Source organism: Hevea brasiliensis, chromosome 6 (assembly GCF_030052815.1).
Source record: "Hevea brasiliensis isolate MT/VB/25A 57/8 chromosome 6, ASM3005281v1, whole genome shotgun sequence".
NCBI lineage: Eukaryota > Viridiplantae > Streptophyta > Magnoliopsida > Malpighiales > Euphorbiaceae > Hevea > Hevea brasiliensis.
Genome location: NC_079498.1, coordinates 78,748,762 through 78,820,850, shown reverse-complemented (window position 1 = coordinate 78,820,850; position 72,089 = coordinate 78,748,762). Strand labels below are relative to the sequence as shown.

Below are 72,089 nucleotides of genomic sequence, written 5' to 3'. Positions count from 1 at the left end.
TTCTACCTCTAAACTCAGAATCACCTTCTCACCCCCAGTACCCTCACCACCAGTGACAATTATCCGAACCCCGCCTCAGCTTCCTGTCACCAATACCCATGCCATACCTTGGAATTATGACTTCTAGGTTTTCACCCAAGGAGCGTCAAGCAGTACGTCGGCTCCTAATCTTGCTTCACCTCCGGCACCTCCAAAACCGTGCTTCACTCCCCATGAGCACTTCAGAATGACTTATGCCGGACCTACCAGCAATGCTACTCCCCAACCTAATCCTCAACCCGCCACTGCCACAAAATCTTCCCCGCTTGAATCAGAGGTGGAGTTTATAATCAGAAGTGGGAGATGTTACGGGTCTGATGAAAAAGAAAAAAAGAAGGGGAAAGTAAAAATGGGAGAATTACAGAAGAGTACAGTAGAGGAGGTTGAGAAAACGGAGGAAGTAGAACCCACCGAGCCTAAAGAAGAGGAGGAGCTGTTGCTTCAAATAATGAAGCAGAGTGAATATGACGTGGTTGAGCAGTTAAGAAAGACACCCGCCAGAATTTCACTATTGTCACTAATTTTGAGCTTAGAGGTGCACCGTCAAGCCTTGCAGAGAATCCTAGATCAGGCCTTTGTGAACCCCGACATCACACCGGGGCAGTTTGAGAAGATAGTGGGACAAATCCAGGCATCCAGTTTTGTCACCTTTTCTGAAGAAGAAATAGACCCTGCAGGCTTAACGCACACTAAAGCCTTACATGTGACAGTGAAATGCAAAGGTTGTATAGTGGCCAAGGTCCTTATTGATAATGGATCAGCGTTCAATGTACTACCTAGTGCAACCTTGGCCAGGCTGCCGGTTGACCGGTCAAATATACGTCAGAGTGCTATGGTGGTAAGAGCCTTTGACGGTACAAGGAGAGAAGTGTTGGGAGACATCGACTTGCCACTCCAAGTTGGCACATGCACCTTCAACGTCACATTCCAAGTGATGAACATTGAACCAGCCTACACTATGTTGCTGGGGAGGCAGTGGATCCATTCAGTGAATGCCGTTCCCTCAACTCTGCACCAGAGGATAAAGTAAATTATGGACGGTAAAATCATCACTGTAAGAGGGGAAGAAGCCATATTGGTCACCAAGCCACAATCACTTCCTTATGTGGAAGCTGCTGAGGAGTCATTGGAAAGCTCCTTCCAAGCCCTCAAATTACAAGAAACTATCTCCAGAAACGAAGGGGCTATGGCTATGGTAGCCAAAGTGATGTCAAGGAATGGGTATGAAGAGGGCAAAGGCATAGGCGCTGCATTGCAAGGGATTGTCGAACCTATAACGGCTATCCAGAAGGTAGGCCATTGTGGTTTGGGTTATGAGGAGGACGCCCTCATGGATGGGCGATTCTGGTTGAAGAACAGACTTCGGGATCAGAGATTTGACTAGAAAATCGGGAGAATGAAAGTAGTCCCGAGAATCACAGAGGTCTTCACTAAACCGGTCATCGAAAATCCGGCAGAGGTTGAAGAATCACCCGATGAACCATCCATCGATGTCATCCACCTGGATTCCTTATATGAGGCTCTGGTCTCACCAATAGCTGAGGGGCAAGAACTGGACAATTGGACAGCAGAGGACATCCCTGTACTTAATTTCGAGTAAAGTATCTTTGGTTATCTACACTTGATCATTTTGTCCATGGTGGCAAGTGTAACATTGTAAATGGACCCTTTTCTTATGTCGTAAATCTTAATGAATTAATAGCGCATTTTATATCCAATTCTCTTTTTTTCCTTTTGAATTCCATCCTTATAATATATTCCATTTTCATTCATTCAGGACCATTCATCAATTAACACCTAATAATTCAATAGACTCAGAAATTCCTCTGGTTAATTTTGAAATCCCCATAACTGCCATTACTTCAAGTGATTCTGAGGTGGAGCTCACAGAAGAAAGGGATGAAAGGGATGAACCTTCCTTAGTGCCTTGTGGAGACGAAACGCGCACCATAAACTTAGGCACGGAAGAAGTGAAAAGGGAACTTAAGGTTGTGGAGAGTGAGGAATTGGGGGATATGATCAGTTTGCTCAAAGAATTCCTGGACGTGTTTTCCTGGAGCTATGACGATATGGTTGGTTTGGACCCCCAGATAGTGACGCACAAAATTCCCCTAATTCCGGGGACAATCCCGGTAAAGCAAAAGCTAAGAAGAATGAATACGGACACACTGCTCAAAGTTAAGGATGAGGTCAAGAAACAGTATGATGCTGGGTTCCTAGAAGTAGTCAAATGTCCCCAATGGATAGCTAACGTTGTCCCGGTAATGAAGAAGGACGGGAGAGTTAGGGTGTGCGTTGATTATAGGGACCTTAATAAAGCGAGCTTGAAAGATGATTTCCCCCTCCCTCACATTGATGTGTTAGTAGACAATGCTGTGGGATTGGGCAGGTGTTCATGTATCGATGGGGCATCGGGGTACAATCAAATCCCAATGGATGAGGGAGACAAGGAGAAAACTGCTTTTATCACTCAATGGGGGGTATTTTGTTATCGAGTCATGCCTTTTGGATTAAAGAATGCTGGAGCCACCTACCAATGCGCCATGGTCACATTATTCCACGATATGATGCATAAAGAAGTGGAGGTGTACGTGGATGATATGATCATCAAATCCCGGGGAGAGGAGAGCCATGTGCAGGTGATGAGGAAAGTATTCGAGAGACTCAGGAAATATCAGCTGAAACTGAACCTTGCCAAATGCATATTCGGAGCTAGATCTGGGAAGTTGTTAGGATTCATAGTGAGTGAGAAGGGAATTGAAGTTTATCCAGACAAAGTTCGAGCCATTCAAGAGATGCCATCCCCAAAAACAGAAAGGGAGGTGCGCAGTTTCCTGGGGAAGATGAACTACATATCAAGGTTTATTTCCAATCTCACCGCTAAAGCTGAGCCTATTTTTAGACTACTCCGAAAGAACAACACCACCCAATGGGATTCGGTTTGTCAAGAGGCTTTCGAGAAAATCAAGCAGTACCTGTCCAACCCACCAGTATTGGTTCCGCCGGTGGCAGGAAGGCCTCTGATTCTATACATGGCGGTCCAACAAAGCTCAATGGGATGTGTTTTGGGGCAACATGATGATACCGGCCGAAAGGAGAGGGCTATTTATTACCTGATCAAAAAGTTCAATGATTGTGAGTCAAGGTACTCTTTCCTAGAAAAAACTTGCTGCGCGTTAGCCTGGATAGCGAATCGCCTCAAGCACTACATGTTGAATCACAAGACATGGCTCATTTCCAGAATGGATCCTATCAAGTATGTATTCAAAAGCCCATTCGTGCCAGGAAGGATAGCCAAATGGCAGGTCATACTATCTCAGTATGACATTGTCTATATGACCCGGAAAGCAGTGAAAGGTAGCGTGATCGCTGACCTCCTAGCAGAAAACCCTATCCAGGATTATGAAGCTCTAGATTTTGAGTTCCCTGATGAGCATATTAATGAAGTAGACTGCGGAGAAGAAGAGCCAACTGATGTATGGGAAATGTATTTCGACGGAGCTGTCAATTTGTCCGGTAATGGAATCAGAGCTGTATTGGTATCCCCGGATGGGAAACACTTCCCGATAGCTATCCAGTTGAGATTTGACTGCACCAACAACATCGCCGAATATGAAGCTTGTGTGATGGGTCTACAGGCCGCCATCGAAATGAAAGTCAGGAAGTTGGATGTGTATGGAGACTCAGCCCTGATCATTTATCAAGTCAAAGGAGAATGGCAAACTAAGGATCCGAAGCTAATCCCTTATCAGAAGTACTTACTGGAGCTGACTAAGAAATTCGAGGAAATCTCTTTCACTCACCTTAGTCGAGATAAGAATCAATTAGCAGACGCCTTAGCCACCCTGGCTGTTATGGCTCAGATGGAAGAAGGGCAGACGACTCAGGTATTAAAGATTAAAACGAGAAGTGAGCCGGCTTACTGCTTCATGATCGAAGAAGAACCTGATGGTAAACCTTGGTATCACGACATCCTGGTTTACATCAGAACTAGAGAATTCCCTTCAGGGGTGAGCAAAAACGAAAAAAGGATGATTCGGAGATTAGCATTAGGATACTTCCCCAGTGGAGAAACCCTATACAAAAAGAGCTCCAACGGCGAATTGTTGAGATGTGTGGATGCAAAAGAGGCAAAGAAAATCCTTTTCGAGACTCATGAGGGAAGCTGTGCAACCCATGCCAATGGGCATATGATGGCTAAGCAAATCATGAGACGGGGGTATTTTTGGACCACCATGGAAAAGGACTGCGTCGAGTATTTTCGAAAGTGCCATAAGTGTCAAATCTACGCGGATCCGATAAATGTTCCGCCTCACTATTTGTTCAAACTCGTTTCACCATGGCCTTTCGCAATGTGGGGCATCGATGTGATTGGTCCCATCAACCCTAAGGCATCCAATGGGCATAGGTTTATCCTAGTAGCAATCGACTATTTTTCTAAATGGGTCGAAGCGACGTCATATGCCCACATTACACAAAAAACATTTCTCAAATTCTTCAGAAATAATATTATCTGACGGCACGGCCTCCCTAATGAAATCGTCACTGACAACGCCAAGAACTTGAATGGTCCAAAGATCCAGAAGTTATGTGATCAATACAAAATTCGACACCTTAATTCCTCCCCATACCGTCCCCAGATGAATGGAGCAGTGGAAGCCGCAAACAAAAATCTCAAGAAGATAATCCGAAAAATGACGGTCACGTATAGGGATTGGCATGATATGCTTCCCTACGCTCTTCATGCATACGGGACCTCTGTAAGAACATCAACTGGGGCAACTCCATACTCACTGGTCTACGGGATGGAAGCTGTATTGCCTATCGAAGTTGAAATTCCTTCCCTAAGGATTCTGAAGGAATCAGGGATTGATGAGTCAGAATGGATCCAGTCAAGGTTGGACCAATTAAACTTGCTGGATGAGAAGAGGCTAGCAGCAGCATGTCATGGGCAGTTGTACCAGAGAAGAATGGCCAAGGCATTTGACAAAAGTGTTCGCCCTTGCGAATTTCAACCCGGGGACCTAGTTCTGAAGAAAGTTCTCCCGAATCAAAATGATCCCCGGGGTAAATGGTCACCAACCTACGAGGGACCCTATGTGGTTAAAAGGGCATTTTCTGGTGGGGCCCTGATCTTGACCCATATGGACGGCGAAGAATTTCCAAGACCTGTGAATACTGACGCCGTCAAGAGATACTATGCCTAAAAAAAAACAAAAAAAAAAGAAAAAAAGGGGGTAGGGGTGAAAACCCGAAAGGGCGCTCCTAGCAAAATGTGTGAAAGAAGGCGAAAACCCTCGAAGGGCGCTTTCTATAAAATGAGTGAAGGATGAAAACCAGAAAGGGCGTCCTGAAAGAGCGAGCCAAAAAAAAAAACAGAAAAAATCTAGGGGTGAAAACCCAAAAGGGCATCCCAAGAACCAAAAGGGGAGAAATAAGGAGCGGGGCATGAAACTGAGAAGGGAAATAAACCGTCATGGCACGAGGCTTCAGAGTACTTGAAATAATGGCAGTTAAGGGACTTCAAAGCTAACTACAAGAAATATGTGAGATCTATCCTTGTACCCTTTTCCTTTAAAACTGTATCTTTGTTTCTTAAAGCCTTAATAAAGTCATTCTTCCTCTCCAATCTATCTTCTTCCCGTTTCAATTCGTCTTTTTGCTTTATCTTTATACTCACACTATTTTCTCTGCGCTATTAATCATTTAAAATTTTGTCATAAGGTTAGGATTTGAAAATTGATAACCTCACATACTTTACTATGAGATTTGCAGGAAATGGCTAAAAAAAAAAAAACTAGAGGTGAAAACCTGGAAGGGCGCTTCTAGTCAAATGGATGAAAGGAAAGTGAAAACCCGCAAGGGCGCTTTTCGCAAAATAAGAAGAAAGTCAAGGGGCATCTGAAGAAATGAGGTCGTAGGCCAAGTTTTGTAACTCGTCCTCCATTAATCATCGGCTTTCGGGATCCTGTTAAGTACACTTCATCGGGGAAGAACTTCTTGTGTCGGGATTAGGCTTGCTTTATAAGTGCATTTAAATTTTCCTGTTAATCAACCTCTTGTTCCTTGATCTAAGTTGATTTTAATTTCCTGCATTTAAATTTCCTGTTATCAACCTCTGGTTCCTTGATCTAAGTTGATTTTAATTTCCTGCATTTAAATTTTCCTGTTATCAACCTCTGGTTCCTTGATCTAAGTTGATTTTAATTTCCTGCATTTAAATTTCCTGTTAATCAACCTCTGGTTCCTTGATCTAAGTTGATTTTAATATCCTGCATTTAAATTTCCTGTTATCAACCTCTGGTTCCTTGATCTAAGTTGATTTTAATTTCCTGCATTTAAATTTTCCTGTTAATCAACCTCTGGTTCCTTGATCTAAGTTGATTTTAATTTCCTGCATTTAAATTTCTTGTTATCAACCTCTGGTTTCTTGATCTAAGTTGATTTTAATTTCCTGCATTTAAATTTCCTGTTATCAACCTCTGGTTCCTTGATCTAAGTTGATTTTAATTTCCTGCATTTAAATTTCCTGTTATCAACCTCTAGTTCCTTGATCTAAGTTGATTTTAATTTCCTGCATTTAAATTTCCTGTTATCAACCTCTGGTTCCTTGATCTAAGTTGATTTTAATTTTCAGCATTTTAAATTTCCCGTTATCAACCTCTGGTTCCTTGATCTAAGTTGATTTTAATTTTCAGCATTTTAAATTTCCCGTTATCAACCTCTGGTTCCTTGATCTAAGTTGATTTTAATTTTCAGCATTTTAAATTTCCCGTTATCAACCTCTGGTTCCTTGATCCAAGTTGATTTTAATTTTCTAGCATTTTAACTTCTGTTACCAATCCCTAGGTCACTAACTTAAGTAGGTTTTAGTTTCCTAACCTTGAACACCTAATCGCCCAAAATATGGGTCTAAATCTTTACATAATCCCTACACGGAAATATGGGATTCTCCCGAACAGTTCGGTTCTTCTCCAAGGAACGGATTAGCACTTGAGCACTGTGGGAGAGGGTCCGTGTGGTAGGTTGAGAATGACCCCCTTTCGCACCTGAAGCGACTGGAGGAGCTGGAGGCGGCTCTTCTTGGCAAGGAGGTGATCGGATCACTTCTATCTCGGGGATCGACTGCCCCGAAGGTTGAGATGAGCCCCCTTGCATTTCCTCAGTTTCATGCCTGGGCGTCTGGAGCAGTTCGGATCGCTTCATCTCCCGCACTTTCCGGGAGACTTCTCTCTTTCGCTTCTGGCTCTCCTTGGAGGCTTCGCCACTTGCCATACTTACACAAAGAAGAGGTCAATGAGATCGCTAAGGTCCAAAGGTCTGAGATATAGAAAATACCGATGCCGAGGTCAGAGAGCTAAAGCCCGCGATCTTCGCCGGTGATCAATTCCATTGTCTAGTGATGCAGTTCGGCAGTAACTGCGTCCAAACAAGAGAACTTCTCTCTGCCCACCTGATCTTTCAGCTCTATCACCATCAGGCCCTCTTCTCTATTTAAGGTGATGCGCTTCGGAAGTACAGGGCCCTGGTGCAGCCAGCTGCGAGGGAAGCCCTCAAAGCCGTTCGGAATTTTACTCCTCAGGATAAAGAAGCGGTTTTTCCAATTCTTCAGGGAGGAGGGCAGATCGGTAAAAAACCCACAATGGGGTTTTGCCTGGAAGAACCAATACTCGTCGTCCTTTCGACGAGTCAGCCTATGCAGTTCGGTGAACACCTTAGCTGTAGGTCGGAGCCCCTTAGCTCGGCATAGGCCTCAGAAGGCTACAAGATCCGCCACGAGTTCGGGTGAACTTGAGCGATGCACACTTTGTGATATTTTAAAACTTCCTTGAAGAAGTCGTCCAAAGGGAACCTTAGACCGGCTTTTAATTGTTCTTCATAGATCATGATCATATCGTTCTCCTCGAAGAAGTGATCGGCACGAAGATCGCTGTGACACCTAATCAATTCGTAGGAATCAGGCCGAATGTTATACTCTTGGCTGAACGACTGCAGATCAGTTTCTTAAAGGACCGATGGCAACTCATCCATGGGAAGATTCTCCCTCCCTGAAGAAGGTACAGGCCTTGATGGTGCTGCTTGCCCTCGAGTTGAAACAGGGACCCTAGAAGGTTCAGGTCGCACGCTTGGTCCGACCACCTCCACTTCATCGGATGACCACGAGATCTGAACGGAAGGGGGGCTTGCCGCTCTCTGACCCTCGGCGCCGCTCATTTTTAAAAGAAACAAGGAATTTAAACTAGAAGAAGGATCAAAACCCTTACTGGAGTCTGATAGATGTCGGAAGAACTAGAGAAAACGAGAGAATTTTGAAGTTGTTCGCGAGAAACTGAAAATGACATAAGGGAGCAACTGGCTAACCCCATCCCTATTTATACTCATCCGAGCATTTAATGCTCACGATGTTCCCGGCGGTGCATCGGTTAGCGGGACTCGCCAGCTGTTCTGATACGTCTCACGAATATTCCGAAGATTCCATAAAAAGATCGGTTAACTATAGAGCGGCAGATTAAGGGGTTTTGAATTACAGATCGGATAAGGTCATTCAAATTAAGAGTCGGATCGGATAAACACACCAGAGATCGAAGAATAATCAATGCAATAATAATAAAGTGATAACTGACAAAATAAAATTTTATTTCCAAAAGGTCGGATTACATTATATGGGCGATCTCTAAAGATCGGATTACATTAAAGGTCTGATTACATCATAAGGGCGATCTTCAGAGATCGGTGAAACATCCTATCTAAAAGGCCTATGTCAAAGCCTAGTCTCGTGGCTGAGTCAAAAGATGTGTTTGACCAGGAGACTGGCTGGGGGGACTATGACTCTCATGAGAATGAGAGAGGTCGTCATCAAAGTTACCGCTCGAAACCGAGCCACTGTCGGAACACCCAGTGTGGAGAGGAGCCAGATGAACGCCAAAGAGCAGTCATCGGTGTTGAGGGGAATATTAGCAGCCTTCTCGCTCGAAATCGATTCGTCGATTATATCGGATGAACGATTTGAGATCGGTACGATCGAGGTCCTCGATCCAGATCGGTTAATTAGTCCGGTTCTCTCACTGTCATCAGATAGGGTTATCATGATTCTCCGATCACCGGGATCGTAAATTTTCAGACAAGGGACGAAGAGGATAATCGGGAAAAGATCAAAAGTGGCCACCATGGCCGGAATTATTGCCGGAGCAGTTAGAACAAGAAAAGTGAGAAAGAAAGAGGAAAAATCAAATGAGGAAGGGTTTCCTGCTGGAGGTATATATATAGGGGATGGTCTGAGCATTTATTACTAAGCAGAAAAAGAAGCAGACGCCTCGGAAATTGAGGGAATAAATGCTTTGACTGGACTGGACCTGATAAAGAAAAGACCAGACTGGAAGAGGTCGGAAGAAGGGAGGCCGGCATGAAAGACCGAAAAAGGAGCGTGTCAGGAGAGATCGGAAGAGAGGAGCTCGTTATGGGAGATCGGAAAAGGATCACATTGAAAAGACCGGAAAGGAGTGGAGGTCAAAAGACAAAGAGAATAAGACAGCTTCTGCTGATTATCGTCATAATCAGGGCTGAGGTAGTTAAAGCGTCGCAGACGAAATCTCCACCGCACGCCCCAGAATCGCCCGCATTATTGACATGTGCCAGAGTACGTCATAACAGCGCTGTACATCCTAATCTCCACCGTTGATCTTACTTGTAAGGATGAGCTCGGAGCCCTTGGATCTAAGAAGAAGATGACAAGATAAGCGCCTTTCACTCCTTGCCCTCGGATCGCTCTTGACAAGAAAATTTTGGGCCATCAGATTAGAAGAGAAAAAGGACAAATATTCCGGAAGGGATCTCAGCCGTCCATTCTGATTCTCTTTAATTCCCGAGCCTTAGATCACGTCCTTCAAAATCTTAACCCTCCATCTCCCTCAAAACAAATCCTGACCCTTCATAGGGAGCACCCGGTTCCTATAAATACCTGCATGAAAACTGTTCAACAGGGGGGACGAATAGTGAATATAGCGGAAGGACTCTAAAACTTAATTCAGCTCGTTACTCTGCTATTTTTGAGCTTTCATAAGAAAAACTTTTGAAACCAGTTTTCTGAAGTATTTTCTTGCAAAGGATTTCTGAATACTGAAACTCTCCATTTTCAGTTCGTTCATTATCCTATGACACTCTCACTTTCTGTCTTTGTTATCTTTATTCCCACTTCCATTGTCCAAGCTCAACTTCATTCATACTTGGTTATAATTTTGATCGGACTGCATTTTAGTAAGGTATTCTTCATTTCAAGGCGAACCTTAGTCTTCAGGTTACCAGCCCGCGGCCCCCATTACGTTCTGTGATCCCGTAGTTAGTTCAATAAGTCCGACTCCCTACTGGTGAGTGCTCATATTACCGTTTTATTAAGTGCTCGTTCTTACTTTACGTATTTCCTTTGTTCTTTTTATATATGTAATTTTCTCCAAGTATATATTGCGCTAAAGAACACAAAGAAGGTTATTCTCGAGTTTACTTCCTTGTTGACTAGTCCATTCTTTTTGTTAATCTTTGTTATTTCTGAATGTAAATCTTCTAGTCCTGAGTAGTGTATAAGTGGTTGGATAAAATGTAGATAACTGTATCTTAAGGGTCTCTTTAAAATAATGAACGGTCTGAATAATAAGTCAGGAAAATAGTAAGGCCGAATCACTAGAATAACACAAAAGACAATTGAGTAAGACGTCACAAGGTAGAGTAAAACCGAACCTTAAGATAAACAAATGAGATAGATCGGGTATCAAAAGGTACTGGCAAGGCGACCACATAGGAAGGTCAGAAAATTCAGTTTGGTATCCCCTGACTAGTCACAAGGTACCAATGAGTTAAAAGAAGCCTTATTCCGAGCCCCCGCATCTTTGAATGCCAGAACCCTTAGTTCTAGGCTTCTGTGACGGGTAGCTATAATCAAATTTCGAGGGATCAGAAAAGTCCTTATCCGACCCCTATTAAAATAAAAGAGATCGGAGGAGAGTTTTTATCCGATTCTCAATCTAAAATCTTAATAAATATTTAAAGGAGATCGGAGGAGAGTTCTTATCCGGTTCTCACTTAAAAATTTTAGCAAATATTTAAAAAGAGATCGGATGAGAGTTCTTATCCGGTTCTCACTTAAAAATTTTAGCAAATATTTTAAAAGAGATCGGAGGAGAGTTCTTATCCGATTCTCACTTAAAAATTTTAATAAATATTTAAAAAGAGATCGGAGGAGAGTTCTTATCCGATTCTCAAGCCTAAAAATTTTAATAAATATTTTAAGGAGATCGGAGGAGAGTTCTTATCCGATTCCCAAATTAAATTTTAACAAATACGTAAGATGATCCCCCCTAAAATAAAACAAATACGCAATAGCAACTCACTAAGGTTGTCTCATTTACTTATGTATCTGGGTAATCCGGATTAGTGAAAAATCAAATATTCCTTTTGTCAAAAGGATTAACATTTCCATTCAAACCCTCTTAACTATAAAGAACGTGAAGTTAAATCTGCTTGCCCTCGTTGAGGGACGAGGTGGGGTGCCTAACACCTTCCTCGCCCATTTACGGACCCCGAACCTAGAATCTCTGTTTTTGAAGTGGTTTCATTTTAATTTACTTTCACAAATGGTTTTCTTTAATTTCCCTCAAAATTAAAGTGGCGACTCCTCACTTTTCCCACTTCGGTGAGTGTTCGTCCAGGCGACCACAAAACACCTTGCGACAAGGCAAAAAGACTGATATGTGATTCAGCTTCCTTCTCACCAAGAAGTACCATGTTTGGATGAGATTGAACTATGCATTCTAAAGCAACATGTGATGCCTTTTGATCCATAAGATGAATACAATAATAATACTTCTCTACAGAGACAACATCAATACATACATTATTGATGAGCTGCAAATTTATCATGCATATTATATGAAAACTATGTCTACAACTCTCCATTCATTTAATTAGGGATGGGTGGAATAACAATTTGAGAAAGGATAATATTTTGTCTAAAATGTTCTTGTGCGGTGCCACTTTGCTTATATGGGAGAAGGGAAATTTTGGAAATGTGAATGCAACTCTGAAAAGATGTAGAGATAGATGAAAAGACTAAAAAAATTGCCATAGTTGGCTGAGGTAATTCAGTAACCACGAGGCTTTGAAAGGGAGATTGATCATTGGCTGCAGTTAGAGGAAATAATGAGGTTGCAGAGAATGCGGGTTAATTGGCTTAGGGATGGTGATGGGAATATGTGTTTCTTCCATGTTAAGGCAACTCTTTGAAGGAAACATAATGACATTTCATGCGTTAAGTAAAGTGATGGAAAATGGGTGATAGAGTAAGATCAGATAACAGGTGTGATATCCTCATTTTAGATAGTCCGTATGTTCTACAGTTCCGGTAACCAATGTCTGTCTGGACAGCCAGAATATCTAGAACTATATTTAAATTAGAGTGAGAGTCATAAATACACTAATAATGACAAGAAAAATTAAGAAAAAATTTAAAAAATAAAATACCAGAAAGTTAAATGAGCCAAACCTACGGCAATGGGTAACTTAACGGGAAGCGACTGTAAAAACAATTGCTGACCCTTAGACTCATAGGGAAACCTTGTGAAATAATTTTTGGGACTCCAGTGAAGAGTTATTGAGCCTTAGATAGCAATAGAATGCTAAGAAAATGTTAAGAAAATTTTCTAAATTAGTACATACAATTTTAGCTCATTAAGTAAAATAAAGGGCATTTTGGTCATTTCACCTCCAGAGATGATTTTTGACCAACTTATCCATTTAAGTAAATGAGGTATATTACATAAAATTTGAATAAATATTGATGAAAAATTAATTAAAAATAAGTAAAGAAAGAAGAAAAGAAAAGAAAATCAAATGAAAATTTAAATCTAATTATGACATCATGAATGATGTCATTAAGAATTTCTAGCCGATTATAATTAGACAAGCATAATTAGAAGAAATAAAAGAAAGCTAAAAGAGACAAAATTGACTAAAAGAAGTCATCTTCTTCCCTAAAACACTCTCTTTGCCGAACCATTTGAACATCCACCTTCCTCTATTGTCAACTTTTTCAAACTTAAATTAGCTTGAATTCTCCCCATAAAACCCCAAAGCCACAACATTAAATCTTGATTTCTCATCTTGCAAGAGTAATTAGAAGTAAAAGGGAGCAAAGAGATTGAAGATTTAGTAAGAAGAAAATTGGTCACAAAAGGTTAGTGCCATATTCAAGTTCTTTTCTTTCTTTAATCCTTGTTAGTATAGCGAATTAAGTTAAATTCTTATGAAATTGAAAGAAGGTGATCCATAATTGAAGGATCAATTTTTGGCAACCATGAGAGGGTTAAGGTTTTGTTAGTTTAGTTGCAATTAAACTTGTATATTAATGTTAATTGATGTGTATATTGAGTTAGATGATGATGTATATGTGTTACATGAGATTTACAAAACTTATAAGATAGGGTTTAATATGAAAATTGGGAATTGGATGATATGTTGATAAATTGATATTGTTGAGATCAATTATGAACTATTTGAAGTGCATGGAATGTGAATTTAGGTTGATAGTAATGTGGAATGGTGGTATTGGGAGTGTTGTGTTTATGCAGGATTTTCTAGACCTTAAGTCCAGTGTGGTTTTTAGGCCATAAGTAGAGTTATGTTACTCCAATTGGTGTGAGGCCAATTGAAGATAAAACCTAAGATAATTTTCCACATTTTTCATGTAGAGACCCTGCCCAGAAACTGAACCTAAAATGACCAAAAATTGGCTTGAATCCGGATAACCAAAATCTAGACTTGGAAAAATGACCATATAAACAGTAAATGTTCAAATGGCCATAACTCACTCTAGAAATGTCAGAATGACCTGATTTTCGAACCATTGGAAATTTTAGACATAGGAGAACATTTTCTATGGAGAACTTAGAGCCTGGTTCTGACCATAACCTACTTAAATTGTTAACCAAAGTTAGCTCATCAAAATTATCAGAACCAAAATTGCTCAGAAATTCTGGACATGAACCAATCCGGCCAGTTATGGTAAAAATGCCATAACTTGAGCTACAAAACTCTAAATGGAGTGATTCAAAAAGGAAATTAAAGTAGAGACATTAAGGAACAACTTTGATGAAGAAAAGTTAACCAAAATCCCACTGTATATTGGTCCAATGGAACAGTAAACTTAGGAGACAAAATCTGAAATTTTGAAAATACTTCTAGGAAGTTTCGAATTGAAATTGGCAACCAATGCCAATAAATGTAGAAACCAAAATGTGGTATTATAGTGTAATTAGAATTTGCATATCTATTATTTATGAAAAAGTTAATATTTTTGTATGAATAGTAATGTGAATAGTAACCACTAAATTATGTAAAATAGTATAATAAACTAGAAAAGCCATTGTAAATGTTAAATATAAGATGTGATTAGTAATTTATGGTTTTTGAATTTGAGTAACTCTAAAACATAGGATAATAATTCATAGGAAGAATCTTAGGCTAACATATGACTGTAACATATCCAAATGGTTGGATAAAGTTGGGATTCCAGAATCTGTCTAGTTCTGGAATCAGAATGAGACAATGAACCAGTTATAGTTATTCAACCATAACTGGAGTTCTAAAATTTTAATTGACATAATTCAAAATAATAGGAATAACTAAGATGAAGACCTAGGGCTTTATTGTAGGAACCTAGAACTAATTCTAAGCCTAAGTGCTTAGAATTATATGAAAAAGAAGATAGAACATCTTTAAACTAGTAGACTTACAGGGTTCAGCACCCTGGACAGTCATTAATCAATTGACTATAACTAGAGTTATACTACTTCAAAGTAAATGACTAAAAAGGGAATTTTAAGTAAATCTGAAATCCATGAATTGTTCATGGATTTACTTAGAATATGAATGATAATTTATATAAATATTGTAATGAATAAATGACTCATATAAATGTATGAATGGGACATTAGTTCTCATTATTGGAGAAAAGAATAATGTTTTGAGTATAATGGTATTGATGTAAATTGTGATCAATATAGGTAATATAATGAATGTATAAATTTTGTAGTAATGTAATTCGGAAATTATGCTTCCATCATAACTAGAATTAAAATGCAATAAAATATAAATAGAAAAATAATGCAATAATAAAACATATTAACATTTAATGATACTTATGTGCCCATGTATTACCTAGATACGTGTATCAGATTTGATAGATTGGCATGCCAATAGGGGATTGTTTGAGCAGTACTGCATAAGGCTTTATGCCTATATTTATGGCTTTATGTCCACATTAATGGCTTGTATGCTTGATTATTTGTTACCATGGCTTTTTAGCCATATTAATTACATACGTGGTTGACGTTTTTTGTATTCACGTCCCATGGTATGATGGCCCGAGACACTGCGATGCCCTGTGTCAGCTATATTGATTGCATACGTGGTTGACGTTTTGCGTCCCATGGTATGACAGCCCAAGACACTACGCTGTCTAGTGCCAAGGACCCGCTTATCTAGTTTAGTCAGCCTGTCATAGGTTACTTGGGCAGTGAAATAAGTTAAAAATATTAAGAATTAAAAATATTAGAAATTAAATAAATAAGTAAGAAAGACTTAAAATAAATTAGATTAGAAGTAAGAATTTTATTCATTATCCCCATAAATAACATCATTATCTTCATCTTTAGCACTAACCCTATCTCCATCATCAGTACTATCTTCTTCCACCTCTGCAGGCTGCCAGTTTACATCTTCACTATCTGGTAATTCGAAATATTTTCTTCATCATTATCACCATCATTAACTTGCCCTCTCCCATCACCACTTTTGCCTCTACGTACCTCTTCCTTGACCTGACCATTATTACCTCACTATAGACCCTCTCATCCTCTATTTTTGTGCCTCTCAAATTGATTAGAGTTGAAAGAACTCTTAATACCCTGGCTTACATGGACTTCATCATTCCTATGTTTAGCATTACTTGGTCCCTCACCATTCTTAGAAGGAATTACATTTAAGGTAAATTCTTTTGAGGTAATAGTCATAGGAACGGTGGGATTATCTTTATACAACTCAAATACTAACATTAAATCCAAATCATCCTTAATTTTCATCCCATTACCACAACTGTTATCCACAAAATTAGACCCAATTTCAAATAGTTGATATACATCACTCAAAACGCTAGTATATGAATACTTATCAGCAGGAACATCCTTAATCTCACTTTTTCACCTCTAAACTTACAAATGAGATTATAGTTTTTAGCATAATCCCTTTTTTTCCTATAACATTCAATAAAAATACGTTTGTATTTTGAATAAACCAATATTTACCAAGTCATATTGAACATGAAAAACACATTTACATAGCCATTCACATTCAACTGTTCTCCTAGGGTTACTCTGCCAAACACATTGCAAAACCCACACTATACTTAAGCATTCACTTTCGGTTTAACTATGGTTTGTAGTAAGTGTTGGAAAAATGCACTAATTGCAAGAACAATTTATCAATAGGTGCAAATATTAGCAATTTAAAATTTTTTATAACATAGGGTTTCATGCATCATGTTACCACGTTAAGCTAGTGAAAAACACATCATTTAGTCATATCAAATCATGTTTCAATTGCTAATCAAGCCTAATTGTCATTAGGAAACAATTTCCCCAATTATTACCTAGCTAGGGTTTTAAAGATAAACTCACCCTTTAGGCGCAGAATCAAAATTCCCACCAAATCCAAGTAGTGCAAACTATCAATTACTAGTCCTCCAGCTTGTCTACACAAGCCTTTGATCAAAGCAACCTTGATCAACCAAACACCTCCTCCTTGTGCTTCCAAGTGGTGTGGCCAAGATGGGAAGGGAGGAAGAGTATGTTATATCAATTTATTTCTCTTTGGAAGTGAAGGAGAAATAATTTCTTAATTGCAATTCAAGAGCAACAATACTTGATTCTCTTGAATTCTTGTTTCAAGGATGAAGATGAAACTAAGGAGAGGAATGAGAAAGGTGGCCGGCCAAGAAGGAAGAAGAAGTGTTATTAATTTCTTTTTATCTCTTCCTTAAATATCTTTATTTCATAATTAATATAAGATAATATGTGTCCACTTTTAATTAGTTAATTAAAAGCGTTGCCAAAATCTCATTGGTCCAAGCTTAATATTAATTAAGAAATTAAGATTTGATTAATTAACATTAATCATGCCAATTAATTAATTAATTAACATTTAATTAATTAACTAATTTTCCTTCCAATTTTAACTAAGTCAAAATTAGTCCATGTAAGTATTTGACCAAATCAACATGGTCAAACCTCTTACTTTGACGAGTCAAAATTTCATTTCTTCCTTAAGTTAATTTTCAAGTTTATATTTAAATACTTTAAATATCAAATTGAATACTTCCATTGGTAAATTTAGTTTCAAGTTATACTAGAAACTTTGCAATCTTATTGCAAACTAAATTTATTAATTCAATTAATTAATTAAATTATTTAATCAATTAACTAAATTAATTTTACTTTGATCAAATAGCTTTTATGTGTGTGACTTACTAGGTTCATTACTAATTGGCAATGAAAATAACATTAACTCCTTAATATGATCGGAACCATTCCAAACTCAAAATGAAATTTCCTTTTCATTCAAGTTCTCATAGGTCATAGTTGATATCTAGCATAATGTGCTATGACTACTCAATTAGTTATGAATTAATTCTTCAATTCATAAACTTTTGATCATACATACCACGCACTAAGACCTCTCCGTTACAAAATCTTAATTCAAGCTGGATTCACTGATTATGTTAAACTCCAATTGCATTGAATCATATGTTTTCTTTTAATTCTTATTCTTGATTAATAAGACTTTTCTATTAGAAACTCTTTTTTTGCTAAGTCTATCAGTCCTGGCCGGGAACTTAAGTTATAAAAAACAATTAAATAAATATAAGATTTTATTTCTATTTACTTAGGGTAATGGATCCCATTTTGACTAACACCTATCTCCATATATAACTAGTCAGAGCCAACACATTCTCATATACCTATATATAGTATAAGTACGAAAGCAATATCAAACTCGAGCCATTTACATACAAGATAACTGTGTTGTCTCAGATCACTAGTTCAATCTACTTATCTTATAAGTGCTTACCATGTTTGTCATATGATATGAAACTCACTATTCTATCTCATTAGTATCTCATACTAATTCATGGAAACAAACATAAGTGATAATCTTTCTGGATAGTTACGCCCAATGAAGTATCCCAGATTACAAATCAAATTTATAATATTTGTGCTAAAATGTTTTGTCACTCATATTCTTAACAACTTAAAAATAAAACATCTAACAAAGAATTAAAAGACTTTTTCAATTAAATTTAAACAATTTAAGCATAAGTGAAAAGAATAATTGCCATTAAATAAGAATAAATATTTACATGATATCATACTATGATATGCTCTAGGGCATACTACAAACAGTAAGACAATTATTTTAATTATTCTTAAAAAATATATTTTTTATGAATTGTCACAGTGGGCATAATAAACAAACCCTTAAATGCATTGTACACACCCACAATGAGGACCACACTCACAACAATAAACAACCCATATGAAAAGAGAAACATAAAAATAATGCATATATTAAAACATACCTTCGACAACGATGGCCAGTCATTTAATGAAAAAAGTAAAATACAACCACTGATTTCTCTCTTTAGGATGCTTGATAAATATTTCAACGTGCTTACTTTTGAAATGGGGAAAAGAAAATGCAACCTCTCATCGTTAGGGAAAGCGACTTCGAAGACAAATAGAGGGACGATTGTTTTGATGAAAGGACTTGGATTTTCGATTACCCCAGGTTAGAAATGGTTTTTTCGACTATTCAAGTGCCCCTAACGAAATCTTTAAATTAAAATTGATGGAAGGACTTGGATTTTAATAAAAGCATTTGACAAGGACTAAATAATTGAATTTCCAAAACCCCAGAAAAAAATCATTATTAATAGCAAAACCCAGAGATGAAATTGTAAATTCCCCTTCAAGTTTTTTAAGAATTTTAATTTTTACTTTCGATTTATTATTATCGACGAAATAAAGTATCATTAGTAATTATCAATGACATGGTTTTGTAGGTAAAATTACTTAAATTCATTCATTAGTGAGTACTTATGACATGTTTTTGTAGATAAAATTATTTAAATTTGTTGAATTTTATTTTTGTTTTTCTTTTTAATGTTACCAATGAAATACGCTTTTGTTGTTAATTACTAAAAACAAAATTTTGTAGGTAACATTTATAAAATTTTTTAATTTATTTTATTTTTAATATTATTGACAAAATATGAATTCGTCAGTAATTGTCAACGATTCATTTTTTTGGTATATTTTATATTTGGTAGCTAATTTACCACTAATATTTAATGCTGCATTTACCTACAAAATTTTATTATCAATAAAATTGTTTATTGATAATTTCATGGATATAAATTAGTTCAAATTCTAATTATCTATGCTTCCTTTTTTCGTTGGCAAAACAACGATAAAGTGTTGGCATTTACCAATAATTTTTTTTTTACTGGCAAATGTTGTAATTATTTTTTAAAATTTTTTTTAGTGTTTAGTTTAGATATTCAATTAATTAATCCCAAATTAGACATGAGCAAAAATGTGATTGGCCATTGTATTATAAAATATTTAAAAAATGTTAATTATCAAATTTTCAATTATCATATGACATTAACTATATAACTTTCAATAATTTATATAGTTAACTTAATATTGTTTTTAACAAAAATGCAAACTATAATATAGAAGAACAATGAATATTTATAATTACTAACAAGTATATATAAAAAATACAATTTTAGAAAAACAAAGTGGAGATCTCACAAAAAAAAATCAATAACGAAAAAAAAGAATAACATAAATTAGAAAATAATTAAGACTTTTTATAATTTTTAATTATTTTGAAATATTAACATAATATTTAAAATAATATTTTTGAGACTTTCATTATTATATTTATTATCATGAATTTATTCATTTTAATCATAAATGGTCTTTTCTTTCAATTAAAAATATACTATAAAAATATTATATTATCACATTTAAGAAGATTTGGAGAAAAATAATTAATAAACATTTAAGAAATGAAATTTAAATCAATTTTGATAAGTATATAATTATACAAAATTTAATATGAATTTAAATTACATTTATTATATTTAACAAAATAATATGATTTTAAAAATATAATAAATATAAAAAATAATTAAAAAATTGAAAAGAGTAATTTTAATATTTTTATTACATTAATGGCGTGTAATAAATAAACAAAAATTTATTTAATAAAAACAGCTTATATGTCAAATGGGTGGCCTATTGGAATTTACCCTAACCTAAATTGCAATATTCGGGTCGACTCCCGGTTGACCCGCCTGGAGGTGGAAAACCGAGTTCCGTAACATTCTGTCCTGCACAAAGCATAAAGGTCTCTCCTCCTCTGCTCCCATCAGCGCCCGCACCCCCCCGCCCCCCCCCCCCCCCCCCCCAAACCCCGAGATCTTGTTCTACGCTGTAACAGTGAATAAGACTGCAAAGATCTAAGAGAGAAATCAACCCAAATGGCTAGACAAGCCTCTAGAATCGTTAAATCTTTGTCCTCTACGATTTGCTTTCACAATCCCCATATATCTCCGCTCGCTCCATCTTCTTCTTCTCCATATTCTCTGTTGCAGTCTCGCTCTTTCGCCGCTGCTTCTTCGCCTCCGCCAGCTGTCTTTGTGGACAAGAACACCCGTGTCATTTGCCAAGGCATCACCGGCAAGAACGGCACTTTTCACACTGAACAAGCCATTGAATATGGCACCAAAATGGTACATGAAATTTTTATAGACGTCAGTCTTTTTTTTTTTTTTTATTTTTTATATTGCTTTAGATGGTGTTGCTTGTTGGGTCTCTATTGTAGCAGACGAGTCCCTATTTTGTTCTGCAATTATATTAGGTGGGCATAATCGTTTATACGTTAAACTGTTATTGGATAATGAATTTGTTTCTCTATGGTTGATTTATGTTCTTTTGGATAGAGCTTTGTTGGTTTTGGCTGCGCCTGATGCAGGTTGTCTAGTTGAAATGTAATTCTATATTTGTTAAGGCATTTTGCTAGAGTTAATGTGCTAGAAGAACGTATTATTGCGGTCTTCTTGTTGATCTTTATATGCTTCATTTTTATTTCCTTTACCAAAATTGAGAAGCACGATGCCTATTCCGTTTGCTTTTCAAATGGAAATGGAAGGGAGTGAAGAGTCCATTTCATTGTGTGGTATGCAGGGAATTCAAATTGTTTATGATATATTTGAATGGAACATGATTGTATGTATTTAAAAGTGTGAGTTTATGTGCTTCACTTTCAATCTAAGACATAAAGGATTTAACGGAGAACCTGGAATTATTTATTCCTAAAATTGTTCAGATGCTGAATTCATATCCTTAGATGGAGGTTGATATGCATCCTACTTAAATTGTTTGTTTGCTTTCATGCTTTGCGTTTTTTTTAGCAAGCAACCGACTGCTTTCCACATTAGATTATTTAAGTGTCCTTAATTCCTTGGTAGATTTTCTATCAAGATCTCAGTAAGATGGTTAAAGTGAAAAAAAACAAAAAAAATCTTATTTCATAGTGTTTCAACACCCCATACAAGCCCCATTGTGCTTTCCTGTATGAGGAATTGATGGACAATAGTGATACACTAGGATCTTGGAACAGGAAGCAAGTATTGTTTTTCTCTTAATCATTTGCTTTTGGAGGCATGCTGTAATACTGCTTCATCTTACAAGGGTGAGATGAATTCAAACAGCGAAATTGTTGCATTCAGTTCTCATTAAAGATTTTCATGTATCTTTGCCATGGGTAAAAATGCCTCATTTAACAAGTTTGATCTTATTGATTCTACCAGCAAAATTGTATGGTGTTGCATGTGGGAGACTAATGCTTGATTGCTCCTGATTTTTCTGCAGTAGAGAAAAACTAATAGAAAATATAGTTGCAGTGAAAGATGTGAAGGAAAGATATATTTTATGTGGAAATTTCCATTTCTTAAGTAGTGAGATCATTTATTTATGTAAGTAGGTTGTTATTTTACTCTTTTATGTGGATGATCAGAGAGACAAGATTTAGAATTCACAGTTCTTATTCCAAAAAGACAGGTAAATATATTGTAAAAAAGAGGAAAAGAGAAAGTTCACAGTTAATGGATGTTGCATTTTGCTACTTAGAATGGTTCAACAAGACTTAATACCTTTGAAGAGTGGAAGTTGGAAACTTTTAATACTTCTCTCTCTGGATGCTTTTTATTTCTTTTGTTGTACAATTTGTGTGTTGTTTTCATAAGTTATATCTATTACAAGCAGTTTTGTTTGGCTCGCTCCTTTAAAAGTGTGGGTGCATGTAGACCTCAAATTTGAATCTTAAGGGGATTCCTGATGATAATGGACTATGGGTGTAAAATAATCAAGGTGAAGTGGATGTGAACAAAACTCTTTGTGTATGATAGTCAGTTCCATTATCTGCTATGAAGTTTTCATAGTGAGGGTTTCTATCTTTGCTCACCACATGGGAGAAGGAAGAAAATTACCACATTAATAAGGCCACCTTCACAACCTGCTTCACCTTTTGATGCTGGAGAATCCAAATAAAATGAGGATTTTTTTTTTTTTTTTTTTTTTTTTTTTTTTTTTTTTTACAGTTTTCCTTCTTTATGCAGGATTCCTATTTTGTTTTCCTTCTTTATTTAGGATTCCTATTTAGTAAACTATTTTACTTCATTAATTAGGAATACTTTTCCATCTAAGATTAGGATTTGTCCTAACTAGTATAAATAGGATAGCAGTAGTTAATTTTTGTATTCTATCATACTTTTAAACTCAGAATTTTAATTTATAGGTTTTTCTTTAAACCTATTTGCTTTCTATTGTTCCAGCCCCAATCACCCTATTCTAGCTCTAATTGTTGAAATCTAATTGCCTAAACTCTTCCACTACATCACCTCTTCCTTTGTGACTGTCTCTTTGTTATTATATGTACTCCGTTGCTGTTTTTATCATTAGCATCTCTATGACTTCGTATATGTCATTGATACTGCTACAATTGTTTTGAGCAATTATCAAATGTGTTATATTCCCCTTTGCCACTGTTACCCCTCCATTAGTGATATCTACTTGCACTTTCTCATATTAATATTGTTATCTCGCATATGTAACTTTTTGTCCTAGCTCTGCAGATGCATGCAGCTCTTGGAAAGTTGGAATAGTCACACTTCACCTTCTCTGCCCATTTCACACCTCACTCTTCTTGAAGCAAATTTGCTAGAATTTCTGTTTAGGCTTTTCTCAATAATTCATGTTTGTCTATACCACAATCAAAGATTTGTCCTTTTTTCTTTAATTTTTTAAATTTGTTTTATTGCCTTAATAGGTTGGTGGAGTGACACCTAAGAAGGGTGGGACAGAACACTTGGGACTTCCTGTTTTCAACACAGTTGCAGAAGCGAAGGCTGAAACAAAGGCTAATGCATCAGTGATCTATGTTCCTCCACCTTTTGCTGCTGCAGCTATTATGGAAGCCATGGAAGCAGAATTGGATCTGGTTGTGTGCATCACAGAAGGAATCCCTCAACATGACATGGTAAATGAAATTTATACTTTCCTAATGATCTTAATAACTGTAGATTCTAAAGGCAAGTGTAGAGAGCCCAATTCTTAATCCTTTTTCAATTAGTAGTTTTTGGCTGTTGTTGAGTATTACTATTTGTAAGTCTAATTTTTCTTTGCATCCTATCTTTTCTGTTTTGGTTCTTAGGTGAGTTTTTGTGAACCTCAATATGCCTCCTTGTCATTTTAAATTTGCAAGTTAATTGTATTAAAAGAGATACTCATTACCTTACTGGATTTTCTAACAGTGGCATATTTGTTTTTTTGTTAATCTGTTCACACCTCCCTCCCCCTCTCCCAAATTAATGGACCGCTAGTAGATTAGACTTTAGGACTGGGTTAGGTTGACTTGGAGGCCAGAAAGACCAGGAATTTACATTTAACAAGGAAAAGTAGGGCTTTTTAGCAGGTTATTTTTGACTTTGCTTCCCTATTTCAAAAATGCACCTTTCTATGGAGTTTTGGAGCTAAAATGTAATCAATTTAAGTATTTAGGTTATATCATCTATAAGAAAGGAGTAACAAATGAGGATATAACTCACAGGATCAAAATAAGATGTATGAAATGGAGAAGTGCAACGAGTGTGCTATGCAACCATAGGATTCTTGATAAAGTGAATGATAAATTTCATAGAATAGTAGGACTAGCTATGTTATATGGGAATGAATATTGGGCATATAAAGTAAAACATACTCTCAATAAGAGTGGGTAGAAATTTTGATGTGAAGATGATGTTTGGTAACACGATGATAAATAAGATTAGGATTGATCACATTCACTAGAGTGTAAGTTGCACGTATTTGGCATAAAATGAGAAAAAGTCAATTAAGATGAATTGGTCTTGTCTAACGTGAAGTATCGAATGCCCCAATATAGAAGTGTGGTCGTAAATTAGTGGTTGAAAGGTTGAGAAGGAAAAGGGGAGATCAGTGTTGTTAAAGGCGCTGAAAGGTGCCGAGCGAGGTGAGGTGAGGAGTCGGAGTAACGACTCGCCTAACTGAGGTGCGCCTGGATTTGAAAAAGCAGCACCCTGGGCCAAAAGGCGGGAGGTGCCAAGCATTGGGAGACACCGCCTCATGCATATTAATATAACACACACAAGTGTGTGTGTGTGTGTGTGTGTGTGTCAAGCAAAGATAAAAAGAACCCAACCCTAGTCTCTCATTTTGATGTCACCAGCTGCAGGAAAACATGGTCAGACCATAGTAGCACTTGTGCTGGCAATTTTCTTTCATCCTTCCTCTTCTTCTTCTTCTTCCCTCTCTATCCTCTTCTCTTCTTCTCATTTGGCACAGCAAAACAGCACCTGCACCGGCCCCCTTTTTTGTTTTTCTTTGTAATTTTTTTCTTCTTTTCTCTTCTCCTCCTCCGATCCTCTTCTTCTCTTCTTCTCTCACACCATATACACAAAATCTGCACTCTAATTTTTGTTTTAATTTTTGTTTATTTGTAATTTTTTTTTCTCTCCTCTTCCTCCTCTCCTTTTCTCTTCTTCTCTCACTCATACTATCTGTCTGCACTTCAATTTTTTTTTCTTTTTAATTTTAACTTGAATATTTTCTTTGTGCGCTTTGTTGGTCACTGAGTGGTGGATCTGGACATCCATTGAATATTGGTAGAATTATTAGGGTAGTGATTTTAAGTATAGATTTTGCAATTTGATATTGAGACTATTGTTGATGGGACTATTGTTGCATAAAATTATAAGAGAAGAAATTTTGCATTAACACATTGAATAAATGGCATGGTGGAAAACTTTCCTACTTGTATTTTCTCCAATCCCTATTTCTCTACTTTTTATTCCTTTGTTTGTGTAAAGAATGTTTATTTATTTGTTTCATTGGTTAAAATTTTTGAGTTTCTCATTTTGAAATGGTTTAGATTAAGGTGTTTGACATTTAAACTTTTTTTTTGGTATAATATTTTATAGTATAAATAAAAATTTAGGCAATTTAGGCTGTGGCGCCTTGCTTCAAAAAGACCCTTCCCTCGCCTCTTGTCTCTCGCCTGAGGCTATAGGATACCCTGTCGCCTTAGTATTGCCTCCCGCCTTAATAACACTAGGAGAGATCTAAAACGTCGTGAAAGAAAGTAGTATCAAAGGATTTATATTTTTGGATATTGATGCAGAATTGATTTCAAATAAAGCTAAATGTTGAATTTGTAGGTTTCATCTTTGCAAAGTGCAAACCTCATCTATGGTTGTCCCCGAAGTTATACCAATCAAAGTATGATTTGGTAGAAATTAATCCAATTAAAAAGTGGTGCAAGATGTACCTTTCCCTTAAGATTTGGAATTGCCATCTTGACTTTTTTACAAGTTTCAGGTGCAACTTGAATATGTGTATTAGCCGTGATGTCCATTTGTTTAAGGAAGATTTGGCTAGTAGCTTCTGTTAGTTTGGTTGATCATTAATGAAGAAGAAATCTTATTAAGTGTCTCATCTATACTTTTAACTGAATTTATCTTCTCATTCAGTTCAATTCCAGTTCCTTACTTTCAAGATCTTGATGATTATAATTCAACTTTGGATTTAATTTAGCATTTTTCATGCTAATATGTCTTCTTAAGTATCTCATCTAACATGCATTCAACGAAATTCATCCTTTCATTCAGTTGCTTCAATTTCATTTCCTTATTTTCATGATCTTGATGAATAGAGCTTTGGATTTGATTCTGTGTTTGTCATAGTCGTTGGAGAACAAGCTTCTAAAATCATTAAGCTTTGTAATCCCATGTGGTTGCTAGTTAGGCCATAGTAGTAGTTGTTCTAGGCTTCAAGGCCTTTGAGCTGAAAAGCAGTTCCAAGTGAAGAGTTAATCAGTGAAATTAGAGAGAATTTACCATAATCTATGCTGCTTTGGTTATTGTGATGTTATTCAAACCTAACTGTGATACCCAAGGTGTTAAGATATGTACTATAAATAGCTAGGATATGTGTATCTGGAGTGATTGTGTGAATATGTTTAGGTTCTAGAATCGTGGCTATAATTACGTATTTAATTATGATTGTATTTCCTATTTAGTTCTGTACAGATTATAAATTGACACTATTAGCTTGAGGGAATAATCAAGCTCTTCAATTATTCTCAATATTTTTCTTCTGTTCTATTTTCTCACTCGGTATCAGAGCCCTCGGTGGGTTTGATTTGAAATCTGAAACAAAGTCCTCATAGGGAGGAACTTTTCCTCTTTTTCCGGTCATTTTCTGGGAGTCCGTGGCTGTCACAGGCTAGCCTAGTGGATTACTCAGCCCAGGATTGGCCTCTCCATTGACCGTCGGCGAAAGACTCCGGTACACGCGCCTTCACGCGCTTCTTCCCGTCGACTCGCTGGCCTCAGGCGACCTCAACCACGCTGGTCCCGTCACTTGTCTCTCACTTTTTTGTCATTACCTCTTCATACAGTAGGCTTTGCTGACGTATTTCTGAGCAACATTTCAGTGTGCTTCTCTTGCCAACATGTCTGAGATTGAGGAGTCTTCCAATACAGCCTCCAACACAGATTCTGAGATTCTCACACTCATATCCAACACAGATTCCGAGATTCTCAAACCCATATTTTCTTCAATTGGTAATTCATCAGTTATTACTATTGTTAAATTAGTAGGAAGTCAAAATTATATGTCTTGAGCAGCATCAATGGAATTATGGTTTATGGGGCAAGGGTATGATGACCACTTGGTTAAAAATGCTATAGATATAGCTTTAACAAATAGTGCTAATTGGACTAAGATTGATGCTTAATTATGTAGTCTCTTGTGGCATTCTCTAGACCCAAAATTGCTTAATATTTTTCAGTCTTATAAAATCCGTTGTAAAGTCTGGACTAAGGCGAAAATCTTATATACAAATGATGTGCAGCGTATTTATAAGGTAGTATCAGATATGGTTCATCTGCAGCAAAATCAACAAGATATGTCTAATTATTTGAGACAGGTAGAATCACTGAAAGATAAATTTAATTCTATCATTCCATATACTGATAATATTTCTGAGCAAGAGCGGGACATGTTCTTCATGGTTTTGGCATTGATTGGGCTAAGACCTGACCTTGATTCTGTTAGAGACCAGATATTAACCAGTCCGGTTATTCTCACTCTAGATGATGTGTCTATCAGGCTTCTATGCAACTCACTCAATAAAAATAATTTCTCCTGAATTGAATCTTCAGTTTTAGCTGCAGAAAGTGAAAACCAACTGAGACAGGGTACTTATCAGAGAGGCAATGGTAAAAGGCTCCATTGCACTTATTGTGATAAGAGTAATCACACTCGAGACACTTGTTGGGCCCTTCACGGTCGATCACCAGGCCCCATGCAGTCAAATAATGTGGGCCGATCAACTGCTCGTATGGCTCAATCCGGTGAAAATGGTATTCTTCCATTACCTGATGGAAAGGATCAGGTGTCAGATTCTATCCTATTAACTGGAGCTGATTATAAGGAGAATTTGCAATATCAAACAGCCAAACAACAATCTTCTAGCAGTGCTCATTCTGGTAATTCTTTTGCTTGTCTAATACAGTCTTCGCTCACTGATCCATGGATCCTAGACTCGGTGCTTCTGATCATATATCTGGCAACAAAAGTCTTTTATTATCTCTAGTTTCTCCTCTGGTTTTGTCTAAAGTTACTTTGGCTAATAGTTCACAAACTTTAGTTAAGGGCATAGCAGAAGTAAAAATCTTTCCATCTGTTCCTTTAACCACAGTTTTATTCACTCCAGAATGCCCATATAATTTTATTTCTATTAGTAAATTGACTAAAAATCTTAATTGTTCTTTCACCTTTACAGCTAACTCTGTTGTTGTGCAGGACCGGAGGACGGGGAAGATGATTGGAGTAGGATGAGAGTCACAAGGGTTGTACCATCTTTCTACTTCAAATTCTCCAATTCCTCTTGCCTCTACCACTTTTGCTAATCTTCTTCACAATCATTTGGGTCATCCGACTATTGCCAAATTGCAAAAATTAGTTCCTAATCTTTCTAGTTTATCTTCTTTTGAATGTGAGTCCTGTCAACTTGGGAAACAAAGTCATGTTTCCTTTCCCAAAGCGAGTCAATAATAGGGCTAAGTCCATGTTTGAAATTGTCCATTTAGACATTTGCGGTCCAATCGTGTCAATACAACTTTAAGATTTCATTATTTTGTTATTTTTGTTAATAATTATTCTCACTGCACTTGGTTATTTTTAATGAAGACTCATAGTGACAAAGCAAAAAAATATTTGTCTACTCTCTTTGCTAATTTCTTATCTTCTCAGGGTATTACTCACCAAACTTAATGTGCTTATAACTCTCAACAAAATGGGGTTGCCGAATGAAAGAATCATCTAGTTGAGACTGCCCGCACTTTACTCATTCACCATAATGTTCCTCTTCGTTTTTGGGTGGATGCTATTCTTACTGCTTGTTACTTAATTAACCGAATGCCTTCTTCTGTTTTGCAGAATCAGAGTCTTCATTCTATTTTGTTTCCCGACCAAGATGCCCAGCAGTTGTCCCTGCGTGTATTTGGTTATATTTATTTTGTTCACGATCACACTCTTGCAAAGATAAACTTTAGCTCAAATCAATAAAATGTGTCTTTTTGGGATATTCTAGCTTTCAAAAAGGTTACAAATGCTACAATCCATTTATAAATAAATACTTTGTGTTAGCTGATGTAACCTTCTTTGAAATATCTCCCTATTTTTCTTCCAACATCGCATCCAAGGTTTTTATTCCCACTGCCTTACTAGTTCCTACTCTTCTTCCACCACCAATCAGTCCGCCACCTCTACACGTCTACTCACATCGTCCTCATCCTCCTACTAATACCATTGATGCTCCTTTGCTTGATACAGGTACAACACCAGCGCCTGGTGACTCTCGCCCTCCTTTATCTTTCCCTATTCCGGTCTCGCCTTCAACAGACGATGCTACTCCCATAGTTATCAAAGGTTCAAGGCGCACCGAGGCGCAAAGGCGTCTTGGAGCCTAGGCGCAAGGCGCAAGGCGCAGGCGCGCGCCCGAGAGAGCTGAGGCGCAAAAATAAAAAATATATATTAAAAATAAAAAAAATTATAATTATGCTATCACACCTCAAGTAACATAAAACTATATAATAATAACTAACAAATATGCAAGTAATAATTAGTTTATAATCCAAAAGAGATAAAAATAAACTACTAAAAATTAAAGTTTAATAAACTAGTAAACTACTAAATGTTCAATCCCCATCAATAGAAATATCAAAATCCTCTTCATCTTCTTCATCTTCTTCATCATCCTCCTCATACTCATCTTCCAAATTAACATCTTCATCATCATCATTTTCTTCCTCGTCTTCAAGAAGTGAAGAAGTACGAGTGGATGATGCTTTTCTTTTTTGCTGTGATGTAGATGCAACATTTTTCCCTTTGCTTACTCTAGTGTTGTAGGCATTCTCTTCAGCTCCAGTAGCTGCAGCAACCACATTCCATGTCAAATCATCATCTTCAAAAACAAGTTCATCTCTATCCATCTCTTCCTCCATTTGACCCATCAACCATTCATTACTATCATCAATGTCTTTCAATGAGATGGGGTCAATGCGGTCACGTGCATCATATCTACGCTTTAATGACCGATTGTACTTGACAAACACCAAATCATTCAAGCGATTTTGAGCTAGTCTATTTCTTTTTTTACTGTGAATCTGCAAAATATAACAATTTTAATAAGTATAATTTTTGAAAGAACAAATGAAAGGTATAATTCTAAAGGGAGATGTTTTGTCACTTACATGCTCAAAGATGCTCCAATTACGCTCACAACCAGATGCACTACAAGTGAGGCTAAGCACTTTAACAGCAAAATTTCTCAAATTTGGAGTTGTTGCTCCATAAGTTAGCCACCATGTAGCTAATGAAAAAATAATGCATATTAATTATTATTAAAAAATATTGCAATATGAGATTACATGCTTATGGATAAAATTATATTACCTGGAGATACTTTCTTTCGATTCCTAATTGCCATATCCATCCCAAAGATACCTTCAGCATTTTGATAAAAAGGTAATTGTGCCATTATTTTGTCTTGCTTTTCTTTGCTTGGAATCAACCTTGCTACAACTTGGTATAAATCGGTAAAAACCTCAACATCTTCATTAATTTTCTCATTTGAATAAAAAAATTCAGGATTCAAATAATATCCAGCTGCGTGCAAAGGTCGATGGAGTTGGCTTTCCCATCGTTTATCAATAATCTCAAAAATTGTCCTGTATTTTTCTTCATTTTCATCAAATGACTTTGCAATTGCTTCTTTAGCCCTATCCATCGCCTCATAAATATATCCCATTGCAGGCATTTTCTCACCATCAACTAATCTAAGCACACGAACTAATGGACCAAATATCTTTAAGATATAAACAATATTAGTCCAAAAAGTAGGCATCATGACAATACTGTATACTTTTTTACCAGACAGTTCTTTTGCCCACTTACTTTTGGTCCATTCCTCTGAGGTAAACATTTTTCTCAAATTCGTCTTGTGCTTATGTATACGTTGAAGGGTGAGAAAAGCAGTTGCAAATCTTGTGACAGCTGGCCTAATTAGCTCTCTTTTACCAGTAAAGTGCTGCAACATGTTCACCACACCCGGACGAATGTAAATATATCCATTCAATGTCACTGCCCTTTTAATTGTGTTATGAATTTTGAGAATTTTTTCAATATCTTCTAGCATCAAATCTAGGCAATGAGCAGCACAAGGAGTCCAATACAAATGAGGGCACTTTGTTTCTAACAACTTCCCTAAAAACAAAACAAATATGGTAGCAAGTAGCATAAATATTAAATACATTATTTACTTACAATTAAATTAAACTATCTAATAATAGTAAGAATAAAAACTCTTAATTACCTGCAAGCACACAATTGCTAGCATTATCTGTCACAACTTGAACCACATTAGCCTCTCCAACACGCTCTACAAATCTATTAAGCAGGTCATACATCTTATCACTAGTTTTTGTGTACTCTGAAGCATCAACAGATTCCACGAAAACAGTTCCCTTTGGAGAATTCACCAAGAAATTAATCAAAGTCCTTTGTTTCTTATCAGTCCAACCATCTGCCATTATAGAACAACCATACTTTGCCCATTCTTCTTCATAGGACTTTAATGAATTCTTCACCTCAGCAACTTCTTCATTCAATAAGGGAAACCGCACCTCATGAAAACTAGGTGCTTTCATACCAATCCCAAATTGTCCAATAGACTCCACCATAACTTGAAAACTTGGATAATTGACAGCATTAAAAGGAATTGCCGCATCATACATCCATCGAGCTATATCCTTATATGCTTTTTTTCGCAATTCCTTTTTACATGCCTCATTAATAGTGGTTTGCTTCAGCTTTGAATTTTTTCTATCTTGTACCGCCTTTGCAGCACTTTTGGCAAAATATAAATCTATTGGACCCTTTGTCCTTGCCTTCTTTTGAACCTTACTATTTCCTTTTGAGCCTCTAAGAATTGTCCCAACATCATCTTCATCTTCGTCATCTCCAAGAATTTCAACATCCTCATAATCAGGCAATTTATCTAAGGTCTTTGCTGAAGCCTTTGCTGCATATACTCTTGTAGCTCTTCACGCACATGTGTTGGACACTTCTTACACATTGTAGCATTTCGAAATCCTCCAACTAAATGCTATTTAGCTTGAAATATCCCTCCTTTTGTAACTTTGCTGCAAAAGTTACAAGCAACATCATTTCTATTGTTTGGATTCACCAAGTGGACATATTTCCATGTGGGATCTTTGTTGCTATTGTCAGTTTTAGCAGCGGTAGATGCTTCCGATTCCATCTTTTCAAAAATAAAATAAAAAGTTAAGAAAATTAATAATTTAACAAGTAACAACAAGCCAACAATAATATACATACCAATTTATAGTACCATAATCCAATTATAATAATAGAAATTAACAATTTATGATAACACAAACTCAATTATAATATTTCTAATAATTTCTAAGAAGACCTAATAACAATTAGCAATAAGAAAATAAAGTCATAAAACATTTTTAATCCAATAATAAAACTAAAAGCTAATAAGAGTAATTGAATTAGCATATTAGCATAATAGCATCTCAAGTTGTCAAGTCTCAACATATTTTCACATATTCACAATAAATAATATGTCAAAATCACAAATTTATACTAAAAAGAAAAGGAAAAGAAAAACATTGCAGGGTAAGGACTAAGGAGAGAGCATGAAAAGAAGAAAATGAAAAATTGCAGCTGCTGTAACAGTGCAAAAGCCAGAATAGAGAGAGCATGGCATTGGCAGCAAAAAAAAAAAAAAGATGCAGAAGAAGAATGTAGTGCAGGAACAGTGCAGGAAAGAGAGAGAGAGAGAGCATGGCAGCCAAAAAAAATGCAGAAAAGAAAGTGCAGTGTAGGAACACTGCAGGAGAGAGAGAGAGAGAGAGAGAGAGAGAGAGAGAGAGCATGGTAGTCCAAAAAAAAAAAAAAGAGAAGCAGAAAAAGAATACACAGCACAGGAAAGGGAGAGAGAGAGAAAGTATGGCATTGGCAGCCAAAAAAAAAAAAAAGGAAATACTGAAACAAAAAAGAAAAAAATGCAGCACAGGGAAGAGAGCAGAGGAGAGTGAGAGGAGAAGAAGAAGAAGAAGAAGAATAAGAAAAGAATAAGAAAAAATACATACCAGGTTTGTTTGATCTCTCCCTTCACTCCTCCTCTTCTTCTTCTTCTTCTTCTTCTTCTTTTTTTCTTTTTGCTGGCTGCTGGACAAGTTTAAAAAAAAAAAACCTTAGCAGTCTACCCTTTTATCATGTGCCTAGCCTCATTGGGGCGCGCCTCCGTGCGCCTCGGTGCACCTCAGTGAGGTCTTGCGCCTCAGCTGCCCCGAGGCGCCTGGGGCTGCGCCTGGTGCGCCTTGTGCTTGAGGCGCGTTTTAGGTGCGCCTTTGATAACAGTGGCTACTCCTCCCATTGCCATCCGAAAAGATATTCGTTCGTCTCGAAATCCTCATTCTATTTATAATTTTGTGAGTTATCATTGTTTGTCTCCTTCCTACTATGCTATTGTCAGCACTTTGTCTAATGTATCTGTACCTAAGACTGTTAGATAAGCTTTGGAACATCCACGATGGTGTAATGCAATGGTTGAAGAGATGATTGCTCTCCATAACAATGGCACTTGGGATTTGGTGCCGCTACCGAAGGGCAAATCTACTGTTGGCTGTTGATGGGTTTATACAGTCAAGGTGGGGCCTGATGGCCAGATTGATAGACATAATGCTCGCCTTGTTGCAAAGGGCTATACTCAGATCTTTGGCTTCGATTACAGTGATACATTCTCTCCTGTGGCTAAGATTGCCTCGGTTTGCCTTCTTATTTCCTTAGCTGCCATCCATCACTGGCCACTTCATCAACTAGATATCAAAAATGCCTTTTTACATGGCAAGCTAGCTGAGGAAGTTTATATGGAGCAATCACCATGGTTTGTTGCTCAGGGGGAGTCTGGTTTAGTGTGTCGCTTACGGCGTTCTTTATATGGCTTGAAACAATCTCCGATAGCTTGGTTTGGACAGTTCAGTAATGTAGTCCAACAATTTGAAATGTCTTGGAGTGAAGTTGGCCATTCAGTATTTTTCCACCATGATGGCCATGATAAGTGCATTTATCTCATTGTTTATGTTGATGACATTGTTATTACAGAAATGATCATGTTGGGATCTCAAAACTCAAACAAAACTTGTTCAGTCATTTTCAGACCAAGGATCTTGGGAAGCTAAAATATTTCTTGGGGATTGAAGTGTTGGGATCTCAAAACTCAATCCAAGACAAGTATCGCCATTTGTCAAAGGAAATATGCTTTGGATATACTGACAGAAACGGGCATGTTAGACTGTAGACACATAGATACTCCTATGGATCCAAATGTCAAACTTGTTCCTGGACAGGGGGAGCCATTGGAGAATCCTGGTAGATACCGGAGATTGGTTGGAAAACTCAATTATCTTATAATCACACGCCCAAACATCTTATTTGTTGTAAGTGTGGTCAGTCAGTTCCTTCAAGCACCAAGTAGTAGTCATTGGGATGCAGTTATTTGGATACTCAGATATATTAAAGGAGCTCCAGGACAAGGCCTATTTTATGAAGACGGGTCATTCACAGATTATTGGTTACTCAGATGTAGATTGGACAAGTTCTCCTTCAGACAGACGGTCTACTTTAGGATATTGCATTATGATTGGAGGTAATTTGATTTCTTGAAAAAGTAAGAAGCAAGATGTGGTTGCTAGGTCAAGCGCAGAAGTAGAATATCGAGTTATGGCTTTGGCAACTTGTGAACTTATATGGTTGAAACAACTCCAAGAGTTGAAGTATGGGGAACTTAAACAAATGCAGCTAATCTGTGACAATCAAGCTACACTTCATATTGTCTCTAATCCAGTGTTTCATGAGAGAACGAAACATATAGAGGTGGATTATCATTTCATCATACTAAAGATTGAATCTGGATGTATTGCCACTAGCTTTGTTTGCTCAAATGACTAATTAGCAGATATCCTGACAAAATCTCTCAGAGGCTATTGGATTGAATATATTTGTAACAAGCTTGGAGCATAGGATTTGTACGCTCCAGCTTGAGGGGGAGTATTAAGATATGTACCATAAATAGCTAGGATATGTGTATCTGTAGTGATTGTGTGAATATATTTAGGTGCTAGAATCATGACTATAATTACTTATTTAATTAGGATTGTATTTCCTATTTAGTTGTCCTGAGCATATTATAAGTTGACACCATTGGCTTGAGGGAATAATCAAGCTCTTCAATCATTCTCAATATTCTTCTTCTGTTCTATTTTCTCACACAAGGAATTCTAAGTGTGGACTTAGAATCTTCTTCCTTTTTCAATTTCCAGGTAAATTGCCTTTTGTTAAACCCTAATTAATAGTCTCAACTTTTTCAAATATCGTTCATGAATACTGTTCACAATACCAAACCTCCAGTGCAAACACCTCCTTAAATCTGTCCCTTTTTTTGTTTTATTTTGCTTCTAATTGTACTCACAAATTGGAGTTGTCTTTTTATTCTTTATAATTTGCAGATCAACTCAAACCAGTATACTCTGTACTAAATAGTTCATCTTGCTAGAAATCCTACATCTTTCATGGTGTTTTTAATCCAATTGGAAACTTATAACGTGACTATGATTAATTAAATACACTTAACATGGAGAATAATTTGTATGTTAACTGTAGATGTGTGCTATGATCTTCGATCAACTTTCTTATTTGCTTGAACTATTTTTTCTTTTCTCATTTTATAGAAGAAGTCTTAGTTGTTGTACCTCCAAAGGCATGTTAGCTATCTTTAGCCACTTTGCTAATCTTAGTTGTCCATTCAGATATTAAATTGTGACACTGGAGTTCATATTGGGACCTACAGGTTCGCGTGAAGGCTGCACTAAACAAGCAATCAAAAACTAAACTAATTGGTCCAAACTGCCCTGGTATTATCAAACCTGGAGAATGCAAGATTGGAATTATGCCTGGATACATTCACAAACCGGGGCGTGTAGGAATTGTCTCTCGATCTGGCACATTGACTTATGAGGCGGTAAGTAGAGAAATTCTTGACATTTCTTGTGTTTGTATCTAACCTATTCTATGAGCCTTGCATTTATAGTTTTATGGCCTTGATGTAGTTCCTTGAGCTGATTAATAATTTTTGCTGAGTATTTTTAAGCTATTATACTCGCAGACTATTTCATGTTTACATGTCTTTGATATCTTTTAATAGATTTGATTACACATTTGCATTACAATCTAACTTGCTAGACATAAAATTTGACCTTAAAATATATGTTACCAATTTCTTGGGCAAATACTTTAGTGAGGTGTTCTGCTGACCATTTTGAATTTAATCATTTAGGCGATTCACTTGTGTTTAGATTCAGATGTATGCTTTTATAAGTTGATGATGTGATCTAGTGATGTATGCACAGGTGGACCAACAGGAGTGCTTAAATTTATAGTAATATAGTATTCACATGTCAAAAAAAAAAACAAAAAAATCTTCCCTCAACAATTGGAAATTCCTTCAAATGCCAGGTGGTGGCCTGATTTGGCCAAGCTCAACTGGGGAGAGAGTTGTATAGAGACTTACTGATATCCTGAAGTATATTTCTATGTTGGCTAGTGTGAGAAAATAGAATAGAAGAAGAATATTGAGAATGATTGAAGAGCTTGATTATTCCCTCAAGCCAATGGTGTCAATTTATAATCTGTACGACAACTAAATAGGAAATACAATCCTAATTAAATAGCCACGATTCTAGCACCTAAATATATTCACACAATCACTACAGATACACTTATCCTGGCTATTTATGGTACATATCTTAACAGCTAGAATGCCAGAGAACAAACCTTTAGTAAATAGAAGCCCTACTTCCCTCCTTGCAATCTCATCACTTCAATTCAATTGCAAACCAATTTCTTTCTCATAAATAGGCAGAGCTCACTTTTGTACTTCAGTAGTTAGAGCTGTTTGAAGATGACTTCTTTCATTTGTTAGGGGGAAAAAGGGCTATTTCAATATAAGGAACAACTGAAAAGTCAGTGGGTTACAACCTCTGGAAGTGTTTTCCTGTAAACAATGTGTCACTTGTTAATTTTGATTATGTTATTATGCTGACTGAATCCAATGTATAAACGAGAAATGATACAAAAGTTCTTTACCTTTTATCTAATAGGCAAAGCAGGCATAACAACCACTTTTGCTTTGCCTTAGACTGTATTTGAACAAAGCAAAGAAAGAGACAGAATGGATAGGGGAAAGTGACAAGGATGGTCTCGCTTGGTGCAAAAGATGGTGTTTTGGGTGCGTGGTATTGTTTCAAGAGAAAATGTAGAAATTTGAAATAGAGGAGCAAGTGCCCATTAATGATGTGGACATCGCAGAAGAGGACCACAATGTAGAAAAGTTTGATGGGCAACTGCTGGACTAACCCCCTAACTGTTCTACTCCTTACTCATAACATGGTACTCTAATAAAGGTCCTTGTAGTTCCATGTGGTTGTCTGTGGTTTATTATGAAGTGTCATTCAGTATGATTGGAGTGCATTACTCTACTTTGGTTTCTGTTTATTGATGTTTGCTTTTTTTTTTTTTTTTTTTTTTGCTTAGGAAGGTATCATATCCTCCATTTTGTATCTTCCTTTTTTCATTTTAATGAAGTTTCTTTTCATATCTAAAAAAAGATAAAGAGAAGTTGAACCACTTAAAAATGTTAATTGTTGTTAACTTTCTAAAGTTGGTAAAGATTAAACCTTTGTTTACCAATTGCCAGCTAATAATTGAGATTATTTTAATCTAGTGACATTCCTTGCAAGAATACTGTTTATCTGAATGCTGATACATTTAAGGAGGTGTTTGGTAGAAGGTTAAAAAATCAAGGGTTAAAGTTATCCTTGTAAATTTTAACTTTTAAAGTTAGGCCCCTCAAGAAGGCATAAATATTAACGAGGTGAAAAGTTAACCTAATCACTTTTAGTCTTTTTAAGTATCCAAACAACATTACTGAGGGGTTAAAAATTACAAGGATAACAATTAGTCCTCGTTAACCTCATACCAAACGCCCTTAAAGTTCATGAAGCATTAAAATATAGACACTGCAGGTACTGTCGGAAGACAACCTGCATGATCTCATTCTACACCAATCTGATACATTGTATGTGTGTTGCTATCACTTCACAGCAATAATTCTACATTTGTTTTAAATTTCCAGTAATTGGTGGTAGGGTACTGGCTGGTAGCCAAAGTAGGGCATTCAAACAATTTGTTTGCATATGGTACGTTGGTCAGATTATTATTTCTATGACACTGATAATCTGCCTATGATGTAACTTACCGATCATAAACAGTTTTTGTAAAATTAGTGAATGACTTCATTTCTTATAATTCAATAGGTCTTTCAAACAACTGCCGTTGGTCTGGGGCAATCTACCTGTGTAGGTATTGGTGGTGATCCTTTCAATGGTACAAATTTTGTTGACTGCCTGAAGAAGTTTCTTGTAGATCCTCAGACTGAAGGTAAACAATCTAATTGTGAAGAGATTAATCTTGTTTTTGTAGTTGATATTGTCCTTTTCATGTTTTGAATAGTTATGCCAAAGTTTGCCGTGTTGAACACATGAATTATTTTTCAGTTAATGATGAAAAGCGCTATAGATAATCATGTGTTGCAAGGAAGACTCTTATACTGGGCTTGTGAATCCCAGGCCCTTGTAAGAAAGACTCTTTAGGTTGGTTGGGCAGTTCTGTTTTCCTCAAATGTATAATATACTGTTTCAAATACAGATCCCAAATTTAGGTTTTCTCCTGATAAATCAAGGGAAATTATTAAATATTCGGTTTTGCTAGCTTGTTTAATTATGTAAATCAGCCAACTCCCAGTTTTTTCAATGAAGGTCAAAATCTCCTGCCATTTGGGGCTGCATTTGGTGCAAGGGATATTACAACATGGGACAAAACAAGAAAAGTGAAGACAAATAGGACAGGTTCACTTGTGAAAATTGGGATAGTTTTCTGGAAAATTTTTATTACAAAAACTGAAAAGAATCTCGTTTTCACATATGCTAGTTTTCCAAATGGAGAATTGAAAAACTATTTCTAGTTTTTCAAAATTTAACTAAGATTTTGAAAATAACTTTAAGTTGTTTTCCATTGTTTTCGTTTATAACAGAACCTTGTTTTCCAACAGTTTCTAAATGGGAAATAATGACTTTTTTATAAGTAAAATATACTATAATTTTCCATAATTAAAATTGAATAATTTAAGAAAATATTTGTTACAATATTAAAAATTAATCATATTATTATATAATAATTGAATAACACACATTGAAAAGATTTTGAAAGTAAATAAATTTCTAAATATATTTTATAATGATCTTTTTTTTGTATAATTATGAAAGATATGATTTTTTTTTTTATTTTTAAAGTTGGAAAACTATTTTCTACTATTGATAGGTAAATGTGTTTTCCATGTTTTCTCTTATTTTCCATGAAAAATGAAAACTGGAATTTTTCTTAGAAAATGGGAAATGGAAAAAAAGAAAACTATTTTCCCCAAGCAAACATGCCCATAGTTGTCCCGTTTTATGTTTGATTAGCGTATGATAAGCCAAAATTATACAAAGCAATTATTGATATATAGATAAATAATGAATATTTTATTAAATACAATTTAAAGGAAAGGAGAAGGGTGAATATTGCTTGCATTCAGGAGACTAAATGGGTAGGAGAGAAAAGTAAGGAAGTGGGTAATTCGGGGTACAAACTGTGGTTTACCGGAAAGGAGAGAAACAAGAACGGAGTGGGTATAATCATAGACAGAACATTGAAAGACGCAGTAGTAGCTGTGAAAAGAGTAGGAGATAGAATTATACTAGTAAAGCTAGTACTAGAAGGAGAAACAATAAATATAGTTAGTGCTTATGCCCCACAAATAGGACTAGACAGTGAGAGTAAACAAAGGTTTTGGGAAGATATGGATGATTTAATGCAAAGCATACCGAATGAAGAGAATGTTTTCATTGGTGGAGATTTGAATGGACATGTAGGAAGTGATAGGCAAGGTTATGAGAATGTTCATGGAGGTTTTGATTTTGGTAGTCGAAATGATGAGGGAAAAAGTATCCTGGATTTTGCTATGGCATACGACCTAATACTAGCAAATACCTACTTTATAAAAAGAGTCACATTTAGTGACTTTCAAAAGTGGGCAACATAGAAGCCAAATCGACTTCCTCTTAACCAGGAAGACAAATAGAGCTTTATGCAAGGATTGCAAGGTCATTCCAGGAGAGGCTTTAACAAGTCAACATAGGTTGGTGGTCTTGGATGTCAAGTTTAGGAACAATTCAAGTAAGGTCAGAAGAAATAGTGTAGCTCGAACAAAGTGGTGGGAGTTCAAAGGAGCAAAGCAAGTGAAGTTCAAAAATGAGCTTCTCGAGTCCGAAGTATGGAAGCTAGATATGGAGGCCAATGATATGTGGATACAGATGGCATCAAAGATTAGAGAAGTAGCTAGAAAAGTACTTGGAGAGTCTAAAGGACATGGACCACCCTCAAAAGAGAGATGGTGGTGGAATGAGGAAGTACAAAAGGCAGTGAAGAGAAAAAGGGAATGGTATAAGAAATTACCTAAATGTGATAATAATGAGGCATATGAACAGTACAAGATAGCAAAGAAAGAGGCAAAAAGGCGATTAGTCAAGCAAGAGCACAGGCCTTTGAAAAGTTATATGAGAAACTTGGAACTAAAGAAGGGGAGAAAGATATTTATAGATTAGCAAGGAGTAGAGAAAGGAAATGTCAAGATCTCAATCAAGTTAGGTGCATTAAGGATAAAGAAGGAAAAGTGTTGGTGAAAGATGAGGACATTAAAGAAAGATGGAGAAATTATTTTAATGATCTCTTTAATAATAGTCAAAATGGAAATAGCGTGAATTAGATTATAGAACAATAGAAAAGAATGTAAATTATACTAGAAGGATTAGATCTTTAGATGTAAAGGAAGCACTTAAGAGAATGAAAGTGGGTAAAGCATGTGGACCCGATGAAATACCAATTGAAGTGTGGAAGTATTTGGGAGATATGGGAGTGGCATGGTTAACTAAATTATTTAATAAGATTCTAAACTCAAAGAAAATGCCTGATGAATGGAGGAAGAGTATTTTAGTACCTATTTTTAAAAATAAGGGAGACATACAGAGTTGCTCAAACTATAGGGGAATTAAACTCATGAGCCATACTATGAAGTTGTGGGAGAGAGTTGTGGAGCATCGACTACGTCATGATACTTCTATCTCTCTCAATCAATTTGGTTTCATGCTCGGTCGTTCAACTATGGAACCGATCTTTCTCATTAGAAGCTTGATGGAGAAATATAGAGATGTGAAGAAAGATCTACGCATGGTTTTTATTGATTTGGAGAAGGCTTATGATAGTGTTCCAAGAGAGGTCTGATGGAATGTGTTAGAACAAAAGATGGTATCTATTAGGTACATACAAGTATTGAAAGATATGTATGAAGGAGCAACTACTATTGTGCGCACAGTGGGAGGGGATACGAGATTTTCCGATCTCAATTGGATTACACCAAGGATCAGCCATAAGCCCTTACCTTTTTACATTAGTTTTAGATGAATTGACGAAACATATACAAGAGAGTATTCCTTGGTGCATGATGTTTGCGGATGATATTGTTCTGATAGATGAGACACGAGAAGGAGTCAATAGGAAGCTAGAACTTTGGAGAAGTACTCTAGAGTCAAAGGGTTTTAAGTTAAGTAGAACGAAGACAGAATACATGCATTGCAAGTTCAGTGAAGGCCAAACTGGTGATAGGGAAGGAGTTAGTTTGAATGGAGTGGTATTGTTCCAAAGTAATCACTTTAAATATCTAGGCTCAGTCCTTCAAGTAGATGGGGGATGTGAGGAGGATGTTAGTCATAGGATTAAAGCCGGATGGTTGAAGTGGAGACGTGCCACGGGAGTTTTATGTGATCGTAAGATTCCCAATAAATTAAAAGGAAAATTTTATCGTACAGCCATACGACCAGCTATGTTATATGGTAGTGAGTGTTGGGCACTGAAAGAGTCGTATGCATCTAAGTTAAGAGTTGCAGAGATGAGAATGTTAAGGTGGATGAGTGGCCATACTAGACTAGATAAAGTCCGTAACGAAAGTATTAGAGAAAAGGTAGGAGTGGTGCCAATTGAAGATAAGTTGAGAGAAGGGAGATTAAGGTGGTTTGGTCATGTGAAGCGTAGACATACGGAGGCTCCAGTTAGAAAAGTAGAGCACATTAGGTTAGAGGATAGAAAGAAAAAAAGGGGTAGACCTAAATTGATTTGGAGGAGAGTAGTACAACATGACTTAGAAGTATTACACATTTCTGAGGATTTAACCCAAAATCGTTCAGAGTGGAAAAAGCGAATCCATATAACCGACCCCAATTTTTTGGGATAAAGGCTTAGTTGAGTTGAGTTGAGTTGTATAATATCTGTTTATATTTTGTTTATACTGGGAGGGGACGCAAGAGATTTTCCGATTTCAATTGGATTACACTAATAATCAGCTATAAGCCCTTACCTTTTTACATTAGTTTTAGATGAATTAATGAAATATATACAAGAGAGTATTCCTTGGTGCATGATGTTTGCGGATGATATTGTTCTGATAGATGAGATGCGAGAAGAAGTCAATAGAAAGCTAGAACTTTGGAGAAGTACTCTATAGTCAAAGGGCTTTAAGTTAAGTAGAACGAAGACAGAATACATACATTGCAAGTTCAGTGAATGCTAAACTGGTGATAGGGAAGGCGTTGGTTTGGATGGAGTGGTAATATCTCGGCTCAGTCCTTCAAGTAAATGGGGGATGTGAGGAGGATGTTAGTCATAGGATTAAAGCCGGATGGTTGAAGTGGTGACGTGCCACGGGAGTTTTATGTGATCACAAGATTCCCAATAAGTTGAAAGGAAAATTTTACCGTGCAGCCATACGACTGGCTATGTTATATGGTAGTGAGTGTTGGGCATTGAAGGAGTCGATGCGTCTAAGATAAGAGTTGCAGAGATGAGAATGTTAAAGTGGATGAGTGGCCATACTAGACTAGATAAAGTCCGTAATGAGAGTATTAGAGAAAAGGTAGAAGTGGTACCAATTGAGGATAAGTTGAGAGAAGAGAGATTGAGGTGGTTTGGTCATGTGAAGCGTAGACATACGGAGACTCCAGTTAGACAAGTAGAGCACATTAGGTTAGAGGATAGAAAGAAAAAAAGGGGTAGACCTAAATTGACTTGGAGGAGAGTAGTACAACATGACCTAGAAGCATTACAAATTTCTGAGGATTTAACCTAAAATCGTTTAGAGTGGAGAAAGCGAATCCATATAGCCGACCTCAAATTTTTGGGATAAAGGCTTAGTTGAGCTGAGTTGAGTTGAGTTGAGTTTTTGTACCATGGGAAATTGGGAATGAATGAACAATATATATCCAGTGGAGGGCGAAGGGACCAAAAGAAGAGGGTTGAATGGGACAACAGTTCACTTTTATCTTATTTAATTAGTGCACCAGATATAGCATCGGGTGGTTTTCCTTGTGCGGTCCAATCTAGTCCATTGAACCAAGCATACCTTGGAAATGATTCTATATATGCCAATCTGTTAAGAGTTAGGAACTTAATTTTTAGATGAATAATGCAAATGCTAAAAAAGAAAAGGAATTGCAGAAATCCAGCAACCAAAAGGCTGCTATAATGTTACTGATAATACTAGAAATTCTAAGTAACAATAACAGGAGAACAACCAGAGGACTACTCTCCTATCTGGTCCCAGCCTCAATGCTGAAATGCAAGCTCACACTCAAAAGTAGATAAATCCGAAGGACTTCCGGAGAGGAATCCTTGGCCCAGCACTTTGCCGAAGAAGAACAAGCTACTCTATTCAAGCCTTATTTACTGATACTCTTCTCTTTATATAGTTTTTCCACCTGCCCATATGTGTTGCATGGTAACAGCTGTATTCTCTCCTTCTCCACTTGAGTCCCTGCCATTTCCTCTGACTGATTCATCTCTTGAAGGGGCTTCTGCCAAGTCAGCAATACCAGCTCCATTCTTCATGAATTTCTTCTGATATACACTCTCAATACACCAGGCCCTTGCTTCTCTCAGCCCAAAACTGTTGGTGGATTCATATCATTATCTTTCTCCATTACGGTTCAAATTGGTTTATGCTGTAACACGACACACAACTGTATAACCTATCTCTTGTTTCCAATTTCTTTCACTAGTTAGGTTATGATATAAACCTGCCTAACTCCACCTCAAAAGTTAGTTCACAAGGAGGGTTTGCAAACCCATATATATACCACCCAAGATCACCCAGCAGAATCGATACGGGATGCATAATTGCCAACCCCTTTAGACTAAACGTTCTCGTGAAACAACCGGGGTCATGACTCGTTTATCTCGACCTCTCCCGAAGAGCGTCAAAAAACCTTTGTACATGGCCTATTGATCCATACAGAGTGAGGCTCTGATATCAAATGATATGAACCTGCTTAACTCCACCTCAAAAGCTAGCTCACAAGGGGTTTGCCAACCCATATATATAACACCCAACGTCTCTCTGCCGAACCGATGTGGGACGCATCAGATTAGGTTTGATCTGAGGCATGTAGACCTCATGGCCTTTTTCATGGAATGTGTGCAAAGGTGCCACCTAGTTTTCCTGTGGGTTCTTAGATATCCCAAAATTATTTTGCCACACTTTATAAGAAAAGTTTACCCAAGATCGTTTAGAGTGGAGAAAGTGAATCCATATAGCCGACCTCAAATTTTTGAGAGAAAGGCTTAGTTGAGTTGAGTCGAGTTATAAGAAAAGTTTGATTAATTTTGGACTCATTCCATGTAGACCTCATTGTTTTCGAAGAACTAAAATAAACAAAATAGGAGGTTGCGACTTGCAAGTAAATCCAATTATGTGTATCATCTACAAAGAAAACCAATAACTTTGAGGTTATCATGGCTTCAATTTTGAATCACCCAGAGAATCATTCCAGTGGAGCGAAAAAAAAAAAAAGTTACGCTATATATATGCTTATTATCACTCAGATGTGCACAAAAATTATATGATTTGGAGCTCTTGACATGAGTAACTTTTGAAGTTGTGGTTCATTGGTGGTATATTTTGGGTGCTGCTCAACTATTTTTTGCTTCAGTTTTTGAAGGCTTTTCTGCATATAAGAAAAATATTTGGGTGGGCTCTTTTAAAGCCACGACCATTTTTTTTACATTTACATCTTTTCACCTTTTTTATTTCACCTGGTTTTTTTCATGTGTCTCCTCTTTTCAAATGCCTGTGGTTAGATAATGTGAATTGCATTGCAGGTATCATTCTTATTGGTGAAATAGGAGGCACTGCAGAAGAGGATGCTGCTGCTCTGATTAAGGTAACTTGATTAGTATTTTATTGTGCTAAGGAATATGCATGCTTTGGCATTCTTTGGCAAGATTATTCTGCCCGAGTAATCTCTAAAAATCTACTCTTGTTACCAATGTGCATTACTTGGGTTAATTGCACCACCTGTCTCCCAACTTTGAGAGTTATTCCACTTTCGTGCATAAACTTTAAAAACTCCTGTGAAAATCTTTTAATTTTATTTTTGTTATACAAAAATCTTTTCAACTAGATTCCGCTGATTGCTCCGGCGAAAATGCTGATGTGGTGTGTCAATAATGCATTTTTATAATTAAAATTTTCTTTTTCCTCCACATCATCTCTCTTTCTTTCTCCTCCACAAATTTCTATGTCCTTGCATTGGTCACTCTCTCATTTTCATTCTCTATCTTTCCCTCCATAAATTATAGAGATCATGACATGACTCGTTGGTCTTTCTTTATTATTTGTCAAATAAGATATTCTTGCTGGTTCTTTAGTTAATAGATTTCTTTTTTACTTCCTTCGGTACATTAGACTTGGGAAGGGTAGATTATAGGAATAGATAAAGTTACACAACATAAAAGTGCAAAAGGGTGGGGTGCACTTTCAATCAAGAATATAACGCGCACTTTTTGTAATGAGTTATTTTTGAGTGAAAAATGTCAAACAGTTGGATTTAGTGGGATATGCATCTTCAATCTTATATGCCAGAAGTTCTATGCTTTCATCCCAATATTTTTTGTCGCATACATTGGCATTCCAACTTTCTGAGGGGACATTCTTATGCAAACTCCCACTATCTTCCATAATACCCTTGTGCTCTTTAACAGAGAATATTAGTTGAAATTTATCTGTAAATTCTGATGATACCAATGTAAATGTCTTTTTGTTGTAATGTATGGATCATTTCATGCGTGTAGCTTCTTCCAACTCCAAGCTATTAGCAGTTTTGTGGTTGTGTATAAAATATAGATTAAAACCTGTGCAGCATTTTTCTATTTGTAGCTCTATAGATGTTTTTTCTCTTTGCAAAATTCTGGCTACCTAGATATTATGTTATATTTTGCTTAACGCATTGAATTACAGTGCAGTTTCTTCAACTTTGTTTAGGATTATCTTAGACTTGACTTTTTTATCTAGTAGTAATCTCTATTCTCCCATTGTGAAATTCAATAACTGCTTTCATACAACAAATGCAATAGGAAAGTGGAACTCAAAAGCCTATTGTTGCATTTATAGCTGGACTAACTGCTCCACCAGGGCGTCGCATGGGTCATGCTGGAGGTATTGTATTATCATCTAATATTATCATCTAATTTTATTGACTTATTTCTTGATACTTTCTTCTTTTTCTTATTTATTTTTCATGCACCCAAACAGGTAGTTGATATTAGTTTGGACATTGGCTATTCCATAATTTATTTAATAAAATGTGCAAATTGAAAAAATAACTGCAGTTTGAGACCTGCACTTCTCTGCTAGTCTTATAAGAATATAAATTAATATCTTACTAAATGACTATAAATTAGTCACTCTCCAATAATCCATCTGTGGGGTCTGTCCCATCACAATACAAAATCTATGAGTTGACATCGACTTATAGGAATTACAACAGATAAGAGTGCCCGCCAAAAATTACCCTAATCAAATCCAAATCTTATTAATAATTTGAATACTACTTATTTTGAATCTAATTAAAATTCTCCTTAAACCACTTGTATTATTCCCAAATTCGATTATCATTACTGAATACTACATCAATACATGCAAATTCAAATAATTAATACAATTCAAATAATTAATACAATTCAAACTCAATTCAACTAAGCCTTTATCCTAAAAATTTGGGGTCGGCTATATAGATTCTCTTTCTCCACTCTAAACGATTTTTGGTTAAATCCTCGAAAATGTATAATACTTCTTGGTCATGTTGTACTATTCTCCTCCAAGTCAATTTAGGTTTTACCCTTCTTTTCTTTCTATCCTCTCTCTAATGTACTCTACTTGTCTGACTGGAGCCTTCGTTTGTCTACGCTTCACATAACCAAACCACCTCAATCTCCCTTCTCTCAACTTATCCTCAAGTGGTATTCACTCCTACCTTTTCTCTAATACTCTCATTACGGACTTTATCTAGTCTAGTATGGCCACTCATCTACCTTAACATTCTTATCTCTGCAACTCTTATCTTAGACACATACGGCTCTTTCAGTGCCAAACACTCACTATCATATAACATGGCCGGTCGTATGGCTGTGCGGTAAAATTTTCCTTTTAACTTATTGGAAATCTTGTGATCACATAAAACTCCCGTGGCACGTTTCCACTTCAACCATCCGTCTTTAATCCTATGACTAACATCCTCCTCACATCCCTTATCTACTTGAAGGACTGAGCCGAGATATTTAAAGTGATTACTTTGGGACAGTATCACTCCATCCAAATCAACTCCTTTCCTATCACCAGTTCGGCCTTCACTGAACTTGTAATGTATGTATTCTGTCTTCGTTCTACTTAACTTAAAGCCCTTTGACTCTAGAGTATTTCTCCTAAGCTTTAACTTTCTATTAACTCCTTGCGTCTCATCTATCAGATCCGCAAACATCATGCACTAAGAGATACTCTCTTGTATATGTTTCGTTAATTCATCTAAAACTAATGTAAAAAGGTAAGGACTTACAGCTGAACCTTGGTGTAATCCAACTGAGATAGGAAAAGCTCTTAAGTCCCCTCCCATTGTGCGCACAATAGTAGTTGCTCCTTCATACATGTCTTTTAACAGTTTTATATACCCAATAGATATCTCCTTTTGTTCTAACGCTCTCCATAAGACATCTCTTGGAACACTATCATAAGCTTTCTCCAAATTAATAAAAACTATTTGTAAATCTTTTCTCGCATCTCTATATTTCTCCATCAAGCTTCTGATGAGAAAGATCGCTTCCATAGTTGAACGACCAGGAATGAAGCCAAATTGATTAGGAGAGATAGAAGTATCATGACGTAGTCAATGTTCCACAACTCTCTCCCACAACTTCGTAGTATGAATTCTCCTATAGTTTGAGCAACTCTGTATGTCTCCCTTATTTTTAAAAATATGTACTAAAATACTCCTCCTCCATTCATTAGGCATTTGCTTTGAATTTAGAATCTTATTAAACAATTTAGTTAATCATACCACTCCTATATCTCCCAAACACTTCTATACTTCAATTGGTATTCCATCGGGTCCACAAGCTTTACTCACTTTCATTCTCTTAAGTGCTTCTTTTACTTCTAAATATTTAATCCTTCTAGTATAATTCACATTCTTTTTTATTGCTCTATAGTCTATATTCACGCTATTACCATTTTGACTATTATTAAAGAGATCATCAAAATAATTTCTCCATCTTTCTTTAATATCCTCATCTTTCACCAACACTTTTCCTTCTTTATCCTTAATGCACCTAACTTGATTGAGATCTTGACATTTCTTTTCTCTTCTCCTTGCTAATCTATAAATATCTTTCTCCTCTTCTTTAGTTTCAAGTTTCTCATATAACTTTTCAAAGGCCTGCGCTTTTACTTGACTAACTGCATTTTTTGCTTCTTTCTTTGCTATCTTGTACTGTTCATATGCCTCATTATTATCACACTTAGGTAATTTCTTATACTATTTTCTTTTTCTCTTCACTGCCTTTTGTACTTCCTCATTTCACCACAATCTCTCTTTTGAGGGTGGTCCATATTCTCTAGACTCTCCAAGTACTTTTCTAGTTGCTTCTCTAATCTTTGATGCCATCTGTATCCACATATCATTGGCCTCTATATCCAACTTCCATGCATCGGACTCAAGAAGCTCATTTTTGAACTTCACTTGCTTTACTCCTTTGAACTCCCATCACTTTGTTCGAGCTACATTATTTCTTCTAACCTTACTTGAATTGTTCCTAAACTTGACATCCAATACTACTAACCGATGTTGACTTGTTAAAGCCTCTCCCGGAATGACCTTACAATCCTTGCATAGAGCTCTATTTGTCTTGCTGGTTAAGAGGAAGTCAATTTTGCTTCTATGTTGCTCACTTTTGAAAGTAACTAAATGTGATTCTCTTTTTATAAAGTAGGTATTTGCTAGTTTTAGGTTGTATGCCATAGCAAAATCCAGAATGCTTTTTCCCTCCTCATTTCAGTTGTCAAATCCAAAACCTCTATGAACATTCTCATAGCCTTGCCTATCCTATTCAAATGTCCACCGATGAAAACATTATTTTCATTCGGTATGCTTTGCATTAGATTATCCATATCTTTCCAAAACTTTTGTTTACTCTCACTATCTAGTCCTATTTGTGGGGCACAAACACTAACTACATTTATTGTTTCTCCTTCTAGTACTAGCTTTACTAGTATAATTCTATCTCCTACTCTTTTCACAGTTATTACAGCATCTTTCAACGTCCTGTCTATGATTATGCCCACATCGTTCTTATTTCTCTCATTTTCAGTAAACCACAGTTTGTACCCGAGTTACCCACTTTCTTACTTTTCTGTCCTACCCATTTAGTCTCCTGAATGTAAGCAGTATTCACATTTCTCCTTTTCAAGGTATCCACAAGCTCCATTAATTTCTCTGTAAGTGATCCAATATTTCAAGTACTAACCTTGATTCTCCTCCTATCATGTTTCTTTCTAATTGATCTCCTTCTATGATATCTTTTATTGTTCTCTATGCCTATTTGGTGTTCTATCCTACTATCTGTCCTATGGACTAACTTCTTTACCCACACCCATCCATGATGTGGGAATCCTTGCTCATTTAACACCACACTCGGGCGCTTGCATGGCGCGTCGCTTTTGGTGAACGCCTTATACCCTTGCATATTTCTCACTACACTCGGTCTCCGATATAGCGCGTCGTAAGTAGAGGACGCTCTAACGTTTATACCATTTAAATCCATATCATAAGATGTGATGAAATTTTTACGCTGGTTGTCACCTACCGCAACCCTTCTCCTTTATTCGGGCTCGGGACTGGCTATATTTTATAAAATGAATAATACTATAAAATATATAATTTCTATTTTTTAAAAAATAATATTGTAAAATTTATAAATATAATTATAAAAAAATATGCTATCTGAACTTGTCTTATCGAGGTCTGATTGAATTGGGAAATTGAAAATACATTGAAAATACCCTATTTCCATCCCTAGACCTGCATCAATATTTATCTTTGCATATTTTTCTTTTCTTGGCAGTTAACAATCAAGGATAGGCAAATTGTGTTATTTCTACATATTGTAGGGACCTGAAAATTTTAGGCATTTCCTGACATGCAGGCACAATCTGCCCTTAGTGAATCTTGGGGGTTAGAGATTTGTTCCGACCATTTAAATTCATTTCAATCCTCCAAAACTAATCTTACCTTGATCCAATGTTTTTTATGAGATGGTATATTATCAATGTGTTTTGCTTTAATTTATTTGCAGCTATTGTATCTGGGGGAAAGGGTACTGCCCAAGACAAAATCAAAACTCTAAAAGCAGCTGGCGTCACAGTGGTGGAATCTCCAGCAAAGATTGGTGCTGCCATGCTTGACGTGTTCAAAGAGAGGGGTCTTGTGAATTAGTGTTTTCATTTTGTGCTCACATTTCAGTGAGTGGTTTGATACACCTTTTCTTTTGATGTATCAATTTGTTTAAACTTAATCGAGGGAAAACGTGTTACCCTGATTTTCTTGGACTGCCTGATGAGGCAAGCACCTGAAGAGACTTTGAAGCCACAGCATTTTCTGGTGAATTTTTCTTGCTGGAAGCTTTAGTTATTGTGAGTGCCAAACTTCCAAGTTCAACACTAGGAGTCAATTTGGTATTAGTTTATAATAATGTTACGGAATGCCCCGAAAATTCATTATATTACTTTCTTGAAACTCTACATGAATTCAATTATGCAATTATCTTTCTTGAATTTCAGTTCTGCAAAATCCTTGTTATATCATTTTACTTGCTTAGACTCGATCTTATACGTACTGAAGTTCTGCTCCAGTCAAAGAAATTGGATAACATTAGTCTGTAGGTCAGATTGAATCCTTGTATATATATATATTAAAATTAGGCCATTTAACTCTTAATTTTGGTTCTATTGGATCCACTTTATTCAATGAAATCTGTTAAAATCATTAAATCTGAGTATTTGGTGATAAAAAATAATAAAATAACCAGATTTTAGTCTCAACCTCTCTTTTCTTCTTTCTTTTCCAGTGTTTTCTCTCATCTGCTTTCACATGGCCACCTCCTTGACCATCATTCTATCTTCTTGCATGAGAATGCCAGAGAAAATGAATGCAAGTAAATGAATAATATAGTAACAGTAAGAGTAAATGAATGCAAGTAGAGTGGGTTTGTGATGATGGATTTGTGAACAAAGGGATGAGTTCCGCGAAGAAATGGAGAAAGATAAGACAGGAAAGGAAAGCCAAAATCTGCACAGTGAATTTACTAATGTTCTGTTGGGTGATATTAGCTTTTTAGCTTTTAATGGTTAGCTTTTAATGGTTAGTTGTTTATATAATATTTTAATGTAGAAGCATTCAATAAAAAATAATTATTGTATTAACTGTTAAATATAAAAATAAAGATATTATTTTGTTCATAATTAAAGTATTTTTTCAAACTCTAAATACTAATATAAACATCATTTTACAGGTGGTGTTGACTAGGATGTTCAAATCCTAAAACAAACCCTTAATCCTATTTATAAATGTCTAGGAGTGAGCAATATTAGGTTGAAACAGAAAAACCAATGAAAATTCAGGTTTATCTGGATTTTAATTTTAAATACTTTAGTATATTTGGATCAATTTTGAAAAAAAAAAATTTCAATTAAACTGAGCTGAATTATAATTAAAACCGCAGTCGTGTAGTTATTAGAGTTACTATATAAATTAAAATATCTCCTCCCTTTGTGTTTTGCTTTCCTTTTTCTTTACTCTCATTTTGTCCACGACTACACACCACCTCAAACCAAAAACCCTTCACTTGGCTCCTGCATTCTCATTCCCTTTGCCTTTAGCCTCTCGAGCGTTATATCATCTGTTCTCCATCTTGTTAAAGCACCATTTGTAAAAGGCCCGGTCCACTAGTGATATTGTCCGCTCTGAGCCGAAGCCCTCACGGTTTTAAAACGCGTTACTAGGGGTTACAAACCATCAACTTATAAACCCAGCATCTCTCCCGTGTTTTTATCGATGTGGGATTTGCCTAGGGTGTTACAATCCACCCCCCTTATGAGACTTAGCGTCCTCGCTGAGGTTTGCCCCACCATCGTTCAAGGTTGCACGCGGAGCGGCTCTGATACTACAAATGTAATGGCCCGGCCCGCTAGTGATATTGTCCGCTCTGAGTCGAAAAATGTAACGGCCCGGCCCACTAGTGATATTGTCCGCTCTGGGCCAAAGCCCTCACGGTTTTAAAACGAGTCATTAGGGGTTACGAACCACCAAATTATAAACCCAGCATCTCTCCCGTGTTTTGCCGATGTGGGATTTGCCTAGGGTGTTACAATCTACCCCCCTTATGGGACTTAGCGTCTGATACCACAAATGTAACAGGCCCGGCCCACTAGTGATATTGTCCGCTCTGAGCCGAAGCCCTCACGGTTTTAAAACGCGTCACTAGGGGTTACGAACCACCAACTTATAAACCCAGCATCTCTCCCGTGTTTTGTCGATGTGGGATTTGCCTAGGGTATTACACCATTCTCCATCTCATCTTGTTAATCTTGTTTAAGGTGCTATTAAAGATTATTATGTAGTCTTTTTTTCGGTTGGAGAAATAGGAATATGAACTTTTTTTGTGTCAATGGCTTTTTTTTTTTTAGTCTACTAGCAGAAACGCGCACACATTGATCATATATAGGAATGGACCACTGTTAAGACTATGGCAATTTTAATAGGGTGTCACACACACTATCACGCCTTACCCCTCTTCTAGAAATAACGTGCCTCCTGTAATATGTTCAACAAATGCCAAGATCGAATCATTAGAATCTGTTGAACACATTACTAAAGATTGGGTACGATTTAAAATCATTTTAATTCAAAACATAACAGAGTAAGAAATATTTTACTATAGTAAGAAATGTTTTACTACAGAACTTTAGACTACAAAAAGATTATCAAAACAACAGAAAATTAAAAATTGGCTCACTTATTTTAATATATTTTCAAAGTACTTTGCAATTTTATATTTTATTTTAAAATCAGTTGCAGTACACCTTCTTGTAAAAATAATATAGTTTCAAAATATAAGTTTTCCTATAGAAAAGCTTTAAATTAGATAATTTTAAATTTTAAAACTACTGTATTTCAGCTAAAATAATTCAATAATGCTTTAAAACAATACATGTGGCAAGTCCATAACTCAATAGTCTCATGGGTATCAGAATTGCATACTAGTTTTCTTTGATCAATTAACTAATAAATCATTTCATTAAGTTATATTTATATATAGACAACAAAATTTTATCTTGTTTTACTCAGATATTAAAACAAAATATCCTGTTGCCAATGGATAGTATCATATATGCACAAAATCAAGGAACCAAGTCACCTGCATCAAGTTGGCTCCTTATTTCTGTGGTAATGGGTGCTGATCCTACTCGACTGAAATCTTTTTTTTTTTTTCCTTCATCTGCGTTAGTTAGAAAACAACTAACGTTGAGTACAATTGTACCCAGTGGTGCACAACAAATATTAAACCATAAAGCAATTAAAACATCATGAAATGGTCATGGAAATAAGTAAATAAATTACACTTGCAATGTGAACATAAAAATGTAAATCACATGTAGAAATCAGTCTCATGTAAATCATTTACTCACAATGCATTATCTTAGAAACACATTTGCATATTTCAAAACCATTCTTAATCTTACCAGCCTAATGCAGGACTAATCAGAAAGGGCCATCTTCAAATCTCATCTCACCTCACATATAAGGGAGACCATATCATATCACTGTGCATATGCCATCCATAACACCATATATATAATTAATCCACAAGGGCCATCTTCAAATCTCATCTCACCTCTCACATGAGGGAGACCATATCATATCAATGTGCACATACAATGGTATCCATATCACATCCACACAAACACCAGTGTGTCATCTTAATAAATGAGGGACGGGTAATAACCATGTCAAGCATTAGCTGTGAGATAGGAAAATAATATCATAAATTCATTTTATTTTATACATGAGCATGAATTCACCATTTGGATCCATTTCTTGCAAATCTCAATATCACATACTTTTCAAATAGAACATAATATAAATCATAATTTCAAGTAAAATTCATCATAACCATAATGAAATCCAATCAATTGTTGTGGTACAATCATATTTTGAAGAGCATAAAACATGTATCAATAAAGCCATTTTTTCAACATAAATATGTAGAAACATTTAATAGTTTAATACTAGTTGTACACAAACCTCTTCTCCTTCAAATTAAGCTGATTCGCCACCTCTGCAATTACCTTCACTTTTCTCTTTATGACTTGCTGCCATGCAGAGAAATACAGACATTTCAAATAGATGTCTTAAATATTCTTTTTATCTAATTATTTTTTCTTCCTTCTTTTAAGTTCATTGAGGCATTTTATCAAACACTTGGTGTGCAACAACCACATGCCAAAATGAACTAGTTTCCTTTATTTTTCGGATCCCTGAAAAATACCTTGTATTTTCCATCCAAAACACTTTAATCCTGTAATTAGAATTACCCAACAAAGATTCATCCAATACCAATTTAATTCACCCAAAGTGTTTGCCCCAAAAGAATAACCACACATACAATTTAAAATTTTTAGTCAATTCTAGTAACCAGGGCAACAAAGTAAAAATTCCACCAAAAATTCTAGCAACAAGGGTTTTAGGGCATCTTTTCCAGAATTAAACTTTCATATGTCCATTTCAATCTCCAATTTGAATCATATCAAGATCAGGTCTACATCTCAAGTTATGAATAAAAATATGCAACCTGCTCAGACTTCAATCACATCTAGAGCAGTAACAAGAAATGTAAAAATATCATTGTCACTGGCAAAATCAGTTCTTGGCCATAACTACAAAGTTTCAGGACATTCATTAAGCTTTCCAATGGTTCAAGAATCACCCTATTTTGAGTTCTGTAGCATAAGTTATGAATTTTTAAAGTAGCCTATTCTACTTCTGGAAATCGTCAGACTAGTTTTCTAGATTTGAGCAATAAAAAGTTTTACTTTCAAACCCCATCTTAACAGGAGAAAATTAGGTCTAACACAAAACTACAAAGTTTTATAGCATTTATCAATTCAAAAGACAGATTTTTAGCTTGCATTCACGTCTCTGAAATCAAGGCCAATTTTCAGTGACTTCCTTTCCGAATCTGTGTCACACCTTATCCCTGGTAAGGCATGACATGTTCCCATAGCATACCTAATGCGTTACTGAACTCCACCTACCGATAACCCATTAGTTATGCTACAAAGGATTCTAAAACAAATCATAGCTTTTTATCTTATCAATTCTTTTGCGAAAAACTGCATGAGAATAGTTAAAATTCCAAGTAAATATTTATTGGAAATAATGATAGACTAAATATTGCAAAAGTTACATTTTCGTAAGTCTCAAAGTAAAATACAAAATAGTTACAAACTCAAAATGTGATAGCAATGTAATGCTTTTAAATACAAACTCAAAATACTTTAGTAATGTAGTACTTTTTAATACAAATTGCTTAATGTTCGTACATCCATACATATAGGTACAAAATATATCCAAAGGAATCACAAGGGTATAACTAACGTAAATACCCACAATCAATACTAAAATGCTGCTTCCAAGTCTCTCACTCGGCAGCCTTCTCCTTTCCCTTAACTGCGACAACATATAGAAGCTATCGCTGAGTATATCACTCAGTGGTGCACAACTAATAACTTTAAAACTTAAGGTAAAACACAATTTGTCAAAGTATAATAAATCACATTTTTCTTAAGCATGAAAACTTCACAATAGTTCTAAGTCCATAAGAGCCATTTATTGGAATAACATTTCAAAAGAGAAATCACACTTCATAAATCACAATTCACAAAGCATTAGTGTTACCAACATCAACACACAGTTTAGGCCATGACACAAAATTTCACGATCAGTGCCGGTTGTACACCACGACAAAGCAATCTCAACTTCACTAACTGTTATTAATGAGGGAAGGGCTAGCTAGCTAATGAGTACTCATGTAGTCTTACCCCACTAACCGTTATTAATGGGAGACATAATCAATATCAATTATCAACCCCAAGTAGCTGTTACTACTGGAGAGTTTTGAAAGGGACTGTCATGCTAACTGTGATTTCAAAACAGTTTCCAAAAATTTTCCACTCAACAATCACATTTATAAACCGATAAACCCAATTAAATTCATCATAATATCCATATAAAGGTGGCAACACCCAAATTTCTTAAATGTAAGAGAAAAACCATATTTCAGTCAAAGGAAACTTGTTCAAAGCAAACTCATTCAATTTAACACATTCCAAGCAATTTACAAGTTTAAAAATGAAGAAAAGGTTAGTTGTGCACAAACCTTCAATGCTCTCCTTTCTCTTTACTCACTATTCCTTGTCTGTCCCAACCTCTTTCTCTACTAAAAATACACAAATAGAATGTCTCAATATGCATCTCAATTGCTGCCAAGAACTCATTACACAAATGTCTAAGGCATCCCAAATTAGCTTTGCAAATTTTAGAGAGTTTTGGTTTTGGACAACTTGGTGCCCCAATCTTTGAACCCAATTTTTACCTAGTTTCGATCATAATTTGGTGAGGTGTTCTTCATGAAAATTATTCATCTAGGTCTTAACTTTATTTCCTTTTTGAATTGCCTAATTCGGAGCTGTGTAGCTCAAGTTATGACCAAAACACTGTTACTGTTTACGTCACTATTCATCCTACAGATTCAGTTCTGGCAGATTTATCGATCCAACTTCGTTCAGCAATTTGATCAAGTTAAGTCTATAATTTGGTCTAATGTTCTTCATACAAAATGTTCTACTATGTCTTAGGTTTCTATTGGTTCAATAATCGCCTAAATCGGAGTTTTCTAGAGAGAGTTATGGCTATGCAAAATTTACTATTTATATGGTAAATCTGCAAATTTCTAGATTTTTGCATATTCGGTAATTCAACTTTGCCCAGCAATTTGATTGGGTTAAGTCCATAATTTGGCCTCAAGTTCTTCATATGAAATGTTCTACTATGTCTTAGGTTTCTATCAGTTCAAGAATCTCCTAAATCAGAGTTTTCTAGAGAGAGTTATGGCCATACAAAGATTACTATTCATATGGTCAAATTCTGCAGGTTCCATAATTTTGTCTCTAAGTTCAAGGCTCATTTCGGATAGCTTAAGGTCATTTTTGAGGCAGGGTATCTTCACGAAAATTCTAGCCCTATGTCTTAAGTTTCGTTTCCAATTGGTTTCACACCAATTGGAGTTGTGTAGCTTATGTTATGGGCTTCCAAACACACTGAATTCAGTGTGCAAAATTCTACCCTAAGTTCAATTTTTCATTTCTTTAATTACTTCCATTAACCAACCTCAATTCACATTTAATTCACCCAAAATGACTATAATTTAGCATTGACAAATCAATGGCACTTCCTAGCACAAACCCCAGAATTTTCAAACACTTGCAATTGTCCCTAATCCTACCATTTCATTACTTTCATTCATCAACCCAATGTCAATTCAAACTAAATAAACCTCAAATGATCATAATTTAACACTACACACACCAGTTTCACTCTCTAGCACCAAACCCAATTTCCCCATGAACCCTATGTTAGTAGTATACCTTAGAGCATATCATTTAGTATGTATCTTGTACATGTTTTTATTAATAGGCATTTTCACTTTTCCGTTTACATAAGATATTTATGTGTAATAGAAAAGGTCCATTGATATTTTGTTAGAAATTCTATTTTTAAGTTGTTAAAAATATGAGCGACAGTATTTCTAGTACAAAGTATCATAAATAGGTTCACAATCGAGGATACTTCATAATAAGGACATGACTTATCCAGAAAGATTGTATTCATGTTTATTCCCAACTTATTTATATGAGATATAAATAAGATGGAATGGTGAGTCTCATGCCATATAACAAATATGATAGGCACTTATACATGATAAGTAGGTTGAACCAGTGACACTTATGACAAGCACATGGAGTTTACTCTTGTCAATGCATTGTCATAAATCATATCAGTGCATATAATCTTTAGACCTGAGATAGCACAATTATCTTGTATATAGGTGATTTGAGTTTGATACTGCTTTCATACTTATACTGTGTATGGGTATATGGGCATGTGTTGGCTCCTACTAGTTATATATGGAGGTAGGTGTTGATCAAGATGGAATCTGTTCCTCTAAGTAAATAGAGATAAAATCCTATGCTCATTTAATTGTTCTTGATGTTTTAAGTTCCTGGCCAGGAGAGATAGATTTATTCAGAAAGAGTTTCTGATGAGAAAATCATTTTAATCAAGAACTGGAATTAAAAGAGAACATAATATTCATAGCAAATGGGGTTTGACATAAACTATGACTTCAGCTTGAGTTGGGATTTTGTAACAGAGAGATTCTAGTGCATGGTAACATATGATTATAGGTTCATTTAAGGTAAACCTTATTACTAATTGGGTAGCCATGGCATGCTATGCTAGGTGTTAACCATGGTCTATGAGGTGCATAAAATGATTTAGAGAAATCATTTATGGTAAGAAAGAGTTCTGATGATATTAAGAGTTGATATCATATCTCATTGCCAATTAGTGATGAGCCTAGTAAGTCACACACAAACACAAGTTATCACCTAATTAAATATGATTTAATTAATTAATTAAAGAGTTTAATTGATTAATTAAATAGGTTTAGTTTGTAATTAGATTGCAAAGTCCCTAGCATGAGTTGAAGCCAAATCTAGATTATTGAACGCACAGTATAAGTTAAGTTTATATTTAAAGTGTTTAAATATGAATTTAATTAATGAGAAATTAATTAATAAAGATTAATTAATTAATTTATATTTGACATAAATTGATTAAAAGAAGAGAAATAATTATTTTGGGTTGAGAACTCAAAATTAAGACACAGGGGCATTTTGGTCATTTCACAGGGTGACATGTGGCACCATGAGATGGTGACACATGGCATTACACATAAACTTGCCAAATGTCTTTTAATCATGTAAGATGATTAAAATTAAGATTAAATATAGGTTTGACACTTGGCACAATGTGATTGGGTCAATTAAACCTAGAACCAATCAGAGGGTGACATGTGGCAAGGGTTTAATGTGTTAACCTAGCTATATAAGTGTTGTTATGAAGAGAAAAAATATAACCAGCAGCTACTCCTCCTTTGTGACGCCATTTTGAAGCTCTCCCTCTGTTCTTCTTCATCTCTCATCTATTCCAAGAGATTAGCAAACAATCTCTTGAATTAAAAATACTAGAAATCGTTTCTAGTGTCCTGTTTACATCTTTAATATCTTAAAAGGCAGAACTTGATTTTCTAATTAATAGAAAAAGCTTTAGAAGCTGTTCAAGGGCTGCCATAGGTGTTCTTAGTGTGGAAAAGCTAGAGGGACAGCATCTGGTGTCCTGAAGACACATCTGAAAGGCACAAATACACTGCAGTGCATCAAGAGGTTAGCGTATTTGTTCTTGATTTAATATAGGGTTCTAAAATTAATCTGATTAATTTTTAAATCTTAAATGGCAAATATAGATTCAAAAACATATTAAAAGAGTTTTAATATGTTGTTTATCATTGAAATCAAATATATAAAAATAAATCTTGCATGATGCATGTGACCCTAGGTGAAAATTTTTGAATTCAATGGTATAAACTTGTGTTTTTCACGCTTCCGTTCCTTCACCCTAATCTTCCATAATTCAATTTATGCAATCCCATGAAATCTTACTACTCCCAATTATGCATACTACTTCAATTTAACTTAGATTTATCATCAATTTAACTAAAATACATCAAAACCCTAATTTTCCCTAAGTTGGTGAAAACCCTAGTTTAGATTTCCTTACATGTTTCCTTTCAGTTTCTCATGTTATTTCATCATACCCAAACTTGATTTAAAGCATACTTGGTAAATCAAGCATGAAAGAGAGAGCTTACCTCACTTGGTAATTTTTCCCACTTCCAATCTCTTCCAAATCTTATTCTTCTTCTAATCTCTTATTTCCCCTTGCTTTTAATCTCTAAATCAAAGATTAATTTGATGTTCTCTACCAATTAGGTGGAAAACCCATGGAGAAAAAGTGGGAAAAATCAAGAGTTGAGAGAGGTTGTAAGTGGAAGAATGAAGAAAGAAGAAATAAAAGAGAGGGAGAGGAGGTGTGTGGGAGGGGAGGGGGGGGGGGGGGTGGGGGGGCAACTAAATGAGGGAGAGAGGAAAATGGCTTCCTTTTATACTTATTCCAATTATTTATTTATTTAATTAATTTTAATTGAGTTATTCAAAGCCCATTGGTCCTAAAATTTTAATTGGGTCAAAATGGACCTAAAATTCTAGATTTTTGTTTCTTTTATTTTCCTTTCACTTTATACTTGACTTCTTTTCCTAAAAAAAAAATTATTCTATAATTCAATTCATTAATTTCACTTAAATTAATTAACATTTTGGTCAAAAGTCAACTTTTGAGGTGAATTGACCAAAATGCCTCTCATCGGGTCATAATCCCTCCTATCCAATATACCCGATGAGTCTTTATATTTTTGGGTCATTGAATTTTTATTGTGTCTATCTCAATAAATTTTCATTTTATTTTTGGTTCTCAAGGTGTCTTTGAATAGTACTAGTCATGGACCAAAAATGGTACTATTCATAACTCGGAGGTTCGGGGTGTTACAATCTGTCTCTACCCTATTCAGGAAAGTTATAGCCCTATTTCTTAGCTTTCCAACGGGTACTCATTTGACCAAATCCGAGGTCCACAGCTCAAGTTATGGCCCAAAAACTGGGATTGGTTCAGACAGACGGTCCAGCCCATAGTGATGATTTCATTGCCATTTTTGACAATTAAAATGGCCTTTTCTTGCTTCCAGCTCTTCATAGAAGTTGTAGAGGTGGCTCTTAAGGTTCAATTGGGCTTGGGGTTGCTTCATTTGGACATTTGAAACTCTAGATACAAAATGAATACTAAAACTAGTCGTGACACATTAAGTCTGGGCTTTTGCAATAGATCCATAGCTCATTTTGTCAACCTTGGAGACTGATTTGGGCTTTGGTCCCTCTTTATCATTTGTAGTGCTCTATCTTAACTTTTCAATGGATTAAACAGCACTCAATTTATAGACTCACAACTTTAGAAACACCTAAAAAATATAGCAAATGTCAAATGTTGAAAATTTCTCCATTTAACACAATTTTTCCAATAACTATCTAAAAATATGCCTAAATGATAAATATACTTTAATCAACTGAATTATGTATAAAAACACACTAGAAACACTAAATGTGATGGGAGTAAAATTAATAAATTATGCACTTATCAAGTATCAAACTCAAACCACCTATATACAAAATAACTGTGCTATCTCAGGTTTAAAGATTATATACACTGATATGATTTATGACAATGCATTGACAAGAGTAAACTCCATGTGCTTGTCATAAGTGTCATTGGTTCTGCCTACTTATCATGCATAAGTGCCTATCATGTTTGTTATATGACATAAGACTCACCATTCCATCTTATTTACATCTCATATAAATAGCTTGGGAACAAACATGATTATAATATTTTTGGATAAGTCATGTCCTTATTGTGAAGTATCCTTGATTGTGAACCAATTTATGATACTTTGTGCTAGAAATACTGTCACTCATATTCTTAACAACTTAAGAATAGAATTTCTAACAAAATATCAATGGACATTTTTTATTACACATAAATATATTATGTAAACAAAAAAGTGAAAATGCCTTTTTATTAATAAAACATGTCCAAGATACATACTAAATGATATGCTCTAGGACATACTACTAACATGATCTTATAACTTGTAAGTAACATTGTAAATATTTTAATGGCGATAAACATTTCATTTAAATGTTGTGTATATTTAATAACATATTTATTTGAAATTGTCCATTAGCATTATATTATATATTCTATTCTTATGAGATAAGAATATGAGTGATAGAATATATGGAATATTTGCTATAAATTAGAGTTCGGAGCTGAAGTATATTTTGGTGGGCACATTATATCCAAAGAGCTGTCACCTCTTTTTATCTCCATTGATCAGTATGAGATACTGATGTATATGGAATGGTGTAACGCCCTCACCGTAGGTAGTCTGTACATTTTACTGTTCTGATGACAAATGTCAGTTCGGACAGCCAGAATGTCTAGAACTACACTTAAACTATAGTGATGAGACATAAATTAATGGAAAAAATGTTAAGAAAATATAGGAAAAATTTAGAGAAAATAAAATAAAATTTAAAAAATTTATTAATTGGTACAAAAATAATAATAATAACCCGATGAGTACCATGAAGGGCATTTTGGTCATTTCACCCCCAGAGGTGAATTTTGACCTAAATGTCAAAATAAAATTTGAGAGAATTAAAATAATTAAAATTATAAATTTTATTAGTGGAAAATGAGAAAAGAAAAGAAAATAAAATAGGCTTATGACATTTAAAAAAAAATAAAGTACAATAAAAATGTATATATATAATATATATTGTATTTGAGGTCTCTCTACGATTCTGCAAATTGTATTTTTGTTATGTTTCTATTGCTAATCTCTTTTTCACATTTTATTTAATACTTTCTAATGTTTTTAATTTCTAATATGCTTAAATAATTTCAATAATTTACACTGCCCAGGTAACCTATGACAGGCTGACTAAACTGGATAACGTGTCGTTGGCATTGGACACCGCGGTGCCTTGCGCCGTCATACCATGGGACGCGGAACGTCAACCACGTATGCAGTAAGTATGGCTAAAAAGCCATGAGTGCGGGCATAAAGCCATGAATACAAGCATAAAGTCTTTTGCAGTACTGCTAAAACAATACCCTATTGGCATGCCAATCTATCCAATCTGACACACGTGTCTAGGCAATACATGGGCACATAGTACCATTAAATGTTAATATATTGTGTTTTATGACTTCATTATTTCATCATAAATTCCATAATTTATACATTCATTTGATAATTCATTTGATCACAATTCTCATCAATGGTTCTCATGCACCATTGTACTTAAAACATTCTTCTATGTTTTAAGGTCACTCAAATTCAAAAATCACAATTCACTAATCATATTATATATTATCAATCATAATGGCTTCTTTAATTTCTTTTATTATTCCTTATGTTTATGGGGTTACTATTCACACATTACTATTCACTCAATTTGTTAACTCTTTCATACATAATATGTATACAAATTATAGATACATAATTATACCACATTTTGGGTTCTAGATTTGTTGGTATTGATTGTCAATACCATTTCAAAGCTTATTTTATGTTATTCAAAATTTTTAGATTTCTTGCTTGAAGTTTACTATTCCATTGGTTATTGTTACAGTAGAATTTTGACAAAACTTTCTTAATGAAAGTTGTTCCTTTATGTGTCTTCTTTAATTACCTTTTTGAATCACTCCATTTGGACTTTTGTAGCTCAAGTTATGTCCTAAATATCATAACTGGCCGGATTGGTCTTGTCCAGAAATTCTGGACAGAATTTGGTTCTGCCAGATTTAGTGTCCTAACTTGGGCTAGAAATTTCAATTGGTTAGGTTCAAAATTTAAGTTTGTGTTCTTCATAAAAGTTGTTCTAAATTGTCTAAGCTTTCCATTGATATAAACTTCAGGTAAATTGGATATTTCTACAATGAGTTATGACTAAACGAACAAACATTGTTCATTTAGTCACTTTTACCAGGTCCAGAATTGGTTACCGGGATTTGGCCAATTTTTAGGTCATCCTAAGTTTGTTTTCTGAGCAAGGTTTCTTCATTAAAGTTGTGCCATTATGTGTTTAGTTTCATGTCCAATTGTCCTTGCACCGATTGAACCTACACAACTCAAGTTACAACTACCCAAACTTGCTGGACTCACATCCAGCCCTGCAGGTCCTATGAGGCAGCATACCCAACCTCAAATCCAAAGCCATAATTCACTTCAATTCCTCATCAAACATATCCAAATGGTCACTAATTGACTATTAGGACTTCAATTTACCAACACATGAGCAACACCTAAAATTGTCACAAACCCTAATTGGTCATAATTTCTTCCAATTCATGCAAACCATTCAATCCTCCATTCTAATTCATTTGTATACAATCATCATCATGCATAAACCTAATTAAACTCATCAAACTCATCAAACTAACCACACACCAAGGCTGGCCAAAATTTATATTTCTAAATTCATGCATAAATTTCAACCTTTTTCCTTGTAATTTATTCATACTCAACCTTAATTTTAACTTTAGAAAGGAAGAAAAGAGTGAGACTAGCACTAACCTTGTGAGCATAATTTTCTCTTGGCTAATATTAAATTTTCCTTCACTTTCTAACCCTTTCTTGGCTGCCAAACACTCTAGGAGGACCTAAGAATTATTTTTAGTGTTGGGGCTTTGAGGTTTTGGGTGAGAAATAAGGGAATTTAAGCGTGAAGAAAAACAAAAATGGAGGAGGAGAAGAGGACTCTCGGCTGGCTGAAGAAGAAGGAGAAATACCAGAATTTTTTTGTCCCTTTTTATCTATTTTAATTGTTTTAAGAAGGCTTGTTCCATTGTGATTGGTGGGAGCTTGTTAAATGACATCATTATGATGTCAAAATTTGAGTTTTCTTTCATTTTTTTTTCTTTTCTTTTCTACTCATTTCTAATTTAATTTTTAGCAATATTTATTTATATTTTATGTCATCTAATTTATTTACTTAAATAGACAAGTTTGTTAAAAATAGTCTCTGAAGGCAAAATGACCAAAATGCCCTCCGTTTGGCTTAAGGAGCCAAAATCGTCTGTATCGATTGATAAAATTTTCTAAGCATTTTCTTAGCATTCTAATGCCATCGAAACCTCAATGACTCTTCTCTAGAGTCCCAAAAATTATTTCATGAAATTTCCCCCAGGTTTAGGGCTCCTAGCTGCGAAAACTGCAACTTCTCACTGGGTTACCCATCGCTAGGGCACTGACTCATTTAACTTGGTTGTATTTTATTTCTAAAATTTTTCCTAATTTTTTTTTACACTTATTTGGTTTCTTTATGACTTCTCACTCTAGTTTACATATAGTTCCAGTCATTCTAGCTATCCGGACAGACATTGGTCATCGAAACAGTCGAATGTACAGACTAGCTAAAGTGAGGGTGTTAATTGCATTGGAGATAATGCCTACAGAGGTTGATAAATGCAGGAGATTTGAGGACAGATTAAATGTGTAACATCCTCACTTACGTAATCGGTACATTCTACTGTACTGACGGATAATGTCTGTCCGGATAGCCAAAAGGACAGGCGGCCAGAGTACAGACAACCAGAATGTGGACACTCGTAATACAGACAGCCAAAAAGTCTGGAATTATGTTTTAGTGATAGTGAGAAGACATAAAATGATGGAATACAAGGTAAGAAAATATAAGAAAAATTAAGAGAAAATAAAAGAGATGAAATGTGATTAAGTTAAATGAGTCGGAACCGTAGCGATGGGTAACCGCACTGGGAAGTTATAGCGAGGACCGTTGACTAGCCCTGGACTGCGGGGAATCCTAGGAAATATTTTCGAGACCTAATTAAAGGTCTACTGAGATGTAATTGACATTAGAAATATAAAAAAAAAAATTAATGAATTAGTACAAATAAAAATGAAAAATCAAGAAACCGACAAAAAATAGTGTTATCAAAAAATCGGGAATACAAACCGAATAGGGGCATTTTGGTCAATTGACACCTAGAGTTGATTTTTGACCTAAATGTCAATGAAAACTAAATAGTATTAAAATTTGAAAATATCATGAAAATAAGAAGTTTTATACATAATGTAATTAAAAGAAATTATGGTGACATAATTGAAATAACTATAAGTTTAATTATACTAATATTAACCTAAAGTGAGTGGCATATATTGTATTCATAAATCTTAATTAGTGGAGCATTATGGACATATAAAAGCACTAAGTGGGCAGATTTTATGAGGAAAACAATTCATTTTCTTCAATTCCACTTCCATGGCCGAATATGGGTCTCCATTTTTCCTCCATGAGAATTCATCATGCAAGCTTCAATCCTCCCCCATTTTCAACTTAAAACTCAAGGTTCCCTTCATCAAACTTTGTCTCCACACCATGGGAAAGCTTTGGGCAGCAAGAAAAAGAAGAAATTTCAAGGTTTAACAAGCTCTAAACAAAGGTTAGTACTTAATCTTCCCATTTTCCTTCACTAATCCTTGCGTTGAGCTTTGGGTAAGTTGAATTGCTAAGTAAAATTGAGAAAATTGATAAGTATTGAGGAGTCAAGAATTCAGCAGCCATGGAAGCTAGGAAATTTTGATTGATTTTTACATGTAATTGAGGATTAATGAGGTTAATTAAGTAGTTACAAGTAATAGGATTTAATGGTATGTGTAATTATGATGTTAATAAGTTTGAATTAGGGTTATGAACAAATATGAGGGACTTATGTAATTGTCTAAAAATTGGCAGCCTTGAGGATATGGGATATTGTCAATTTCATGAATTTGAATGGTGATTTATGTTGTTGATGAATAAGTAAATGTAGGCCATGTATAGATTGATGGAAATAATTGTACCAAATTTGATGGAATGTGTATTATGTTGACATTAACCAATTGATTTAAGGTATTGTTTTGACTATTGAGGATTTGTGTATACTGCTGGAAAGTGACCAAAATAAGATTTATTTGATGACAATTAGAAGTACTTGTATGTAATTGGATGTTCGGAAGTTGGAGGAATTTTGTTAGAAGTGAAATTGTTTGTGCAATTGAGAATTGGTTGAGGCCAATGTGCATTTTGAGCCCTAACCTAAATTATGTGACCCCAATTGGTATGAGGCCAATTGGAGTTAAAACTAGACTCAATAAGGACCAACTTTCATTTAGAAAGCTTACCAAAATTCTATCCAGAAAATGACCAATTTAGTGACCTAATCTAGATTGGTAACTTGAAAACTAGAAATTTTGACCATATGAACAGTAGCTAGTATTTTGGCCATAACTCACTCAAAACAGGTCTAAATGACCTAAAATTTATATCATTGGAAAGCTTAGACATAGGGCTACAACTTTGGTAGAGACCACAAGCCCAAAAATTCCATTAAGTAATTCAGATTGATTGCCCAAGTTGGGTTACAAAAACTGGCCGAATTGACTTTGACTTAAAAATGGCCTAATAGTGCAATATAAGTGCAACTTGACCAGCCATAGTAAAATGACCATATTTTGGTCTACACAACTACAAAAAACCTGAAATTTATACCATTGGAAAGCTTAGACATAGGGCTACAACTTTGGTGAAGATGACAGAACCCAGAAATGCCATTTACTAAGTCAAATAGCTTGCACAAGTTGAGGTATCAAAACTGTCCAGAACCATTGCAACCCAGAATTTGACCATATGAATAGTAGTCACTCATATGACCATAACTCATTCAAAACAGGTCCAAATGACCTAAAATTTATATCAATGGCAAGACTAGACATAGAGTTATAACTCTTATGAAGACACTAAAGCTCAGAAATGACTAGAACCATGTAACACCCCTCACTCATCTACAGTGGAGCTGAGCAAGGCGTGTCACACGGAGTGCGGGAGCACCTAATCTTATCTGATTTCATTATAGTTCTTGATTTACTTGTTCAAAAACTTTGTCTGAGGTTTAGGCTATTTTTACTGTTTATCAAAATCTGACTAATTTGGAAAATTCAAAAATTTTAATGATAATCCAGCAGAGTGTCGGCAGTAATTTGGACTAACAGTTCTTCTGAACCTGCCAAAAACAATTTCAATATGTACTCAATCTCAATCAAAATCATCATGATCAGATGCTTAACTCATATATCAGAATTTTTACATTTCATTATCTTACATAATTTGCCAACTAATTACATAAGTTCGTCAAGTATAGGATATACAAATAATTTACAATATACTTTGAATGAATAAAATACATAACGTGTAAATATGAGCCCTATCTACATGCATTGCTGAGGAGGTGACAACCTTGTACTATTCTGACACTTCTGCAGATCTGGACTCCAAAAATCTCAGTTGACAGTCTATTGGTTTTACCTTTAGTACTTGCACGAGAAAGCAATTCTATCTCGCTAAGCATTTCTGCTTAGTAGTGCAGTAGTATAACAAGAAATAATATATACAAATAAAGAAAGAAATAAATCATAATTCGGATATCCAGGAATCAATTATTCTAACTGTATTGTATTTTAAGTCTCTACGGTTCTGCAAATTGTATTTTTGTTATGTTTCTATTGCTAATCTCTTTTACTCATTTCATTTAATGCTTAATTTAATTGTACTAAAATTTCCATATACTTAACTTAACTGCTTGAATTGAATAATGTTTTAATTGACTGCCCGTGTAGCCTATACACTGACCAGACTGGATAAACGGAAATACTAGCACTGCGTACCTAGTACCTCGGGCCGTCACACCATCGGTCACAAAGTATCTCCCGGTGTACAAACAGTGTGGCTAAAAAGCCATATAATCAATCAGTCATTAAGCCGAGTATAATAACACAATCCGTATAGCCATAGGCTATTAAAATCATAGTATGGCATAATAAGCCAGAAAACACAGTACGGCGTGAAGCCATTTACAGAATAGCTATCAGAATCCTATTGGCATGCCAACCTATCCAAACTAGTCAACTAGGCAAACTAGGGCATATTACAAGATTAAATATTTATTTTTAGGGTTTACTAGTCATTATACAATTCACTGGTCAATGAAAATGTTGACCTTTCATACATCATGCATAAGTTGATTCTAGTATCAACATGTCACAATTCACATTTCAATATGCTACCAATATAGTGCAATTTACAATTCTCACAAGTTGGCATTTATTGCCAAATTACTTCAAGGCTTCATTGTATGTTAATGTCAAATTTTCAGTTTTAGTATACTAGATTGGTCTAGCTTAATGTCCTATTTCTCTTGGTTTTTAGCTTTTAGTCAAAGAAATAAAATTGTAGCTCTATGTCTTATTGAACTTTTGGCCGAAATTTCAAGTCATTCTGAGTAGTATAGACCAAGATATGGTCAATTTACTAAAGCTAGACAGATTGCATCATTAGTGCAAAATTTGGTCAATTTTAGGTCAAATTCAGTTATGGCAGTTTTGGTACCCTAACTTGGGCAAGCAATTTGACTTAGTTCTGGTTATTTCTGGGCTTTAGTGTCTTCATAGGAATTGTAGCTCTATGTATAAGGGTTCTATGGTATAAATTTCAGGTCATTTGGACCTGTTTGGAGTAAGTTATGGTCATTTTAGTGACTACTATTCATATGGTCAAATTCTGGGTTCCAATGGTTCTAGACAGTTTTGTTACCTCAACTTGTGCAAGAAATTTGACTTAGTAAATGACATTTCTGGGTTCTTTATCTTCACCAAAGTTGTAGCTCTATGTCTAAGCTTTCCATGGTATAATTTTCAGGTCGTTTTGACCTGTTTTGAGTGAGTTATGGTCATTTTAGTGACTACTGTTCATATGGTCAAATTCTAGGTTGCAATGGTTCTAATCAGTTTTGTTACCTCAACTTGTGCAAGCAACTTGACTTAGTAAATGACATTTTTGGGTTTGTTGATCATCACCAAAGTTGTAGCTCTATGTTTAAGCTTTTCAATGATATAAATTTCAGGTCATTTGGACCTATTTTGAGTGAGTTATGGCCAAAATACTGGCTACTATTCAAATGGTCAGTTTTCAGGTTTGCAAGGTTACAAATCCAGATTTGGTCATTTCTTTAGGTTATTTCTAGGCAAAATTTTGGCATAACTTCTACATGAAAATTGGTCCATTACAAGTCTAATTTTACCTCCAATTGGCCTTATACCAATTGGGGCCACACATTTTTATTTATGGCTCAAATTATCAACTATTTTCAACACAACACAACCTGCACATGAAATAACACTTCCAATTGTCATTCCTCCTCCTCCCAAAACTACAATACTGAATTCATGGCACTTCTATATCATTCATCACAACTCAATTTTGTCATTTTGGGTAGAATATACCAATCCTCAATACACCAAATACAATTCTAATTTACAAAGTCAAAGTTCACATAATTTACACATGAAATCACCTAACTAATACATGAAATTCTCACAATAATTTACATACACCTACATTAATCCCTTAGTACCATAATTCATCTTATAAATTCATGAAATCAAGCACTCTTCCATGAACCACAAGGCTGCCCAATTGTACATATGCTTCCATCTTCCATATACATTTCACAACTTACTTCCAAGTACCCATTTCAAGCATACACATAACACCAAACTACTAATACATGTAATAAGCCTAATCAACTTCATTACCCATTAATTACATGTAAAAACAAATTAAACTCCTCTAAAATCCATGGCTGCCAAATTCATGCTTCATCATTAATCATCAGTTTCTCTCAAATTTCTTGTCAATTCAATTCATCACAATCTTAAAACAAAGCTTAATGAAGCAAGGGATGAAAACTAGCACTAACCTTAACTTGATCTTGACAAAACTTCACCAAATCCATTTCTTTTTGCTGCCTATCTACTGCCCATGGTGTGAGGATCACTTTTAATGAAGAGACTTATAAGAAATTATGGCTTGAAAGTGAAGATTGGACCTTTGCATGGGTGGCTGGCCATGGAGGACAATGGAGAGAAAATGGATTCAGCAAGATCAAGTGATGAGGAAGATGAAGGTGAAAGTAGATAGAATTTTGGCATTTTATAGTCCCACTTAGTGTTCCACTAATTTTCCACTAAGTAAAATTAACATTATAATAATCAAATCTTATTAACATTTCAATTAATCCCCCATAAGTCCTCTAATTACATTATTTGTAAAATTTCTTATTTCCATGGCATTTTAAAATTTTAATACAACTTATTTTTCATGGAAATTTAGGTCAAAAGTGAACTCTAGGTGTCAATTAA

At 35.5% G+C, this 72,089-nt stretch overlaps 1 protein-coding gene across 2 annotated transcripts; it reads left to right on the top strand.

Annotated features, from left to right (window-relative positions):
- Positions 1 to 20,549: 20,549 nt before the first annotated feature.
- LOC110657393 (succinate--CoA ligase [ADP-forming] subunit alpha-1, mitochondrial) lies at positions 20,550 to 51,750 on the top strand. 2 transcript variants are annotated; one of them, XM_021814571.2, is made up of 7 exons: positions 20,550 to 20,944; positions 23,542 to 23,751; positions 36,238 to 36,408; positions 38,762 to 38,885; positions 45,750 to 45,811; positions 47,004 to 47,085; positions 51,273 to 51,750. In XM_021814571.2, exons 1-7 carry the CDS (start codon positions 20,693 to 20,695, stop codon positions 51,410 to 51,412), a joined length of 1,041 nt encoding a protein of 346 aa, XP_021670263.2. In that variant the 5' UTR covers positions 20,550 to 20,692; the 3' UTR covers positions 51,413 to 51,750. The 2 variants fall into 2 exon arrangements, with proteins under 2 accessions (XP_021670263.2, XP_058004561.1); XM_058148578.1 differs by lacking the exon at positions 36,238 to 36,408 and having other exon boundaries at positions 20,607 to 20,944.
- The last annotated feature ends 20,339 nt before the right edge of the window (positions 51,751 to 72,089 follow it).

Bases quoted from the DNA above. Each gene is read 5' to 3' on its own strand.
- LOC110657393 (XM_021814571.2), top strand. From the start codon at position 20,693: ATGGCTAGACAAGCCTCTAGAATCGTTAAATCTTTGTCCTCTACGATT. The intron at 23,752-36,237 runs GTAAATGAAATT...TGGGACCTACAG, and splicing joins GAATCCCTCAACATGACATG to GTTCGCGTGAAGGCTGCACT. The intron at 36,409-38,761 runs GTAAGTAGAGAA...ATAATTCAATAG, and splicing joins GCACATTGACTTATGAGGCG to GTCTTTCAAACAACTGCCGT.